The sequence below is a fragment of a genome, unplaced genomic scaffold, assembly GCF_019419815.1.
Source record: "Pyrus x bretschneideri cultivar Hongxiangsu unplaced genomic scaffold, Pyrus_bretschneideri_v1 Contig7, whole genome shotgun sequence".
Taxonomy (NCBI): Eukaryota; Viridiplantae; Streptophyta; class Magnoliopsida; order Rosales; family Rosaceae; genus Pyrus; species Pyrus x bretschneideri.
The window spans coordinates 3,637,021-3,707,468 of record NW_025999809.1 but is presented as its reverse complement, the minus strand read 5'-3'; the positions used below and the strand labels follow the sequence as shown (position 1 = coordinate 3,707,468).

Sequence of the window (70,448 nt, the reverse complement as noted above, 5' to 3'; positions counted from 1 at the left end):
GTGTGATCGTGAGGTTGTGTAGATCACGTTGGTGTATTCATTTGTCCATTTTGAGCAATGTATGAGAAGTTATTTTGAACGGACGGTTATGTGCTTTAAAGTTAACGTTTTTATAGTTAATTCGCATATAGGTGACACGTATCCCAAGGATGAGCGTGCACACTCGAGGCAGGGGGGCTACGACCCTTCCACATACCAGTGAGTGGGTTTTTGTTTCCGTATACACCTATATACATATAAATTCCTAGAAATTAGTATAACTGCTTCGTTTTATGCCATTCTTTTTATATGATTGATGGTTATGCATGATTAGTGGCATATACGTTTAATTACATATTCATTTATGCATATGTCATATATATATATATATATATATATTGGTGCTATGGAGGCATAGGTAAGTGCCAGGTAAGCGTTATTTAACGATTGCATTAAATAGCGGTTAGAGATGCTTAGAGAGCTCATAACCTGCACCCCCGGTGTTAGTGCTCCCGCCCAGAGTAGGGCACAGTCCTTCACGTGTTGTTCACCTCCCGCACCACACGCTCAGCTTGAATCCAAGTTAGGTGCACAGTCTTGTCGTACAGACCACTATAGGTGGTTCCGACTCGTAGGTGACCCGCGATTATTCGCACAGCCTTCACGTGATCGTAGCACTAGAGCGTTATATGTATTACACCCAGGCCTGTCGTACAGACCACTATAGGTGGTTCCGACTCGTGGGCAGGTTTAGTGATTAAGTTTGAGATTTGAGCTCTAGATTCAGCCGTACAGGTCACTTAGGGGACTCCGGCTGCCAGTGATATGTTATTGATGTGAATTATACCTGAGCACTTGCATACCATTATGAGGCTTTGACATGGTACATTCTTGAGCATGATTGATATACCCTTGAGCATGTTCGGCATATTTATACATACGTATATATGTTTATTTCTGGGAAAGTATACAGGTTTTACGGCGAGGGGTTATAATATGTTTTATGAAATGGTTTTCAAAGAGCTTTGTTTTTGCCCACTCACGCTTTTGTTTTGCGCCCCTCCAGGTTCTAGTAGCTTAGCGGGTTCGGTGGTTTTCCCAGAGGACGTCCCAGCATTCTGATAGACACTCACCTATGTAGGGTCACCTTCGGGTGCACTATTGTCGTATCGTTTCTTTTGGACTGCTGTAGGCCTTAGGCTCTGAATTCAGCGACTTATTTACGCTAGCACATACTTTATCACACTTTATTTGCTAGTTTTAAATTATTCGTACTTTTATATTACTGTTTTTAGCTTCCGCACTGTGCACATGGCTACGTCACTTCCACGTGACGGCCAGCATGCCCTGATCTCGGTTGGGGTGTGTCAATATTACTATTGAACTAATATGTCCAAGATACTTTTCACCCCCTTGCTACCCTATTGAAGAGTTGCAAGGATTTGATGAGAAGAATTGCGCATTGTGAGCTAAATCATATTTTCAGGGAATTGAACAATGTTGCAGATCAGCTAGCCAAATGGAGCTACAATTTAGACCTTGGTTTATATTCTTTTCAGCTTCCTCCCCAATAGATTAGGTAGCATTTGGTACGAAGATAGGACGAAACGGGATAGAACAATATGGAATGGAACGGAACAGAAGAGAGGTTTCATGCTATGTTTGGTACGCACTGGATGAAATGGGACAATTGTTTTGTTTCACATTGAGTATGTGCAGGGCGGAATGAAACAAAGGATTAAATGACAAACGTACCCATGGTTCTCCGTTGACTCAACCCCATAGATTTTATGCATAAATTAGATTTTCTGCAGCCGTCATGGCTGTGGGAAGGAAGGTTAGGCAACGTGGGGAACCATCGTGCAGGACCATTGTCGCCGGAGCTGTGTACCTTATCACTTAACGCGCCACCAAACCTTCCCCAGGACCTCCGGGTATGAGTTGAGCAATGTCACCGCCCACAACAGAGATAACGTTGAAGTGTCCTAAGTCGCGAAGAGGAAGTCGAGAAGGTAAAGGATCTGGAGATTAAAGAGAGGGAAGGGATGCGGTAAAGTATTTGGGAGTGATGAAGGTTACGAAAGAGAAAAAGGTATAAGAGAGAGGCTACGAAAGAAAGAGAGGGTAGAAGCTCTGATTTTTTACGACGCCTAAAAAACGTGGCATCGTCGAGCAACAGATTCGGCCATGTCCTGCCAAGTGGGTGGCCTTAAGGTTAGTGCAGCGGAAGGTGTTGTCGAACCAGCAGGAATGAGGGAGGCGGCGAGAGGAATGCGGGATTGGGTTCGGGTAAGTTTGTTAGGATTAGGTTAGCGTTGGGGCCGATTGGAAAAGGAGGATGAAATCGTTCTACAGGGAAGATGGTGGATAAGCCATGGTTAAGTTACTAGATTTGTGGTGGAGGAAGAGGAGTAAAGAGGGTAGACGTGGAATTCATGAAAAATTTAAGGGGTATTGTTGTCCAAAATTTTATAATTTTGTGTTCCATGGGCTGGAACAAGTTCGTTCCAGGTGGTGAGGGTGGAACCAAAATTTAGCTAAAATCTGTTCCACGGGACAACACGTCCCACTCTTTTTAGTGCACCAAACGTGGGACGAGCGCGTTCCATCTCGTCCTGTCCCACGTACCAAACGATACCTTATGCGACATCTAACGGATGATCTTGTAGGTGTTCCTATATGCCGCTCTATTGTTTTTATTGCTATGTCTTAGTTTGATCTAGGATGTCTTCATCCCCTCTTTTCACCAAAAACAAAAAATAAAACCCCCCTAAAAACACCATAATGCAGCTATAACGGGGTTACGATTGTCATGCAAATCATTTTTTGAAAGCATTCTCGTCATACCCTTATAAAACATATAAGGAATATATTTGTTGTCTAGAATTCACTTGTCTTGGATAAGTCAATAGATTCATTCTCCATTTGAAAAAAGAAAAAGAATGTTGGTCAGTGCTATGTTGTTTTTAATCAATCTAAAATCTCAATCTTGATTTTCATTTCATTTTTTACTTAAGTGGTGCTATTCATACATTCATTTTATTTCTCGTACAACTATTGTTAATTTTTAGGGCAAAAGATTGTTTACTATCCTCATGTTTCGTGGTTTTCAACATTTATCAAGTTTTTTTTGTCCCAAAGTCATACCTAAAGTGTAAATTTTGGGATAGTCTCATACATCCGTTAGTCAAATTGTTAAGTCTCTCGTTAACTGTGACATGGAGCCCCATGTGGACAATGACTGGGCACCACGTGTCATCCATGTGGAAATTAAAAATAAATTATTTTATAAAATAATAAAAAAATTATATAATAATAAAAAAATAAAAACCTTCATCTTCCCCAAATCCCACCTATGCCCACCCTTCCATCACCCACCTCTTCGTCTTCCCCAAATCCCACCCTCATTCGCACTTAGCCAGCCTCAATCAAACCCCCCAAAATGTCCAATTTGCAACTAAAGACTTCATGCCACAATCTTCAACAAACCCACATCACCATTTGTGACTACCTGCGCCCACCCTCCCATCACCTACCTATTCGTCTTCCCCAATTCAGGTTTCAAGCTCTCTCTCCCTCATAGATTACAAAACCCTAATTGTCACATCCCGACCTAAACCCCCACCACATCCTGGGCTCGACTCCACCGTAGCACGATATTATCCACTTTAGACCTCAACCACGCCCTCATGGTTTTGTTTTTGGGAACTCACATGAGAACTTCCCAGTGGGTCACCCATCATGGGATTGATCTCATGCGAACTCGCTTAACTTCGAAGTTCCTATGGAACGTGAAGCCAGTGAGCTCCCAAAGGGCCTCGTGCTAGGTAGGGATGAGAATATACATATAAGGATCACTCTCCTGGGCGATGTAGGATCTCACACTAATCCCATGTGAATCCGATTTTAAAGGTTGACTAATTAACCTTTAATCTCAATCCTTAATCCGCCATGAATTTACACTAACAACCTAGAAAATCACAGCCCCCATTTCTCATTTTTCCACTCTCTGCAAATCTCCCAATTTGTAGAGAGAGAGAGAAAAATGAGAGAGAGAGCTTGATGGCGAACGCTGGCATGGGAGTGTACAGAGGCTATTCGTCGGTCAGTTCGACTAGGCCAGGTGGAAAATTGCCGGTCATGTTGCAATTTCACTGTGGCGGTTGGGTCAGTGGGAGCAACGACTTGGTGGCCAATGATATATTCTGTAGGCGAATTGCGAAGCTGTGTGACGTTGTCATTTTGGCCGTGGGTTATCATTTCGGGAGTAAGCTTAGATCTGAGGGAAGAAGGAAGGAAGGGTGCGGATTGGGGGAAACTGGTTTTGGTGGTGAAGGAAGGTAGAAGACGGGTAAGTGATAGGAAGGTGGGCACAGGTAGGATTTGGGGAAGATATGAAGGTTTTTTTTTTTATATTTTTTATATTTATTATTTTTTATATATAAATTTTTTATTTTATTTTATAAAATAATTTATTTTTAATTTCCACGTGGATGACACGTGTCGCCCATTCATTGTTCACATGGGCGCCACATCATAGTTAACGAAAGACTTAACAATTTGACTAACAAATGCATAAGATTGTCCAAAAATTTACACTTTAGGTATGACTCTGGGACGAAAAAAACTTAATGTACTAAATGTTGAAAACCACAAAACTTTAGGGTAGTAAACAAAGTTTAACCCTAATTTTTATTTTTTAATCTTCTTTAATTTATTAAATTCAGTAACCAGAAAGACGATAGCACATCCATTTTCATCCCCTTGCAAAACTATTTTTTTTCAAGTTAAGTTGACAAAATTGTCCTTTATGGCAGCACAACAGGGGTAAGTACTGGTTTGGTACTGATGTGCTTTTGAAAAAAACAGGTATAAAAAAAAGTTGGGAGCTTTTTTGTGTTTGGTAAACTTTCAGCTTCAACTTTTTTTTCACAGTTTTGGGTAAAAAAAAGCCAAAAAACATAAGCAGCAAAAGCTAGCTTTGAAAAATTGACTTTTTTTGCTTCCACTGCTTTTGCGCAAACCTAATTTGTAAAAGGTGCTGAGTCCTTTAATGAAACTTTCAAATACCCAAAATGGCCTTAAACAATTAAATAAAGGACACATAATACCAACTGGAAGATGTCACTGACTTCAATTGGGAGATCATCCTCGTTGACTCCGCCACAACACCGTTCATTCCCAGCTTCAACAATCACTGTTATTGACCTTCGGTTCCATACCCTACAACATCGTTTCTGTCTCTGTCCTTTCACCCATCTCTCATTCGTCCTCTCTCACTCCTACGCCGACAATAATGTGCCGAGAAACACCACCATCTTTTCCGACGATAATCAGACTCAGATTCAGATTCTGTTTTGGCATCAGGGACTTGCCTAGATTTTCCATATTGCACGCTTACAAGAAACTGATCTTTGTATTTCTGCAAATTAGGAGAGCCTAGATTGCTCAGATGGAGAAACTGAGGAAGAAAAATGCAGTGAGACAAGTGAGAAAGATTGAGGAACAACCCATCAAAGACGGCATAGTCATGGCGTTGGCGCCTTCGGAATCCATGGAGATGAAAATAAAAAAGAAGAAGACGGAGAAAATAAAAACTGAGAAAATTGGGGTAGTGGGGAAGACTTCTAAAGAGATTTTTTTGGCTTTTGGAAAAGTCTAGTCGATGCAGATGGAGAAAATAAAGGAGGAAGACTTTAGAGAGAGTATTAATAAATAAAATTATTATTCTTTATTTTTTTGTCAAATATAAATAAAATTATTCTTATTTTACATTTAATATCATACTCATTTTTGTCATTTGACATAGTTACAACATCTTTAGATAAAAGTTTACCAAACACCCTTACACTTAAAAGCACTTTTATGAAAAAAAAAAAAAAGTTTACCAAATACTCAACTGCTTTATTTTACAGCTGTTTATTCTCACAGCACAGTAGAAACAGTTTTTTTGAAAAGCACAATAATATCAAACTAGCCCTAAAACTTCTATGATCCCATCACAAGTCAACAGTCACAGTCTGGTCAAAAGATTTATCATATTATTTTGAGGCGGTAGGTATTGTTCTTTACAACAATTTTTGGGTCGTATGAAAAAGCTCTTAACAATTAAAAAAAAAAAAGAAGTTAAATCATTGGGGTAAATAGTAAATACGAGGATTTGACTAGCATTCAATGGCTTTCGTCCATTGGGATTGGGCTACCTGATCTAAGTAATTGGGTTGCAACTAGGCCCGATATGAAAGCCCATAAGTGAGTGTCTATTCCTTTTGTCATCAATGGGGCTGTAAATCAGCTCCAAACAATTAGAGCATATTTGGTACTCTACTTGAATTCAACTTTTTAAACTCAAAAACAATTTTCAAGTTTTAGCCCTTAAAAACTTGTTTGGTAGGACTATTTTCAAAAACGGAATTCAAGATTAACTAAAAAATATAGTTTATTCCCTAAAAACACAAAATGTGAGTTTTTAAAGTTTTTAAATTTAATATCACTCATTTTTTCTCTCCTTCCTCCCCTTTCACTCCAAATCTATCTCTATCTCTTTTCTTATTTCTCTCTCCCCCCCCCCCTTTTTTTTATACCCTTTTTCACCTTTTCTTCAATCCACTATCTTCAATCTCTCGGTTCTTTTTCTCACTCCTCTTTCTCTCTATTTCCTCCGATCCTCTCATTTCTTTCTCTTTCATCCAATCAGGTCTTATTTTCTTTCCTCCTCTCTCATTTTTCTCTCTCGACCCCCTCTTTTTGGATCTATTTCTCCAATTTAAGCTGTAAGATTTAAAAATTTTAAATTGCATACCAAACAAGTTTTTGAGTCTTAAAGAAAATTGTTTTCAAGAAAAATTCTTAAGAAATGTTTTGAGAAATTATAAAAAATTTAAATAGGATACCAAACAAGCCCTTAGATATTGCATTAGATTTAGTCCATATTTGACTCGTCAGAGATTAAATTGTTTAAGAACTAACCCAAGCATAGGTTGGCTTGTTTAAGAAAGAAATCAAGCTTGAACATTAGTATGTTAAACTCGTGAGCAACTAAAATTTTTTTACAAAACAACTTGAGGTAGGCTTAAGCTCGGTTCAGTCGTCCAAGCTCAACACCCAATAATATTCATAGAAACAATATATTCACTCAACTCTGTCCAACACATACTTGGATGCCCAAGTTCAAATAATACATTAACAAAATAACAATATAAACTAAAAGGGATATTTTTTTGCCGTATAAAAGGATTCGATAGAAATACTAAAATAGGAGTTCATTTTGCTGTCGAAAAACAAAGTCTTATTTGCCAAATTGTTAGATTGTTTTTTGTGGCTAGTATCTACTTCAAAAAATTTCAAGTTTGGCTAGCTTGACAAATTTAGTATGATTGTTTTAAAGACATTACATCCTTTGTATCCTTTTGGTTTACAAAACTCTACAAACGTGATGGTCTAGCCTCTTACTGGGTTCCAACCATAAAAAAAAAAAATTTAAAACTGAGCTAACTTACTATAAGAAATAGTTCAAAACAGTTTGAGCTCATGATTAGGCTCGAAATTATTAAGCTTACTCGAACTTGGCTTGTAAAAGAAGCAAGCCAAGCCTAGCTTGAGTTCGAAAAAAAATTAAACAAGCCAAACTTGAGCATAATGATATTTGGTTCAGTTCGTTTACAACCATAACCATCAACGCACTTTTATATCTTTTGCCGACTATTATTATATTGCTTTGAGGGTGGTAATGTGAGAAACCAAATAAAATACTAAGGCCTCGTTTGGCATGTCGTATAAGAGATCGGATAGGACTAATAGTACGGACTTGGTCGTTTGGTGTCCTCTCATATTATATAGTCGCCGGATTAATTTAATCAGCTGGATAGGATAGTCGGGTATACACCTTCTTAATAAACCCTTCCAAAAGGAGGGGATTATTAGTCAGGTATAACCTTTCCTCTCTCTCACATTTCGTTCTCCATGACACCTCCTCTCGCTGTCGTCCCTCTCGCTGTCATCCCTCTCGTCGTCATCGTTCTCCCGGTCGCTACTCTCTTGGTACTGTCGCACTGCTGCTCTCCTGGTACTGTCGCTCTTCATGAAATTCGTAAGTACCAGAAGAGTACTGAGCTCTTGATCAGGAAGTTGCCATTCCAGAGGCTTGTTCGTGAAATTGCCCAGGATTTCAAGACTGATCTGCATTTCCAGAGCCACGCGGTGTTGGCACTGCAGGAGGCTACTGAGGCCTACCTTGTGGGTCTATTTGAGGACACCAACCTATGCGCCATCCATGCCAAGCGGGTTACCATCATTCCTGCTGAACAATATTTCATCTGGGCAATTTTTTGGTATTTTTATGTATTTTTGTTCAACATTTAATTTGTTTATTTTTGTTCATTTGGTTGTCTGCAGCCTGAATGTTGAACAATATTTCATCTAGGCAATTTTTTATTTTTTTTTTAAATTAGATTTTGCTTAATTTGGGGCTTTTTAATTTGCTTTTTATTTTGAAGTTTAGGATTTGAAAAGTATTTGGGTTTTTAGATAATTACATATTTATATTCGATACAGTATGAATAATACGGTTATAGTTCGATACTGCACCACACGCCCGATTAATTTAGTCAGTATTATCCGGTGACTATTTATCCTATCCGACAGAAATAGTCAGTACAGTTTGAGCTGCCAAACGAGGCCTTAGGATGTTAACCCTAACATCGAAATCCCAAAATAAATGATTATATATTGGATGCTATATATGTGGATTATATAGTAACATATTTTAAAAATGAAAAAGAATGTGTTGTTTTTTAATTAAATTGCAATATATCCTACTCTTAATCTTCAAACGTCACCCAACAGAATATAAAATTGTTAAAACTTAACAAACTGTTGAAATAACAAAGCCGTCTTAGCTCAGCCGGTAGAGCGCACGGCTTTTAACCGTGTGGTCGTGGGTTCGATTCCCACAGACGGCGACCTCGCTTAAATTTTATTATTTCTGGTTTTTTTTTTTGGTTAATATTACAGCATCCTTATCACCTTCTCCTGCAAAATACAAAAACCCAGCAAAAACCCCACAAGAAAAAAATTGTGGCAGAACACCAAAATGTTTCCGTGTTTTTCATACACAGCTGCACAGTCTGTAAACCCAGCAATTCTCTGTCTACCCTCTTTTTCCTCCCACCACAGCAAATTTCCCCAACCTCAGCTTCAGCCAAAGCAACCCAATAAGAAGATGCAGCGGCAGACGCTGCGACGGTGCGGCACCTATGAGGTGGGCGGCGGATACCCGGACGAAGGATTTGGCGCACAAGGGAAGAACAAAACTGCCCAAGAGCAAGGCAGCTCAAAATTGGAGCCTGCCCAATACGAAGCCCTTCTCAGAGGTGGTGAGCAGGTCACTTCTGTTCTTGAAGAGATGATCGTACTTGTAAGTCTCTCTCTCCCTCTATCTGTTTCTCTCTGTCGTCATTCTCTGTAGATTTTTTCTGAGGAAGTGGTAGAGAAGGAAATGGTAGATAATTTGGTATAAGGCTTGGTTGAGCAAGATTTTGAAGTGTGAATGTGAAATTCATACGATTTGCATCCATCATGATAAAGTATATTACTACGTAACAACTACCCAGTTGGCGAATTTTGCAAAAATTGGATTATTCAGCTGTTTCTCTCTTTGAAAATACGAGCCAACTGATGCTTCATTGTACTGATCATTAGCTTTGTAGATTGGTTGCTGAGAAATTGGTATAGAAGGAAATGATAGATTATTTGGTATAAGGCTTAGTTGAACCAGACTTTGCATTGAAATGTGAATTTCATATGATTTGCATCAATGGGATGATATGTATTAACTGCCCTCTTGGTTATTTTCCGGAAGTTGGATTCGTATGCTTATCTCTTTGTGCTCTTTGTTTTGAAATCACGACCGTACTGATTGTTAAAATTGCTGATTATTAGTTTTGTGTATGTACAGTTGGAGGATATGAACATGGATGAGGCATCTGAAGAGGTGGCAGTGGAAATTGCTGCACAGGGGGTCCTAGGGAAGAGAGTTGATGAAATGGAGGCCAGTTTCATGATGGCTCTAGATTACATGATCCAACTCGCTGACAGTGACCAAGATGATAAGGTTCCTACTTCCATTGCAGCTTGATACATACCCTAGCTTTAATGTGGATTTGAACTAACCCCAAGAAACTTCGATTGATCTGATATGATAGAGCTATGAGCATGCATTGACCTTTTGATTTTATCAAGTTTTAGATAACACCACATTCTCTATCATTTTCTGTACTTTTTCACATCACCTTTGATGTGGTTTTTGATTTCCGCACAGTATTATTGTTCCGATATTTGTTCGTATGTGTGCCTTCATACGAGGATGCATGTTTTTTGGTTACATTTTTAGTGGCACTACTAACTAGGTTCTGTACTATCCGTGCTGTGAATGTTCAGTGATGCATTTTCTTTTTGTGGGAAGAGGGCAGGATAGAGGAGGGAAACATAAGTTTTTGTTTTGTATGATATTGTTCATGGGTGCAAGCTTCAATTTCAATACACGAACTTTTATGCAAATTAAATGCACTTTCAGCACTGCTGCAGTTTTGAATATGTGCTAAAATTTGCACTGCTTTTGTTTTTAGGTAAATTCTAGCCAACATATAGCTGACTGCCCCTTGGTGGTCAAACACTCAAACACACTTGGTCCTCTTTTTAGACATTGTCGTCGGATGATTTCATTTCTTGTCACTGAATGTAGCTATGGATTGTTTACTCAATGACTGTTTTGATCGTTTATGTTCAGCGCAAGTCTCTATTGGAGGTGATCAAGGAGACAGTATTATCCTATCTTACAAAAAAATGCCCCCCACATGTAAGGATTTTTCGTTAAGCCCAATTTTAGAAACTTTAATTCAGAGTAATAGCTAGTATAGACATTTACGGTTATTGAATGCTAATTTCTTTCCTCTTTATTTTTTTTCATCCCGTAATTATTTCTAGGTTCAAGTGGTTGGCCTACTCTGTAGAACTCCCTTAAAAGAAAGCAGGCAGGAATTACTACGCAGAGTGGCTGCTGGTGGTGGTGTGTTTAAAAGTAAAAATGACATCAAAGTTCATGTTCCAGCTGCAAATCTTAATGATATTGCTAACCAGGCTGATGATATACTGGAGGTAATCACTGTGAAGCCCTGCATGCTTATTTGGCTTTTGACGATGTATGCATAGCATTATTTGCAAATCATCCTGGCCACCATGTATTGCTAATGCCATTTAAAGGAGTTAAAATATACCTCGGTGGTTTTCCAAGTTTGGCTTTGCACCATAGAGTTTATAATCATTCTGTGTTTAAAACCATCACTGAGATTTGACCCTCATAACTTGAGGCCAGGTGTTTTAATAGTTTTGCTCTGTTGAACTTTAGATTTCCCCCTCGTTTGGGCTTGGGATTTTTGGGAACACTCTTAAATGTTAAAACAAGAAAATAGAATTTTTAACTTACAAATACTATATTCAAACACTATAGTCCTTGTAATATGTAAAGGTATTCAATGGCACTGGCCATTGAATTTTCATGCTTTTATGCATTATTATTTTTATGAAGTTTGAATTTGTACTTCCTGTCATTTAGTAATAATTGAAGCTAATATGAAAGCGTATTCTCATCTATGGAAGACAATGGAAACTCGGCCTATAGTTCCAGATCGAAAACTGCTTGCAAGACTTGTTTTGATCAGAGAGGAAGCTCGGAATATGATGGGAGGTGGAATACTAGATGAGAGAAATGATCGTGGATTTAACACTCTTCCAGAATCCGAGGTCTGTATTTCTGCATTTATAAAAAAGATTGCAGGATACCCATTTTGGTTTTTTGGTCTGAGGACAGTTGATTGGCACGTATCTGTTCTTTTCAATGAATATATCAACAATTCTTTGGAAAAATTGTATTTTTAGGTAAATTATTACCATCATCATCTGTCATTGTTTGCCATGATTAAAATTCCTGTCAGTGCAGGTGAATTTCTTAACCAAACTGGTAGCTTTAAAGCCAGGGAAGACTGTCCAGGAGATGATAAAAAATGTAATGGAAGGTAAAAATGAAGGTGCTGACCACTCTAGCAGTGATGAGGAAGATGGCACTGGTGCGACAAGTGGAATTGGAGGAAGGGTGGGTAACAGTCCATAACTACAATGTGTGTGTGTGCATATCTGTTTCAACAGCGTGCACACTCGCGCGACGCACACACTGACACACACATATAACTATTCGTTGGTATCAAACTATATTGACTCATGCATCATAATTTCCAGGAAAGTGTTTCAGGACGAAAACCACTTCCTGTGCGCCCTGGCATGTTTCTTGAGACTGTCTCCAAGGTAAGAGTTGATTCACCAATTTAAATTGTTAGTTGTAACACATTCATTTTGAGCCCTGTGGAACTCAGGATCTCTAAGGATCCGTAAGGTCAAGTTGGATAGTGTTTGAGGACAATATATATATTTGGTGTTTCTGATCTCAAAGATATTTCATACCCTTGAAACATCTATTAGGTTAAATGGGTTGAGCTACTCTATTAAAGCTGTCAGATATGCAGTAAACCTGTTTAGGTTAAATTCTAATTGATCCTTGAACTTGCCAGGTCTTAGGTGGTATATATGGTGGAAATGTCTCTGGCATCACAGCACAACATCTAGAATGGGTAATGTTTTTTCTCTCTCCCGCCATCTTCTCTCAAATAAATAAAAGAACGTGCTTTTAATTTTCCTGCAAATGAATTACTGTCTTCAATTTTATTTAAGCTTTCTATCTAGTTTTTATTTTGAAAAGTCTTAGAAGTTATTCTTACGATATGCTTTAGAAGTTTATAACATACACTTCTAAGCAATTTACAGCATGTTTCTGAAAGTCATGGTGCACAAATAGCTAACCTTATCATTTCCCATTATAATTTCCTTCACTTTACAGCTATGTTATTCCACGTTCTTCCTGCGATTCAATTCATTTTGTTCCCTTGTCTCACATACAGGTTCATCAGAAGACACTCGAAGTTCTTCAGGAAATAGCATTTTGAACATTTTACCGTAGGTGCCATCCCTATTTTTTCGCTAATTATGTACTGTTGGAACAGATAATTTTAGGTTGGGTCTGGCAATAACCTTGCCGAGTGCTTTGTAATCTGCATCTGTGACAAAGATTGCAAGATGGTCAAAGCAAAATTCATCTAACTATTTACGTCTTTTTAATCTGTTGTCCAATGATAGCGGGAATCAGACACAAGCGTGGCTCGAATCATACTTTGTTTAAAGGAAAACACCGAGAATCAGCAAAACTGATGATGAAGATTTAACAGTGTCCAATGAACACCAGTGCAACACCATGTGTGGAAATGTCCCACAAATATGGATTTTGATATGCTTGCATCAGTGCAAACTTCGGTGGACCTCGGTAATGATTCATATGCCTTGAGTAGTAGAAGCAAACACAGCAAGGATCGGTACACACATTCCCCTAATTATTTATAAATCTTTTTGCCCACGCCTTTTTTTTTCTCTCTTTCTATTTGCCTTTTCTGTAAAGCAAATATGAACCGTGTATAAAGCTTCCTTAATCCACATTGGTATGGCCTACCATTGTTATCTCTCCCATGCTCTCTCATGTGTGCAAAATCTCTTTGTTTATGTTCATGTGATTAGCTTGTTTTGTTTATAAGATAATGCTATGGATGAAGGTAGAGTTGCCCGCCTGCACCGGTCTTTTTTGCAGATTGGAGCCTCACAACTATGTGAAAATATTGAAGTTCTTATGACCCACGAATCGGATGATACTTTAGTATATGCTCTCTGTAAGAGATTGAGAGTTTAAATGGACTGATTTGTTATATGATGATAACTGAACTGCTTAATGATGATTAATGAAAAGCCAAATATGAATATGGTCTGTGGGGATGATATGATACTATGTATCCAGTCTCTACTCTGATTTGTGCATGATTTTTCTAGGTATACTTTCACATGCTTAATTAAATGGGGCACGCTTGCTCAGGTGTCACACATCGTTGCCCCCCACATCTTCCTCGAGAATGTAGAGGGCAAATGACCTCCCACGCGAGCACGCCGCACAATTGCCATAAAGCCAAGTCCTCAACGACAAACTCATTGGAAGACGAATGGCACATCATTAATATTATTGATGTCAGTATGTTTTGTTGGTTATAACAACATCAACACATTATTAACAACTTATCAATACATTATGAACAACATTGCTTCAACACATTATTACCGATGTATCAATATATCATCAACAACATTTCGACAGTACATCAAAACAAGTTGAGTGGTGAACCATTTTGGTAGTTTAACTAGTTACATCCATAGAAGTCTAGGAATTAGGAAACGTCAAAACATCCGTTGCCAATCAAATTCTGCTTTTCAGAAAAGGCAAACGATCTTTTTAACTAGTGGTTCTTATTACCCCACACACTTGCAGCCTTGCAGGTCGGCAAATGCCTTATTTTTGTCAAATGACCGACCACTTTTTATTAATATACTCAATTCAATGCCCGAGCTTTACCAGTTTTTAGGCATGTACCACTCCCAATCTGTCAATCAAGAAAATTACACTCCCAATCTGTCAATCAGGAAAATTATTAATTTAGGGGTTGCGTTATCCACGCTTCTTTTTAGTTCTCATACTATACTAGACACCCTATATTGATTTATATTCTTTGATTTTTTTCTTCAATTTATTCGATTTGGGTAGAAAATTAAGAGGAGTGTGTGTGAGGTAAAAATAAGATGTGTGAAGAGTAATGCTAGAGAGACAAAATTTTGTAAATTAAATGATATGAAAGTTGATGATTGGATGATTACTTAAACTTTGATAAACATGCTCATATCTTATTAGTAACACATCATTTAATTTGCATATTTTGTCTACAAATTTAGTCTCACTTAGTTCAATGCCTAAGAGCATCTCCAATGGAGATGTCAAAAGATAAATGTCAAATGTTGATTTGATAGCAGACGTGACAATGTCAAATTTTCTATTTCTCGAACCGATATTTTTTTTGTTATAAATGATATTTGTAGGATTCATTTTAAAAAGAAATCAATTAAAGTAAAATTTTAAGATATCTAATTGGTGCATTAAGGGGATCCCACAATAAAATTATTTAAAATTATTTGATATCATCTTTTCTCACACGTCAAATTGGATATATGTAAACTCATATGTCAATCCTATGCATTTTAAAAAGAAATCAATTAAAATAAATTTTTAAGATATCTAATTGGTACATTAAGGGGACCCCACAATAAAATAATTTAATTAAATTATTTGACATTATCTTTTCTCATATGTCAAATTTGACATATGAAAACTTATATGTTAATCCAAATAAGATTGACATATCGGTTGGAGTTTATTCCTACCTTCAAATTTGATTACATGATATTTCACTTAGGATTTAACATCTCCTTTAAAGATAACTGAGCAAATCCCATTGTTTAATCCTACTTGTTGCTCTAATTGTTTATTATTTAAAGTTCAAATCTTAAAATTGCAACGGCCTGGTTGAAACTTGAAAGCATAACCATATAGAATGACAACAATAGAAAGTGTGTAAAATGTCATGCTGTTATTTTATATTAATTCACGTATTATAATATAAATGAATAACATAATGTATATAACTAAATAGACAAAAATATTAAAAAAATGAACGGACAAAAAACACTACACAACAATGTCAGTCGTAATTTGAATTCTCCAACGACATTGTGTTTGTGGGGTCGGACTTCTATCCTCCCTAGTGTACTCGTTCTAGAGAGAGAAAGAGGTAACCAGCCGACTGATTGAGATTGGAGACAGAGACTACTTGAGTAGGACATGATGGTCATTATTTGAATTGTCTATCTTCATTCAAAGGAACAAACTTTCAAGAGTAACAGCTCTACCCGGACCCAACTGCGTTGAGTGTTGCCCACCCTCCTCCTCCTCCTCCTTGCCTCCCTACTTGTACTAATCCTCCTCCTCTAAAGTTTCAAACTTCAAATAATTAACTCAAAAATTAGATCAAATACAAAGTCGGGTTTTTTTTTTATGGGGGGATAATAACCAAGAAATACTGAAAGAGAACAGCTTTTAGCTAAATTTTCAGCTCAATCCTGCATCTTTTTCTTCTGGGAAGCTCCGAAATGTCTGGGTACGTCGGCATTCTAGTCTCAGATCCATGGCTGCAGAACCAGTTCACCCAAGTGGAGCTCCGGAGCTTGAAATCCCATGTATGTTCTTCAGCATTTCATGTTTTCTAAATTTTATTTTTTGAGCATTTTTTGGCTGAAAAATTTGTGATTTTGTGGTGATGAAGTTTGTGAGCATGAAGAGAGAGAGTGGAAAGCTCACAGTTGGAGACTTGCCTGCCAATATGTCGAGGCTCAAGGTTGTGGGATCGGATAATTTCACTGACGAAGACAGGGCTTCTTTCATTCAAGATTTGCATCCCAACCTCGATGAAGATGTCGATTTCGAATTCTTCCTCCGGGTCTGCTTTAACACTTTTGCTTCAAAGTTCAAACCCAATTGAACAATCGATCGAATAAGTATTGCTGAATGCCAAGTTTGATTTGTATGTTGCAGGTCTATTTGCAACTCCAAGCTCGTGCCACAGCTACAACAGGAAGTGGTGGAAAGAATAACTCCTCATCTGCCTTTCTCAAGGCCGCTACCACCACTTTGCTCCACACGATCAGCGAATCCGAGAAGGCTTCCTATGTTGCACATATCAACAATTACCTTGGACAGGACGATTTTTTAAAGAGATACCTGCCTATTGATCCTTCAACCAATGATTTATTCGAGATCGTCAAAGATGGAGTACTTTTATGGTGATTGATTGTTATTCATTACTGCCCCTTGTGGTATTTTTCGTTGAGTTACTAGTTTCTTTTGTGTTGGGATCGTGGATTGGATTTTTATGGTTGTGTTTCTCTGGATGCAGTAAGCTGATCAATGTGGCAGTGCCTGGAACAATCGATGAACGAGCTATCAACACTAAACGAATACTTAATCCGTGGGAGAGAAATGAAAATCACACCCTGTGCCTCAACTCTGCTAAGGCAGTTGGATGTACTGTAGTCAATATAGGGACTCAGGATTTCATTGAAGGAAGGGTATGCATACATGACTTTTCGTTTACTTCATATAGTGTGCCCTAAGGTTGCTACTGCTTCGTTGAGTGTTTATAAGTATATACGGGATATGGATACTTACACAATATTGTATTCTTTATTTGGATTTCAGCGTCATCTTGTCCTTGGAGTCATTTCTCAGATAATCAAGGTAAGTCTTTCATAGTTGTATAACTTTATCAGCATGAAGTTTAAATTTGGAATATATATGGACTATGTCCGAACAAATAAATTTGATTTATCTTTCTAAGAGTATTATACTAATCGTTATGCTGTTTAGATACAACTATTGGCAGACCTCAACTTGAAGAAAACACCTCAATTGGTGGAGTTGGTTGACGATAACAAGGTAAGAATGTTGTTCATGGAATTTTGATTCTTAAGACAATTAGTGGTGAGGTTTTCAACCAACAAGTTATCTAATCCGTTCTTTTGTCCGAAACCTACAGGATGTGGAAGAGTTGATGAGTCTACCTCCAGAAAAGATATTACTGAGGTGGATGAATTTCCAATTGAAGAAAGCAGGATATAAAAAGATAGTCACAAACTTCTCTTCTGATGTGAAGGTATGAGAATAAGTTAATAACTTGTCGAGGTTTGGGAATATGACATGCCCAAGTATAGAATGAAATAGGAAAGATGTAGCCAGCGATTCGATTCTGTGGGTTGCAATGGCAATAGCTGATAACTAGATTCGACGCTAGTGTTTGAGGCTATGAGATGTCTGTCTTGCAGGATGCTGAGGCTTATGCTCACCTCTTAAACGTTCTTGCCCCAGAGCACAGTAAACCATCTGCATTGGATGCAAAGAATCCTTTGGAAAGAGCAAAGTTAGTTCTTGAACATGCAGATAGGATGGGTTGTAAGAGATATTTGACCGCAAAAGATATTGTTGAAGGATCCCCGAATCTTAACCTTGCATTTGTCGCACATATTTTCCAGCACAGGTGAGAACTATATCTACTTGACCAATGAATTCCTTTTAGAATAGTTACTTTATTGCAGTAAGTATCTAAGTTTTACTTGTTCACATGTAGAAATGGACTCTCAACCCAAACAAAGCAAATATCATTCCTCGACAATTTGGAAGATGACACCCAAATTTCCAGAGAAGAGAGGGCATTTCGCTTCTGGATGAATAGTCTTGGAAATTCATCATATATCAATAATGTATTTGAAGACCTCAGAAACGGGTAAAGTTTGCGTTTGAACTCGTATGATGATTTAATATTGTAAAGTTGTCTATCCTCCTGAACATAAGGTACTTATGTTCTGATCAACTTACTCTAGTGTTGCACCTGGTGGCATGCTAAGTTCGCTTCAGGTTCATGGCTCAAACAAAACCAAACTTCCAAATTTCAATTTTGTTTTTAAAATATCGAAAACATTGTCCTAAGAGGGCTTAGATTTTTAAATTTTGATGTAATAATTCAAGGACTTCGAAAGTTAGAGATTGCTAATATCCTTACTTTCATCTGGAGCTGTAATTAATTTGGTCCTCTGCAGGTGGGCACTTCTAGAATCGCTGGACAAGATTTCGCCAGGCATTGTCAATTGGAAGATTGCAAACAAGCCACCAATTAAAATGCCATTCAGAAAAGTAGAAAACTGCAACCAAGTTGTAAAAATCGGGAAACAGTTGAAGTTTTCTTTGGTAAATATTGCTGGAAATGATATCGTGCAGGGGAATAAAAAGTTAATACTTGGTACGTCCACTGCCACATTTTTGTTAATTCTATATCTTACAGCAATCTTCCAAATACATCAGACTCTTGGTATAACTTTATGCTTTTATAACTCAAAGAAATTATCTGAATCAAAGTGTATCGGGTTTTGTTTTCAGCTTATTTGTGGCAATTGATGCGGTATAACATCCTCCAACTACTAAAGAACTTGAGATTTCATTCCCACGGGAAGGAAATCGCTGATGCTGATATTCTAGAATGGGCGAACACCAAAGTCAGCAGCACGGGAAGCCAGAGCTGCATGAAAAGTTTTAAGGTGCCATTTCTGTAGTTGCTTTCTTTCATGTTTTGATTTTTTATTTACAAACAATAGCGCTAGTGGGTTAAACTGATAGTTGTTAGGGGATCCTGTGGGAGGGGGGGGGGGGGTGGGATCGAACCCGCATCAGGATGCATACACATGATTGCTTTGCACCCACCACTGCAGTAAAGTGCGCTTCTTAGCTTTCTGAGGCATGTGAGTGAAACTCTGAGTTGATTAGCTGATCGAAGAATCAACTAAAATAGCAGCGGGTACTTTTGAAATGTCATTCCCATGGAACTATGTGTTTGGTGAAGTAGACGAATAATTTTATACCTGGTGATGAAAAAAGGAGGAAAAACAATGTACTTATTTGCCTGGTATTTCCAGACGGGCGCAAAGATTTTGTATTCATGAAAGAAGTTGTGCAACTATTCCTTCCAATTGCAGAACGCTCTAACCATAGGTCCATAGACTCCATACTCTATCATGTTATTTGCTTAGACGTTTCATGAATTAGGTGAAGGATTGGAGTTTTTGTATAGGCTGTGACATCCATGCATGATTTTGATGACTGAAAATTCGAAACATTAGCAAGAACTCTTTGACTCTGAATTAATTTGTGCCTACTGTTATCCCTGATCATATGTTACTATATCAATCTTACAGGATAAGAGTCTTTCAGATGGCCTTTTTTTCCTTGAGTTGCTTAGCTCTGTGCAGCCTAGAGTGGTGAACTGGAGTCTCGTAACAAAAGGAGTAACCGGTATGTTTTCTCTTATCTTTTCGGGGTCAAAGTTGAATTTATTAGTGAATCCTATTATCACATATCAACATTTTTGAGAACCATCTCTATAATTTATTCTTCTGAATCTTTGAAAACTGTAGATGAGGAGAAGAAGATGAATGCCACCTACATTATAAGTATTGCAAGAAAGCTTGGATGTTCGATATTTTTGCTTCCCGAAGACATAACTGAGGTACTTTCAATTGTTCAGATGTTTGATATTTTTGTTCATTATCTGATGAACAACTTTCATTTCGTTTTCTATTGTCAACCGATGCACCTAAACTAGTTTATGTTAATACATTTCATCAGGTGAATCAAAAGATGATTCTTACTTTGACTGCAAGCATTATGTACTGGTTTTTGAAACAACCCATCGAAGATCAACCGTCTGGGATTTCAGATAGTGAGGGTTCCAGCATTGTCTCCAGTTCAACTACTGATGACTCTGCTTCTGAGTCATCAATGGAGGAGAATGGAAATCTATAAACACAATTATTACTGGGAAAAATTTACCAAACTTTCTATTTAAAGCTCATGAGTTTTTATTTTTTGGTAAAGTTGATTGCAAAAATGATTGCAATAACCAGTATATGTAAGAGTAGGAATTGAAGTGTTTTTTCAAACCAAATTTTGTTCAGGCAGCATATGTGAATACAAGGATCTTTTAATCCAGTTTCATCAAAGATTCAAAGGGTGGTTCGTGTCTGTCATTGAATTAGATTGAATAACTCGCTAATATTCACAAGAAAATTTATCCCTTTATTCTCTTTAAGATGAAAAAGGTTTCATCACTAACTTCGCAATAATTATATGAGTTAAGTAATCAAATTTTATGCATCAAACAAGCCACAAATGCAAATAATTTGATCAACCAATTTGAGTAATCACCAAATTTTCTTTGGCCAATGATGATGACTAGGGTGGAAATCCTCTTGTACAGAAGACCCTTGGTGGTCAAATTAATGTCACTTCACATGTCTTCTTTGTATGTCTTAGTTCTATAGTGGGGCTTCCTTTGCTTTTTAGTACTCATCAATAAGAAGTATTTTTTTGTTGTAATTGTCAAGTTCCTTCACGTGGTATTATTAACTCATTTATTGACAAAAAAAAAAGTATGTAAAATTATGTATTTATTAATAATATTATATTGTAAGCTGAAAAAATTTATGTTTGATTTGGTAAGCTTTCAAAGTCCATGATATGGTATTTGTGAAACTTTTATATGGGTTTGTTATTTCATGCTTTTAATCAAGTGTACCTTTTCAGACAATTAATAACATAACACGTATATTAATCTAGCTAGGAATGCGAAATGGAGATGTGCTAGGCACATTCAAAAGTATGGTTGTTAATCGTTGATGGAGTGAGTGGTTGTCGATCGTTGATGATAGAATATGGATGACATCTGTAGACGACTCTCATACCAATTTGGTGGTCCTGGAATATTTCATGGCTTATAGCAAATTGAGGATGTACATAAATTAACAAGCCCATGTGGATCCTTCTTATCTCAAATTATCAATACACAAAACCTAATTATGAGTTTGTTAAAGTCTAATACAAAAGCTTTGGTGCTTGTTTGGGCATTTGTAGGCAAGCTAGGCCCACCTCCCCTATGAATTCCTCACCCTTTACAAAAGGCCACAACACCAACTCCAAGCTTTGCTCTACTGCGTTTTGTTTTGCCTTTCTGTCACTCACTCACTCACTTGATTCTATTTTCCAGCTAGGGTTTCTATTTTAATTAATTCTCTTTTTCAGTGCAATAACCCATAAACTATCGTTTATTTAAAAAATATATATATTCATCAAAGAAGTTGAGATTTTACTATAAAATCAATTTGACGATTTTGAGAATGATTGAACTTTTTATAAGTCAAGGTTTGGCTTTTCATTAATGTGGGACTTTATTCTCACATTAACATTCTGGAAGTAGTAGATTGTCGTAAATAAGATTTTCCTCTTCAACTCACTGCATCCTGAGTTCAAACCCTTAACTTTCTTCTTAATGTAGTTTAGAATAGGAGTATCATTTGCATTAAAAGAATTTTTTTTTCTATATATATTGACTGACATTCTCTTTGGAGGAAAACATATCCAATATATGAGAATACAATGCATAATTTCTTTTTAAACATGTAAAACCTAAGTTATTATTTTTATTTATTATCTTGCTTAAAAATTGCTATTATCTTTGGCTGATGGGATTTTCACATGACCCAAAGGCCAAAACACACACAACTTTTCAACATGTGTTGAGGCGTGAGACTTGAGAGGGAAAAAAAGCATACATCCTCACTAATTTGTGCCTTAATTTTTGCATTCTTTTAGAGATTAGCATGATGCATCTTTCCATGAGATTAGGAAGATTACCCATTATTCTACAGAAAAAAAGGAAGATCATCACCTTTTTCTTTCTTATCATATTAACTGATAATATTTGAGGTTGTTTAAAACAAGAGCAAGAGTCACCAATATGAAAAATAAACTACTAAGACGATGAAAAATTTCATTAGCAAGGTATGTACCTACAAAGTCTGATGCATTAGAAATTAAAATGTTGCATAAAAACCAATAGCAGCGTTTTTTAAGTGTAGTACGTGTAACAAAAACAGTGTTTTAATATTATTCTGGTAAATGTCGATGTACAACACTGCATTAGTGCTACAAAAAATCATTTGCAACGTTGCTTTGTGACACAAGAAAAAGGATTCAAAAGAGAAGGACCTTTTGCAACACGAGATGTACAACGCTTTGGAACTGCACAAAGTCATTTGCAACGTTTTCTGAGGGTTGCGACGAGTAAAAGTTTTCGCTAGTGACTAATCCTCGTATCCTGACCAATAAAAGACATTCAAATGTGAATGCAATGCTATAATTAATGATATTGGAAGGATTCATTCTCAAAACACCTATTGGAAAAACCCAGACTCAACTACCAACCAAACAAAAGTAACACAAATACCATCAACCGAAAGCAAAGTGCAAACTACAAATTTCACAGTGAGAGATTGTAAAATCGTGCAACAAAGATCATGTTCAACTTGTTACTACTCATCAGGAGTTGATCTACGAATTTAAGATTGTACAACCCTCTAATGAAAACAAAATCCAATTAGAGCAAATCTACTGATTGTCACAACAGTCGTAGCGAATTTTTTCAGATGGTTAACAATAAAACAAACTCTTACACTTGCCAATTGTCACTTTCCCTAATGCATATCATCACTTCACATCATCAACGGAAAACACTTACTTCATACCGATATGAGTTTGAGTATATACTCTTGTCATTCTGCGAGAGTGCTTCAGGTAGCTCAGCTAGTTAGAGCAAATGATTAAAAACCTTGTGTCAGTGGTTCAAATCCACTTTTAAAAGGGCAAAGGGTACAAATGAATCCATCAAACTTTTCATTATTTTTTTCTAATTAGAATGTTGTGGCATACTATTCATTTAGGGTTAATTAAAAGAACAATGTTTGGCTAGTCAAGGTTGAGTAGGAACTCCTAATCAAGGTTGAGTAGGAACTCCTACTTAAAATTCTTCGTGTTCGAATCACAAAACTTTGTGTTTATGATCAAAACCGGTCATATCATGAATCGCTTTATAAAGAGCACCTATGCAAAAGAATGAATTAAAACTAAAGTTGTTTAGTCAGTCTATTGTGACAAATACATAGACGGTTCGTAATGCTTTTATCAATTTTGTTAATTTTTTTTTTCACAGTTCAATGACTAAACGACCTTAATTGATTTTTTCCAAAGGCAATTTTGATAAAGTGATTCATAATATGAACGGTTATGATCGTAAAAATAGAGTTCTATGAATTGGCAAAGAACAATTTTAAGTAAAAATTAATACTTTTTCTTTAAGTAGTCAAATATTATTCTAATTAAAAGGCAATACCATTGCAGTTATAAGTTGGGCTTTAATTTAAATTAAAGTGACCGTGACATATGCATATACCATTTCATGTCGGCTGCCGGCCATTGGTATCATCTCGATCATGTACAACCACCACTAGCTAGTAATTAGTTAGTAACTACCATCACCATGCACTGTCATGTCATTGGCTTATAGACCCGCCAAGAGGAGACAAATTCAAATATAATACCATGAGTTGGATATAAACATCAAGTTAGTGAGAAAGATGCATAAGAAAACAAGATGAAGAGAGGAAAATTAAAGGCCCCATAATCCAAGTGGGTAAGAACCATGTGCGCTCATATGCTAGTTGGTCCCTTGTTGCCCCACGGACCCCACTTTTACCTCCAAAACTCATGTTGAAAACGAAAGAAGCTATAAACCTATTATTCAATTCCATTATCTCTCACCTAAATAAGAGCTTTTGATTTGTATCCGGAACACAGTTACGTAGTGCTATTTTTATAAAATATAATAATAATAAATAAATACACACGTATATATGTATAGACAAAAGATAAGATAATTTATACTAAATTCATATAAACTATAGCAAAAAGAAAAATATAAACTTAAACTTAGTAGATTTAAGAGAAAGACAGTATATATTCACCAAGACAATTCATCAATTTTCCATATTTGATTAATAATAGAGAATTGTTATTGGCACTCTAAAAATCTTATTCTACACTCCAAACGTTTTATATTTGAAAAGAAAAATACACTTGTGAGGAGTGTAAAATGAGATTTTTGGAGTGCCAATAACACTTCTCTAATAATGTTGTATTTATTATATTAAAGGTTGATTCTCCAGGTCTCCTTCTTCTTTACACCTCCCATTTCTAATATTCTCTCTTTCTCAATCTTCCTTCTTTTCTTTCTTCTTTTCTTCTTTCCCTCTCATCCTTTCTCTTCCTTAAATTGCCCAATCGCATAATCTCTCTCTAAATCTCCTGTTGTTTGTGGTTTTGTTTTGGAGGAGAGACAGTGTTGTCAGAGCACACATCTAAGTTCTCTCCTCTTTGTCCTGGTGGCTTGTGAGCAAACTGGACCCCTTTGTGTCAGAAGAAAATCTTTTATCTTGTTCATTTGACTCTCTTTCCTCCTAAAAGTTCACCTCTTTCTAATTTCAAGTACCCGCAACCCTACTGTCCAAACAAACCCTAATTTTTTTCCACAAACATATATAGACACATGAATTCTCCAAACCCTAATTCACTGAAATCTAGGTTCACCAAAGGGTTGGTGAAAGCCCTCATCAGAATAAACAAAAACCACCCCAGATCATCATCATCACCATCAATCTCGTCTTCTCCGAGAGAGATCCGGCGACGATATCATAAAATCAAGACTGCTGCTTATGCATCCATGGCTTGCGCTGTAGGGAAAAGAAGAGCTTGGAGTAGAGCTCTGCTCTGGAAGATCCAAAACCAAGCGTGCAATGGCGGCGTTGTGAGGAGATCAATTAGCAGTAGCTCTCACTACTCCATGAAGAAAATAGTTGTGCAGAACAAGGTAAATGAGCTGCGGAAGGTCGTACCGGGCGGTGAAGGCATGGATACTTGGAGCTTGTTGGAGGAGACTGCTCATTACATGAAGTGCCTTACCACACAGGTAAAGGTGATGAGGACAATTGTGGAAATTTACTCTCCTACTACTTGAGTGATCTTGATCGATAATATATATTCTGATAGCAAGAATAATATTGGAAACAATTGCAGAAAAAAAAAATACAAAAATTTGTATAATTATGCACTTTATGGATGGTATATATAGATCTTAAAATTAAATAAATAAACTGAAAAAAGGAGATTGATACTATATAGAACTTTGATCTGTAATTAATGTAGAAGTGATATTTGTAAATAGAGAATTTATATATGTATGTGCGCGTGACCGGCCGGTGTGATTTTACTTGTAATTAATTGTGTTAAGCTTCACAATCTTCACTTCTGAAATTTTGATCAGCTTCATAAATAAATTTGCATTTATGTCCTCACAATCAACAATCAACAATCAACAATCAAGATAGATCTTTTATTTAAAGAAAGGAGATATATAGGAAATTGGCTGTTTGGTTAATCATTGTCCGATGACCCGTGATTTGCTTTGTCCAGTTACTCATCCTTTAGATGTGTCGATAAGTAGTCGCAGAATTAATGTTTACTTTGTAGATATTTGCTTCACATGTCTTTCTTGTGGATAATATTCATGTAATTAACTAATCCGAAAAGAATATGTGTTTGTAACTCAGTTGAATAAGAGCAATCTCTTTCGCACCTGCGATCTCGAGTTCGAGTCCCCCCTCCCGAATATGGTTAATTTGTATCCAAAAGCAAAACTGAAAGAAACCAGGAAAAGAAAAACCATTAAAAAGCCTACATGCAAGGCTTATATGAGGAAGACCGAGCATAGTTATGGAAGGTAACGTTTAGACACATAGCTCTCATATGTTTTGTTTAGTACAGACATCATGAGGAGGCTCCCGTCATTAATTTGCATCTGCTGGATTTGGCTATATATTTGCGTCCATGCAGATAATAAGTATGCAGTAACGAATCTCCAGGTCTGCTTGCAATAGTTGGGATGTGTATGCATGTAGAATTGTTTCTTAGATATATATATATATATATTTTTTTTTTATGTATGCATTTAGTTTAGAATTTCTTTTTAAGGACATTTTGTTTGGGGTCGTAGCTAGCTAGCTAGTGTTCTCGCATATATGGTAAGTGTTCCATAAGGAGGCGACTTGGATAGCTTTATTATGTATTTAGGAACAGTATTTTCTGTTTGGGGGATACCATTACCAATTACCAAATTAAGCTTTTTATACCTAAAATTTTTAAGTTTGCTTGCGTTGATAATATAATTGGTTTAAGTACGCTTGCTGGCGCTAAGCCGCAAGTATATTGACCCTTTGTTACCGTAAGTGGTTGGGAGAATACTTTATTTTCTAGATGTTGTTAATGTACCTCCTCTTGGAATTTTATTGGCTCTTTGTGGTTAGAATATGAACTCTTGACAATAAAATTATGTACTAGTTCACATTCTAGGTATGACAACTTTACCTTACTAGATGGATTGCTAAATATAGCACTCTGCTTATCCCATCAAAATTCTCTTAGAGCTTTGGACTTAATTGAACTATGGAGACGAACATATTTTTTTTTTTCTCAACCCAACTTTTATACATGCTAGCGACATGACTTCCGCCCATGGATGTATTTATCCTTCTTTGATTTGAATTATCAAAACGGCAAAGATATACATTAACTAGCCAACTACACGAACATTGAGAAGGTATGTTGATATGTACTTATTATATCAACTATGGCAATCTCGTGTGATCACTTAATTAATGTGGTCTAAAACTAGAGTCCCCTACATTCATACTCTTAAATTAATGAAGTGCAGAACAAAATAATCAGCTAGGAAAGAAAATAAAAAAAGCAACCCCTTCTGTTTACTCCAAACAGTAAGGACCTCATCGTTTGATAGTGGTATGCCATTTTTTTTAATTAATGACAAATCTGCTTCGGGATCTTTAGTTGTGTTGGTACATTGTGGTAGCCGTATAGCGGTTTAAAATTATTTATGAGTGTGCAAATTATCTGCAGACCAAAAATTGGTCACTGAAGCAAATCTGGCACCTATTGTATTGGCCCTAGTAATGAAACACTCTAAATCGCTTTTGTTATAAGAAAAAGAATCTTTGATCAACATAGATTTTATGCTGGTTTACTATGAGGATAGCTATACTATTAGTCCACCTTCATAATTGAAGGATGAGAGAGTTGGAGATCCTAGTGAGTTTTGATACAATCTATATACAATAGTAGGGATGAGATTTACAAGGTAAAAACCATCCGCATTGATTGTATAAGGTATACATTATGGTTGCAATGAAATCTATACAACAGTAGGGTTGCCTGCAACACGCCTGTAGCTCCGACCTTCTGTTTGTATATTATATACGTGAAGGCATTATAACAAAAAAAGTTGTTTAGTGAGAAGAAAGATCGTCTCTGCAAATTCTCACTTCATCGATCGTCTTTGCGGGTCTTTTTAACTATTCAGCTATTTGGAAAGATCGAAACAATTTATTTTTAGGGCCGTTCAATCTCTATCCATTGTCTTTGCATGTCTATCATTTCTGGGCTTGTTCACGGCAAAAGGTTTGTTCCTGGATACTATTAAGGTTTAGATACTCATATCATTTCTTCTATAGGGTTGGGTTTATTCCTCAGACTACTAGTATTTCCGTGTTATGGCCTACACCTTGGTATCTTGGATTAAACTTAGTACAGATGGTTTGGCTAAAGCAAATCCTGGTCCTACTACTTGCGAGGGCATTTTTAGGGAATGTTGTAGTCAGTTTCTTGGTGGTTTCTATCAAGGTATTGGCCATCACAATTCTTCTTTGTTACACAATTATTATTGGTGTTGAATTCTCTTATTAGGCGTTGGCATTGTTTTTGGTTGGAAGTGACTTTTTAGTGTTATTTCCGTTCTCTGTTTGAATGATTTTAATTCTCCTTTGCTTCTTCGTATGCAAAGGTTTAATTACTTGTTTGGCCCGCATTAGCGAGATGTCTTCTTGTTGTTCTCACGTCTTTCAAGAGAAGAATGTTGTTGCAGATAGCTTTGCTAATATAGGTTTGTCTTCTCCTAATTTGGTTTGCATGATTCTCCTTTGTTGGTGTTCGTGCTGCTTTGTTTTTAGACTTTGCTGGCTTGCCTGACTTCTGCTTCTCAAATTAATGCATATTGCAGCTTTCAGGTGATGGATTTCTTAGCTAATTATGGAGTTGATCATCAAGGTGGTTTAGTAGCACTTTTGCTTGGCTTGATTTGGGACCGTGGTTCCAGGAATTTTTTCTTTCTTCATCCATTTTTCTTTTTTCCAGTGATGTATTATTCTTTCCTTTGCAGGTTTTGGCTTCCTCCCCCTGCTTGGATTTTATTTTTTTATTGCTATTTCTTTATTTAATAAAATTTGGAGATAGATGATAGGGGGTCATTCTATTGGGGAATTAGCCTTTCTAATTGCTCTGAGTAGGAAGGAAGTAGGCTACTTTGTAGTTAATGACCAATTCCCGGGGTCCTAGTTCTTTATGACCACCTTATGCTGGTTTAGAGAGTGAGACTACTTTGGTAGACTAATGACCAAGCCTTATGTGTAGTTTGACTCGCCTAATCTATTATCATCCTTTTCTTAAAAAGATATATAAAAGATTTATAAAAAAAATATATGAAAGAGAGAGGAGTTGGAGAGGGTGTAATAACCATGAATTTTCTTTTCTAATATTTTCTCTCAATTATTATGCATTAAAGGGTGTAATAGTATTTTTTTGGCCTTTTAATTGATAAAGAGCATTCTATTAATAGGAGGCAACATAACAATAAACTAAAAAGAAATCCTAGGTATGCTTAATGAGGATGCACACTCCAAACAATGAGTCAGCATGCATATTAGTTGTCCAAACAATGCTAATTAATTAATTAATTTGGAGGCAGGCACATGCTGGTCCAACTTAATTTGAATATTAAGCCTAATTATGAGTTAGTTAAATAGTCTAATTCTAGAATTTTGGTAAAGGTTATGTCATCTTATATAGGAAAAATTAGGCCCACCCATGTTCTTATTTTGCAACTGATCATATCAAGGGCAGTAGTGGATATTCTTTTGGTTGAAAAGCTCCAATCAAGTGTGCGTTTTGGCATGCATGCATATCTGTCAGTTTGTTCTTTACAAGTTGTTTAAGGTCCTATTTAATAGGACATATGATTAAAGTAAAGTAACTAAAATTTATCCGTTGAAAAAAAATTGTTCCTGACCTTTGAAAAGGTGGACTATAGTGGTGAAGCCACTAGCTGCATCTGTTAAAAAAAATTTATCTGTTACTCTTACATAACGATCTTAAAATATTCATGTTGTAATCTTCCTGCAGTCATGCAAGACCTTAGTAAACTCTTTTCTTAAATATTGATCCTTATTGGAGCCATAAACATGCGTATTTGTAGGTTAGTAATTTAGTGTTTAATCTAACATCTAATCTAACAAAATTTATCTTTTGACAAAAAAAAAAAAAACTAGTACTTTGGGATAAAATCTTGGAGCCATGTGATCCTTCAACACCACCGTGCCTTTATACCGATGAAAAATGATTATTTGATGTTTTTCTTCTTCTTCTTTTTACAATATATACTAGCATATATATTAAGACGTGAAAATATTGCATATTAGTCGTTAAGTGTTTAGGGTGAATACTTTTAGACACTTAGCTACAAGCCCTTAGTATGATACGTTTTGTATTTTTGGAGTAGTTAAATGTTTTAGATTTAGGTTTTATAAATATCAATAGAGAATTTGAACTCCATAACAATGCATCGTATATAATTTCAACTGCTTAGGGTGAATTTATTAAACATTTGGGCTACAAACTCTTACTATAATATATTTTGTGCGTTCAAAATAACTAGTTAAGTGTTTTAGATGTAGGATTTAAACTGATCAATGAAACCTTAAAACATAAAAACTTGCATATTTGAACTCCATAACAATTATCCTGATGGTAGAACTTAGTTTGATCTTGGTCACTAGAACGTGTGGCTTGATCATCACCGTTTGCCTTTATCATTTGGTCACTGATTACCAAAAATGAATGACCAAAAATTACAAATTTCAAATGTTGCAAAGTTAGCGTAAGCATGTATCCATTTACTAGGAAAGATCCATATAATTAAAAAGAACAAAGAGAGGAAATGAGAAATTAAGGTCCCACAATTAATCCAAGTGGGTATTGCAACCATGTGCTCTCATATGGTGGTTGGCCCTTAGCAACCCCACAAAACCCACTTTTCACCTCCTAAAACCCCAAGCTAGCTAATAGAAACTCCAAGAATAATTAATGCATTATTTGTAGTATCTTAATAGAATTTGATTCTTTATGAAGTATTTGTAGCTTAATTGATTAGGAATTTTATTTTGATGATTGAAGTCTTGAGTTCGAATTTCCTTTTGCAATATTAGTTGTATTATAAAATAATTAAAAAAAAATGATTCCTGGTTCTCCTTAATCTTTAGATCCTCCCAGTTTCAACCCCCCTCTCTAAATACAAACACAACATGCATAGACATTTGTGTCAGAACTTGATTCTCCTTTTGTCCTTGTGAGCTTTAAGAACTAGAGGATCCCTTGTGTCAGAATAAAATCTACATCTCCCATCTCTTGTTAGTCTTTTGGTCCATCCCTATAAGAGTAAAACCCTATTCCACACCATGAATCCAAAGCGCTTGTCTTTGAGGCCTAATTATACCACGTTTAAATCTAGGTTCGCAAAAGGGTTTCTTCAAGCCTTGAAGAGAATAAATACGCAAAGATCTATATCATCAACGAATGTACTACCACCTTCTCCTAGGGAGGTGTGTAGAAGGTATTTGAGTGTTAAGAATGCTGCTGATGCATCTATGGCTTCGGCTGTTGGGACTAGAAGAGCTTGGAGCCGTGCTTTGCTTACGAAGATTAATCGAAGCCACAAGGGTTCACGGATTTATAATTGTTCATCAAGAAGAACTGACAACAGTAAGAAGATGATGATGATGACAATGATGAAGAAGTGTGATGACGGTGATAAGGAGGAGGAGGAGGAGGAGGAGAAAGAGACTGGTATTGTTTGCGAGGTGAACCAGCTTCGAAAGTTCGTACCAGGTGGGGAAGCCATGGATATTTGCAGCTTGTTAGACGAGGCTGCACATTACATCAAGTGCCTCAACACTCAGGTAAAAGTGATGAGAAAGATTGCAGATATCTGCTCTGCTGCTTGATCAGCTATATATATATGTGTGTGTGTGTTTCATTAATCATGGATTGATTCTATAATATAATAAAGCGGGGTTGTTCCGTACTAGTTTTTCTGTCCTGAGATTATTATTTTTACTGTTGATATCTTTGATGTGTCTGTAGACGTTTTGATGTACGGTCTGAAGTATGTCTAATGAATATTGTTATTTTTCATGAAGGAAACTTTTCTTTATACCTGCCGGGAATATAGTCACGGAACTTACCATTCTACATAACTCATTTTTCTTTTCTAGTTTTGTCTATTTTATTAAGAAGTTGCTTGATTGCCCGGTGGCCGGTCGCTGGTGGCCATGCCGCCTAGCGAGCTAAAGGGAGGGAGCGAGGGAGGCGTGGCTTATTCCATGCACAAAACCTCCAGGTACCAGCTGCATTGTGATTGTGCAATAGTAGAAAATCTGATTAAAAATATAATATGAGGATATCTTTATGTTCGTTATATGCTGGCTCTAGCTTCTTTTGCGAAGCCAAGAACCAGCAACCAAAAGCTTGCAGATCCAGTAGTTTAAAGCGTGTGCAGGTTATCAAATTTAATTTGAGGCCACAAGAATATAGTCTATACACGCCACTGAAGACTTCACTCATTGCTATATGCTACTTGTATTCCTATGATACGCTTATTTCCAAATTTACAAAGATCATGTGCACATCATTTTGCATATCTCTAAATTGTTTCATCGATCTTCGTAACAGAGAATTGCATCCATGGTCGAGTGCCTAGCATGAACCCAGATCGATTGTCTGATACCTGTGTCTCTTGCCTCATTCTATGCTCAATTACTTTTTCCCAAAGCTTCATTATATGACTCATAACCTAGTACTCCTAGGCCCTGTTTGGTGGGCTAGATGAGATATGTTATGATCAATTAAAATAGACTTTAGTTTAGTCAGTTGTTTGTTGTGTCATATGTGAGACAAATATGATCGAACATGATGGGTTATGAGTTCACAATAGAGTGAGTTATCTAACTTATCTTTATACATGAGTTACAAGACTTGTCTTATAAGTCTCTAGTAATACAATCTTATTCTTAAGGCCCAATCTCATCCAGCCCACTAAACGGGATCGTATAGTTCATACAATTTTGTATGTCGCATTTATTCTTATAGATAGGCACCAAAGTGTTTATTCGCAATTCATTAGACATCTTCATTTTCAAAATCATATTGAAAAGGTTAGTAAGTCATGCTATACCTGTCTTTCCCATGACCTTCCACACTTCAATCGGCAAATTGTCAAGACCCACTGCTTTTCTATGCTTCATCTTTTTCAGCTTTTCTATGCTTATTCTTATACATAAGCACCATGGATATCAAATTCATGATTCATAATTAAGTAGGCAAATCGCTCAATTAATAATAGAAACATAAGCATATAAACTTTATCAAAATAAGTATATAATTAACTTACAAAATTCTACTCAATTATTAATCTCTAAATCCCTTACCTCGAGTCCATGGAAGCTAAAATCTCTTCCTTAGCTTTCCCTAGTTCTTAAGCACCGTCCAGTCTAAAGCCGAACGTCAGGGGTAAAAGAAACATGACAAACAAACCAAAATTAAGAATATTGTAACATAAAATCACTTCATTAACCCTACCAAATAGAAATTGCAGAAAATTGAACTTTGTTATAGTTTTGTGGACATAAAACGAGCAGCCTTTTGCCTAATCAAATCTCAATGAAAACTTATGAATTTAGACTTGTTTGAAGCTTGAAGAACCATCTTTCCAACGATATAAATTAAGGAAAATTAATGAAAATGATTTGGAAACTTTGAGTTTTAATGATAATGACAAAATAAAGGGTAAAGTGAATAGTACCAGGATTGACTTTTTAGTGTAAAAATGTGGTTTTCGTTAAAATGAACAGTACTGTAGGCTTTTCGTTAAAACTCCTTATAAATTATGTTAAAAACTGAGCTTTGGAATGAGAGAAATCACGAGTGAAAACAGCAAGTATGTGCAGAAAAGCTACACAGAGTTTTACATGGATTTAAAGGCACCTTTTTGAACATTCCTCGAGCACTGAAGTACTAATTAGTTAGTAATTCTTACCCTTAAGCCTTCCTCTGCAAATTTAAACCTCTTTCTTTCTTCTTCATAGTTCTCACTCAAATTTTCTCTCTGTAAAATAAACTGAAAGAACTTTGCTATGGAGGTTTCTACTCAAATTGCATCTATTTATAGGGAAATATGTCATGATTGGAACCTAGCCCTAGACCTTCCACCACCTGCTTCATAGATTGGGTTACTCAGCTATATAGATTGCTTGTTTACAGAATCTGAAATCACCATGGACTGCCACCTTCTGCTTAAGGTTTCCTTCGTTTTCTATAAATCCGCCACCTTCTCCTTAGATAGCCTTCACTAGTCAGCAATGATAGAAGATATTTACGTAAGAGATAAGAAGGAAAGGTAGATGATACGAGAAAAACAAATTTCTCATTGTTGGTTTGTAAGTTTAGAGAGAGAGAGAGAGAGAGAGAGAGAGAGAGAGTATGTGTGTGTGTGTGGCTTCTCTCTCTTTTGTTTGGGCTGATTATATTGTAATCTAATGGCCCTACACAAAGTGTTGGGCTAAGGCTAAAAATAAAATTGGGCTGAAACTATTTTTTATTTGAGATAAAATAAAAATTATAAATTAAATTCCAGATGTTTACAGTAGGATTGGTACTCTCAGTAGTCATCCAAGTTTTAGTCCAAGAAGTCAATGGGCTTGAACTTAACTAAATTCGCTAGAACTTTTTTATTTTTTTCGCACTCAAATTCAAATTCACAATCACATCACTTGAATTAATTTAATTTAAACTATTTTATGTATAAAAACAAATATGTTGGATATGAATTTTCCGGAAGGTGGTAATAAATACTAAATAGGATATTTTTGTCCGGTCCATTTAACTGGTATATTATATTATATTGTACTCGCTTTTGAGAGAGTCTAGATAGCACTCCTCTTGTTATAATTTATGTGCAAGTATAACAGAGTATCATGTGGCTTCGTATCAAGTAATGGTCAATTCAACTATAAAAACTAAATTATAGTCAACCTAAACCAGTTGATTCTGTTATAAAAAAAATAAAAAAAATAAACTTCAGTACTTGATGCTTGCAAATGTTTGTAAGTAGTTGAAGATTGTAAATAATCTTGATTGAAGAACAATATGCATATATGATATACTTAGACAAGACATTTTAACTTTCGTGCCAACTCAAACAATGTCAAACGCAATTTAAATCTTAATAATTTGTTCAAGCGTGACGTTTGGTCCTCCAATGGAAGCTGTGGTTTGAAATGATAATGTTTGAGAAACCATGTGCATTGTTGGCCTTTATTGCGGTTGCGAATGCCTGCATGCGATTGCGCTAAACTTGCAATGGTTGTCAGATCTTCAACTTCAGGTGTAGGAGGAGGAAACCGTTAGTACAATACATCCTTCAGCAATTTGTTTTCACACAATGATGGAGACGAAAGGGACGAGATTAAATCGCCTAGTCGCTTTCCCATGATCACTTCTAGTGCCAGCATTTCAGAGCTATAAACGTCACATTGCTTAGTTACCTTCATTATGTAGGCCAACTTTGCATAAAATTAAGGGAGAGCAAACCATTAGTATATGTTTAACTTTATGTTATCAAATTTAACATTATATTTTTAACTGTTTTACTTTACATGGTGCTACATATCCGTATGTGCCTGCAAGGGAGCTCCAAGTCAATGAGTCTGGATTCAAAAGCATAGCAGTGCCGAAGTCTGAAACACAAGGCTTGTAGTTGTAGTCTAGCAAAATGTTGATGCTTGATATGTCTCAGTGTATAATTGGCGGCACACAATCATGCCGCATGTAAGATAGTGTCGAAGCAACGCCTTTTACAATTCTCACCCTTAGACTCCAATCCAATTCTTTAGCTTCGTCTTCTTTAATCAAGATTGAAGCCAGACTACCCTTTTCTAGATACTCATAGACCAGAAAGGAGCTGCAAATTTGAACAAAAACCACAATGTTTCACAATGTTTCAATGTCGTATATTGATTAGTGCACTTATTTCATTGTGGAACTCCTCCTGTGATATCTCCTCGCCATCAAGTTTTTGATGGAGTTTCTTCACTACAACTATTCTGCCTGATGGTAGCTTTGCCTTGTAGACATTTCCAGATCCTCCCTTCCCAATGCAAAATATGTTGTGAAAACCATTGGTTGCCCAATACAAATTTTTTTTTCTTTTTTTTTTTTTCCATAAAAAGGAAAGATTGAAAAGACTTCATCATGGATATCATTCTTTTCTGTTTCGGACTTTTTCTTTCTTCTTGTTTTGATGAAGACAATGCAAGTAAAACTGCTCCCAATTATCTGACTAGAAACAAAAATTTCTTATTCTTACTAATCATCATATGGAATTTGAAGAAAAACCATGCACTGCATTTGCCTTCTTTGAATACTATAAATTGCCCAACGAAATGAACGTTTTGTGGAAACCGTTTTTATGTGGTCATAATGAAAAAAAAATGATAAAAGAAGAAGATAGTCACTTCAAAGAAAAATGTAATCATAACTACTATTTTTATTGAAGTGTGAATGTGGTCACAATAGTAGCAGTCTTTAGAAAATTTGGAACAAAATCATAACTTATTTTCCCAAACTATTAGTATGAAATTTGTGACCAAAACCCAACTTCAACCTACCACCAATCATTACTCCTACGTGTTACAGCAAAGGTTGTAAAAAGTTGAAAGTCAAAGTATGACTTCAATCCATCCACGCGAGATTGATAAAGATATTGCGATTTTTCAGTTTTTCAAAGTATTTTTTATTTATTATTATTATTTTTTTATTATAGTAAATTTTTGTCTTTTTATATCAAATTCAAGTTATTTTTATTAAATGAAGTTATTAGTGATATTTTGTTTTTTTTTTAAAAGTTAGAAATGTTGTAGGCCTATTTAATTGAACGAATCTAGGGTAGGGTTTAGAGAGAGAGAGGGGCCGGCTACACTTAGAGAGGAGAGATTGATTTAATTGTGATGTGTATTTGATTCATCCCATTGTGCCTTTATTTATAGTAGTAGTATAGGTAAAAACTTTTCCCCTTAGGATTACAACATTTAATATGTAATCAACTCCTAATATGAATATAAGATACATTCCCATATCTATTAGAATTTACACAATCACATTCCTATTCTAAATATGACTGCAACACTCCCCATTGAGTGTGTAAATACTTAACAAACCATCGCATCAGATTTTTAGTAGATGAGGTAGAATAGTTGATGAAGTCATTGGCACAACGAGTGATCGTGAGTCTCAAATTTAATTGAAGTATGCATTTGTAGTAAAACTCACAAAACCTCGCTATGGTAAAACCCAAGGCATGGGGAAAATCCATAGACTAAGGAGAAAAGTGAGAAGTATGCATAATGTCTTTAAACAAACGTCAAATAGGACAAAGGTAGTGAACTCAACGGAGTAGGATCATCCCAGGATGGGTGCCTCATTAAAACCTCGTTAGGTAGCAAAAACCCAGTGGGAAAAATGCTCCTAATCGTAGGAAAAAAAGTACACTAAGATTATGTGAGTATGCTTCTAGATACTCCCCCTGAGTTAGACATAACTTCTAAACAAGAGAACTACAAGTGATTCAACTTAGATAATTTACGCATACCGATTCCTTGGATAAGCTTCTGAAATGTAGACTTAGGCAATGACTTGGTGAAGAGATTAGCCAAGTTGTCCTGGGAACAGATTTGCTTGATTTTAATGTTCTGATGTTGGTGTGATTAACTATTTGCTTGATTTTAATGTTCTGATGTTGGTGTGATTAACTGCTCGATACATGCTGTATTGTCTTCAAAGATCGTCGTAGAAAGGTTAACGACTGATGTAAGACCACTAGTGATTCGGATATATTCCATAACTTCTCTCAACCAAAAGCACTCATGCGATGCTTCATGTAGGGCGAGAATCTCAGCATGGTTCGATGAAGTCGCAACTAGCGTTTGCTTGGTAGACCTCCAAGATATAGCGGTGTCTCCAACGGTAAAGACATAGCATGTTTAAGAACGTGCCCTATGTGGGTCAGACAGATATCCAGCATCTGCGTAACCAACAAAGCGAGAATCAATCCAATGACCATAGGGGGCAGCAACACTCGGAGATTTGTGGGTATAGAACAAGCCTAAATCCGTTGTACCCTTGAGGTAGCGAAAAATGTCTTTAACACCATTCTAGTGCTTGCATGTGGGCGTATTACTGTATCTTGCCAAAAGATTAACAGCGAATGAGATGTTGGGTCTAGTGCACTGAGCTAAGTACAATAAACCCCCAATTGCACTTAGTTAAGGAATTTCGTGTTCGAAAATCTTTTCCTCATCCTCCTTTGGGACGAAAGGGATCTCGTTTAGCATTTAGAGTCCGGAAGACCATGGGTGTACTCGAAGGCTTCGCTTTATCCTCATTAAAACGTCTCAACACCTTTTGGGTGTAGTTCGATTAATGTACTAGGATTCTATCTGAACAATGCTCGATCTCCAGACCAAGACAGTATCGAGTTTTCCCAAGATCCTTCATCTCAAATTCCAATTTCAAGTGTGCAGCAATTTCCTCAAGCTCTGCATGAGTCATAATGAGGTTTATGTCATCGACATAAACTGCAAAGATTGCAAATTTGGAATGTGACTTCTTTATGAACACGCATGGGCATAATTTGTTCTTCACATAACCTTAACTTGTCAAATGTTCACTCAAACGGTTATACCACATCCGCTCGAATTGTTTCAATCCGTAGAGTAACCTCCTCAACCTAATTGAAAGAGTGTTCTGTGGTCTAGAACTATTTGAACTAGTCAGTGGAAGTCCTTCTGGAACTTTCATGTGTATTTCCGTATCTAGATCCCCATAAAGATACGCAGTTACTACGTCCATAAGTTGCATATTCAGTTTTTCGGAAACTACCAAACTGATTAGGTAGCGGAACATTATAACGTCCATTACGGGGGAACATGTCTCCTCGTAATCAATCCCAGGGCGCTGAGAGAAGCCTTATGCTACGAGGTGTGCCTTGTATTGCACTATTTCATTATTCTCATTACGCTTCCTCACGAAAACCCACTTGTAGCCAACGGGCTTCACGTGTGGTGGTGTAAGAACGATAGGTCCAAATACCTTACGTTTCACGAGCGAATTGAGTTCGACCTGGAATGCTTATTTCCAGTTTGACCAATCGGTTCTACGTCGACATTCATCGATGAAACATGGTTCAATGTCATTGCTAAGCATGATGTCAGTAGCTACTGAGTACACGAATGCATCGTCAACGATCATCTCATTCCTATTCCAAACCTCATCCAATATTACATAATGGACCGAAATCTCACGATCCTTGGGAGGCCGACATGTTTCGTCTGAAGCATCATCGTAATCTAAAATAGCCTCATGCGTTGGAATAGATGAGTGAACGATTGTCGGATTCAAACTAGGGTCACTATTTGGTGTCATTTTCCTCTTCCGGGGTTGTGAATCCTTTGAACCAAGGGGTTTGCCACGCTTCAGGGCTGGAGCAGATGATTGGCTAGCCGCCAATGTACCTTGCCATGTGGAAGGTGCAACCTCCCCATCTTTGGGGATGGTCCGGCCTTCCCAGACGAGTTGTTGACGTGCGCGGGGTACATCTATCCTTACAGGTGTGTTTGCAGCGGGTATATGTGATTTTGTCACCTTTGCTAGATCATTAAAAGCATCTGGCATGCTTTGAACAATGCTCTGAAGATTTATAATTCGTCGCACCTCAGTTTCAAACTGGGCAGTTCGAGGATCTAAATGAGACGTAGTGGGAGCATACCATGACAATTCACGGCGTTCTATGGGAACGTTAGCATGCTTATCTTCCCCTAACGACGAAAAAAATGTCTCATCAAATTGACAATCCGCAAAAAGTGCGGTAAAAAGATCTCCTGTCAAGGGTTCTAAGTAGCAAACAATTGATGGTGAATTATAATCGACATAGATTCCCATTTTTCTTTGAGGACCTATTTTGGTACGTAGCGGGGCAACGCTATTGGCACATAAATGGCGCACCCAAATACCTATAAATGCTAGACGTTAGGCTAGTATCCAGTGACCAACTGTAACAGTGAATGTGGTTGAGTAGCGGTGGGCCTCAGGCGGACCAACATAGCTATGTGCAATATTGCATAGCCCCAGGCAGATACTGGCAGTTTGATTCTCATAACCAAAGTCCGAGTTATCAATTGAATGCGTTTTATGAAAGCTTCTGCCAGGCCGTTTTGGGTGTGAACATGGGGTACAAGATGCTCCACATCAATCTCTTCTGACATGCAATAATTGTCAAAAGTCTGTGACGTAAACTCTCCAGCATTATCTAGTTAAATCGACTTAATTGGATAATCAGGGTGGTGAGCCCTTAGCTTAATGATTTAAGCTAGGAGTTTAGCAAATGTGGCGTTGCGTGTAGACAATAGGAAAACATGTAACCATTGTGTCAATGCATCAACCAACACCATAAAGTATCTAAATGGTCGGCAGGTTGGTTGGATAAGTCTACAAATGTCCCCTTGAATCCTTTGAAGAAACTTAGAGGGGTGGTGAATGATCTTTGTATGTGAGGGTTGAGCATTCAACTTCCATAAATAGCACGCTTTGCTTGGTGAAACTCCAACATAGGGATGTAACTTATGCCCGTGTGAAGATTTGAGGATACGGCACATCATGTCACGTCCAGGATGTCCCAAACGGTCATGCCAAAGCAACAAATTATCCTGGAACTCAGGCATAGGGCTGGCCACACTGTGGGCTTCTATGCCGCGAATGGTTGTGATGTACAACTCACTCGGCAAACGTTCGAACTTCTCATGAATATGCTTCTGGCCATATTTGTACGAAGTGATACAAAGAAATTCAAAAGCATTATCTTCATTGGTTTCAAGATGATATTGATTATCTCGAATATCTCTAAAACTCAACAACGTTCTTCTGGAAAGTGGAGAATAGAGTGCCTCCTTAATGGTCAAAATTGTACCATTAGACAACATGATATGTTCCTTTCCATATCCTTCAATCAGGTTGGATAGGCTTAAGAGAGTTGTCAAATGAGCTTTCTTGGGTATTAAGTTAGTAAAATAGTGTCTTCATGCAAAATGGTGTGTGTGGTTGCATTATCTAACAGACAACTAACTTCCTCACTAGACATACCTAGAAATAAATTGATTAAATTGGTCACATGCATAAATATAAGTCCATTCATTCAATTAAGCAATTCGAGAAAATAATATCCATTCAAATAACAATCCATAATTCAAAACAAACCAAAACCAAACAAATTATTCCAAATACTTAGAAAAATTGTTCAAAATTAAACCATAAACCTAGAAAATAGGGGGGGGGGTAGGGGCCAGCCACTCCCAGTGGGTTCGGCCACTGGGGTAAAAATTTATTCATCCATAGGTGCTGACGCCTCTTGAAAATCCTATATCTCCACTGATGTAGTTGCATCTTTCGAATGATCCACATGTGCAAAGTTAGACTCACAACAGGAATGATATGTGGCAATAGCCTCAGGGGAAGCTTGGCATACATGTGACCAATTATCCCTTGATCCACAATGATAACACATGTCCAGTTTATTATAAGAAGGCTAAACGGGAGGTTTGCCCTTGTTCTTGAAGTTTGGGGCCTTAGAGGTGAGTGGTGGATGCTGCTGGGTCGTATTTCCTCCCTTAGGTGCGACACTCTATTGACCCTGGGCCCATGATTGGGTTTGCCGCCTATTGCCATGGCCACGATGATGATTTCGTCGTTTATGGCTGCTAGAATGGGTCACATGAGCTTCAGGCGCGGTGTTCGAGCCAGTGGGTCGAGCTTGATAATTCTTCATCAAAAGTTGGTTTTTGTTTCTCAGTGAGAAGTAAAACAGAGAACAAATCCGAAAACTTGGTGAATTTTTGTGCCCTATATTGTTGCTGCAGGACAATATTGGTGGCATAAAAGGTCGAATAGGTCTTTTGCAGAAGATTTGATTCAATTAGTTCCACTTTGCAGAATTTCAGCAGTGAACGGATTCTACAAACTTCAGAGTTGTATTTATTCATGGACTTAAAAGACTTCTAGAGTGGAGAAATCGAGCTTGTTCAAGTTCGACATGTCCCTAAAATGGAGGGAAAAAAAAACGTAATTAGTCATATGGTAAGTCATAGACATATATCGTAGAACATACAGGTTCTATAGATATGTATTCATCCATATCGTTTAATCATATATCGTGTACATATATCGTTTAATCATATATCGTGTACATATATCGTTTAATCATATATGATTAAACGTAATTAGTCATATGGTAAGTCATAGACATATATCGTAGAACATACAGGTTCTATAGATATGTATTCGTCTCATATTTTAGCAGTGAACGGATTCTACAAACTTCAGAATTTCAGCAGTGAACGGATTCTAGTAAAAGCGTGCTGATAGCGTGTTGTAAGCCTATTTGATTAAACGATCTAGGGTTTAGAGAGAGAGGGGGGACCGGTTACACTTAGAGAGAAAAGAGATTGATTTAATTATGAGGTGTGTTTGATTCACCCCATTATGTCTTTATTTATAGTAGTAGGACAAGTAAAAACCTTTCCTTTTAGGATTACAACATTTAATAGGTAATCAACTCCTAATAGGAATATAAGATACATTCCCATATCTACTAGGATTTACACAATCACATTCCTATTCTAAATATGACTGCAACAAGAAAAACCTTTTTTATTAAAGTTTTTTTTTTTAATAGGAAAAACTTCATTACAGAGAAAAGCCCATTACATAACCCGAGCCATTAGAATCAAATAAAAAGGCTAAGCTGGCTTTAATAGGAAGACAAGCATCCCAAATACAAAGATTATCTATTTTCAATCCAATGGACGCCATAGCATCTGCAACAAAGTTTGCTTCCCTGAAGACATGCCCCCGTTTGATATCCTAGAAAAAAGAAAAAAAAAAAGGCACACCACCTGATATCTTCGATAATGGTCCTTAAATTCCAAGGCACTTCACAAACTCCACAAATGGCATCAATAATAAGTTTAGAGTCACCCTCCATACACATATGCATCAGGTTTCTCCTCTTAGCCCAGATTAAGGCTTCACACAATGCCCTGGCCTCAGCAACATTGATGGCGGAAGACCCCAAATTCATAGCACCAGCAATAATAGGCTTACTACTCTAGCTCCTGATAATGAAACCTCTCGCCGCCACAGAGTTTGACACCGAGCCATCAAATTTTATTTTAACATAAGGAGACGAGAGGCAGATCCACTTAATCATGTTATCATTGTTTGTTACCTACATATTTGTCCTACTTTTTGCATTATCCTTGAAATAGTTACACACCATAACCATGGCACAGAAGATAGTTTTGCTCTGGATAGGAATCGCACTTCTAAATAGGCTTCCATTTCTATCATTCCAAGACAGCAAATAGAGACAGCTTTGCTTAATTACAATGGAAGAACATATGATCTATCCCTTCCTCCTAGTTGTTGCACATGGGGCTTTGAGTATTAATGTTATGAATGAACTTACTAAGTCTCTTTCTAGTTTGCAACTTACCTTTTATGAGATTCCAGGCAAATAACTCTAATTGGAGGGGGCATGATCTGCTTCCACACTCTATTTATAAGGTTTTGATTAGGAGAATGGTCACGATCCTCCATTTGAACCCAAGTAGTAGATTTAACTGAGAACTTACCCTTGTTACTAGGCCCCTAGACAACAACATCCTTAGAGAAATGAATAGGGATATGAATGTTACATATTTTATTTGTCATATAAGAGTCAACTACTCGCATTAGAGTGTCCTTATCCTAATGCCCATCCACAATGAACTCAGCAACCTTGGTTCCTCAATGAATTTGATGTATTTGGTTTTTTAGGATGAGATGGAAAAGAGGGTGAGGAAAAACTGAGTTATGAGTCCAGGCCAATACATTCTTGCCGTCACCCACAACCCATCTCATCCCCTTGCTAATGATGTCCCTTGACCCTAAGATTCCTTTCCAGGCAAGTGAGTGGTATTGTTTAATTTTTGTCTAAAAAAAACCTTCATGTCTAAGATATTTGTTTCTGACAATTTTTTCCCACCAATTATCCTTATCATATGGCACTTTCCAACCAAGTTTAGCAAGACAAGCCTTATTGAAGTGGTCTAGGTTCTTGATACCTAAACCACCCTCACTCTTTGGTCTACAAACATCCTTCTAGCTCACAGAGTTACACTTATGACTGTTGCCCCAGAAAAATTGTCTACAGTCCCTATTTAATTGACTAGTTAGTTTATTAGGAAATTTAAAATAGGACATAATATGATTAGGCATACTTGAAAGGTTTGATTGGATAAGAGTAAGTCGTCCTGCTTTCGAAAGAGTGTGGGCCTTCCAACCAGCAAGCTTCTGCTTAAATCTCTTAACTAGCTCATTCCCATTTAGAGGGTCATTCCAAAAAATAATGTTGTGTATACCAAGATATTTCCCAATGGTGGTCTTGTGCTGAATCTGGAGAATGTTGACAATTTCACTTCGTATTTGATCAGTTGTATTCAAGGAAAAATATAAAGAGGATTTATTGAAATTTATTTGTTGACCCGAAATATTTGCAAACCAGTTAAGAACTTCAAGGACCTTCATGGCACCCCTTGAAGAAGCATTGGCAAAAATAAGGCAGTCATCTACAAAAACAAGGTTAGAAACTTTATATCCAAAAGGGGAGGTGAGCAGGCCAATATGGGATTTTGGGGTATAAGCTAATTCATTCAACTTTCTAAATAAGGGTTCCATGCAAAGAATGAAAATATAGGGGGATAAGGGATCCATTTGCCTTATACCTCTACTTGCATAGAAATAACCATAAGACACACCATTAATGTTGATGGAGAAAGAAGCTGAAGATATACATTCCATCACTAGACTTATCCACTTACTAAAAAAACCAAAAGCTTCCAAAACCCTTTTAATATAGTCCCAGTTTAAGAGATCATACGCTTTCTCCAAATCTAGCTTAATAGCTAGCGCCCCGGTTCTGCCTTTTTTCTTGTTGAAACTAGAAAACAATTCACGAGCAATAAGAATATTATCTTGTATTGACCTACCTGGAGCAAAAGCACCTTGGTTTGGCTAAATGCACTCCTGCAAAAGTGAATTTAACCTGGTGACCATAATTTTTGTTATAATCTTGTAGCTAACATTATAGAGACTAATTGGGTGATAATTATTGACTGTTTCCGAATTCTCCACTTTTGGGATAAGGGCTATATTAGTGTGATTGATTAACTTTAAACTTGTGTTATTTACAAAAAAAAAAAAAAAAAAAGAAAAAAATCTTTTACCATCTCGTAAACTAAAGGCCACACCACCTCTTAGCATTCCTGGAAGAAACTCGCATGGATGCCATCCAAACTTGGGGCTTTAAGAGCTCAAATGCTTGACAGCATTCTAGATTTCATTATTTGAAAGGACTTCAGATAACTTAGTATTATGACCAATTGAAATGCCAGGTTTTATTACTTGAGAGATCAAGTTTAATTGAGTGCTCAGTAGTTAGGGGATTAGATCGATTAGTGAACCTCAATTTGAATTCTTGAACAAAGACTTGCTCCAATCCCTCACCCTTATACCACCAGATACGATTGTCATCTCTGGTTTTATTGGAAGAAAACGGCAAGGAACGTGCACATACAGCACATCAAGGAACGTGCACAGACAGCACAGCAAGAACAGCACAGCAAGCACAGCAAGGAAAGTGCATAGACAGCACAGCAAGGAACGTGCAAGTGCATGTGTGCTGTCAGATTACAAGTGTGTAGGGTGTAAAGCTTTCAAGTTTTCTTTGTATTGTGTATAAGTATGCCTTCCATAAGGCTTTCTAAGATATGAAATACATTACAATTCAAATCAGAAAAATCAACATGGTATCAGAGCAGAAAAAAAAAAACCTGCTTCTGCATCATCTTATCCATGTCGTTCGCTCGGGTTGTATCCTTAGAGGCCTGGCTCCGTAGCTCGGGTTGTATCCTTCGTCAACCACTCTGTCTCTGAACCTCTCCGTCACTTGAAGCTCTATCTTCTTCTTCTTCAACCTTTCGAATACCTCCTTGAGCATTATATCTGCTATATCCTTTACCTCCAGCTTGGTGAGTTGACGGAAAACAATCATTTCGTCCAACCTGTTCAAGAACTCGGGTCTGAAGTATTGTTTTAGTTCCTCTGTCACCAAGCTCCGACACGATAGCCTCTGATTCCGAAGAATATCAGACAGAGCAGAATCCGCAAAAGGGTAACGAAAGCAAACGGCAGCAAGAGCAGGAACAGAGCAAAGGCGGGACCTTGGTGACCGTTGACGGCGCAAAGGAGCTAGAACTCGAGACGCTGCTCAAAGCCTCGGCGTACATGGGCATTCTGCAATTGCCAGATCCAAACTAACTCCGTGGTGGTGTCGCAGCCGAACCGGTGCACCGTTTGCAGGAAACGGGTCGGGTTGACCGGGTTCAAGTGCAGGTGCGGGACCACGTTCTGCGGGGTTCACAGGTACCCCGAGAAGCACGCGTGCTTGTTCGATTTCAAGACCCTCGGGAGGGAGGAGATCGCCAGGAGTAAAGCTGATATAAATATATTTTCTGTTCCCCTAGTTTTTTAATTTAATTTTATATTAGCTTTCACTAAAAAAAAAAAAAAAAAAAAGGAAGAAAAATTCTTTCTTTATTCTTATAGGTCTTTATATGGCGGAAGAGAATTCTTATTCGTTTGGAGATTCCCAGATACCTTCCTCCTCAACCGTGTTTGAGGTGGATGTCAATCCAAATCAAAGATTAAGCTCGGTCTTGTTAAATGAGTTTAATTACTTACCTTGGTCAAGAGCAGTGAGTCTTGCCCTAGGTGGAAGGTCCAAGCTAGGGTTCATAAATGGAAGCATCGAAGTTCCTGATGTTTCTTCACCAACTTATGAAATCTGGCTTTGCAAGGATCAGCTAGTTATGTCATGGCTCCTAAATTCCATGGAACGTAAACTAGCTGAAATATTCAGTTATTCTGAATCATCATTCAAACTATGGCAGACAGTCAAGGAAATGTATGGCAGCCAGAACAATGCTGCACGTGTGTTTCAATTGAAGAAGAACATTTCCAACATACAACAAGAAGGAAAGCCCTTTGTTCAACTTCTAGGCAGCATGAAGAGCATGTGGAATGAGCTGGAAATGTATCGGCCTCACACAACTGAGGCGTCTTTACTACTGAAAAGGGCAGAATAAGACAAGATATTCCAACTCTTGTCAAGTCTCGATCCAGGATACGAAGACCTACGAAGCCACATACTCATAAACCCCGAACTACCTTCCTTCACCAGCGTATGTGCAACAATCCAACGTGAAGAAGTACGAAGGAAAGTCATGAACACTGGCACAAAGACCAGTGTAACTGAAGCAAGGGCTTATCTAGCCAACGAAAGAAAATACAAAGTGAAGAATCCACACTTAAAGTGCCAACACTGCAACTATACTGGTCACATTAAGGAGACATGCTGGATTTTACATCCAGAATTAAAGCCAGAGTTCATGAAGGATAACAAGGGCTCACAGAGACTGAACCGTGCACTACATAGAGCCAACAATGCAACTACCTCAACCTCTCATAGGTCTGATGCACTCAAGAGCTTCACTGCAAATCCAGCTGCACTCATAAATGAGTTTGCAGTGTATCTTCAAAGCAAGAAAGAAAGGATTAAGAGTGACCAAACGGTCGGCTTTGAAGATGGAAGTTCAATAGCTTTGCTAGGCAAGTTTGCTGGATTTCTGACAGAAACACAACACATGGCCCAAGATGACATGCAAGGTATCATTACTGCTTTTAAAACTGCTCTTAATGTAAATATGATGCATGATTTGTGGATTGTTGATTCGGGTGCCACAGATCATATGACCAACCATGTTTCTAAGTTTCACAAGTTTGAAAAATTTTCAAAACCGTCTCAAGTCTCAACTGCCAATGGTGAGAGTTCTAAGGTTTTAGGGAAGGGAAATATCAACTTAATATCGGACAAAATTGAGTCAGTAGCCTTATTTGTTCCTTCTTTTCCATTTCAACTTCTATCTGTGGGAAAAATCACCAATACCTTAAATTGTTTGGCCATTTTCTCTCCTCACAATGTCATTTTTCAGGGTTGCCTCACCAAGAAGACGATTGGTGAAGGGTTTTACCTTGATGGCCTCTATTACATATCAAAAAACAGTCCCAGAGGATTTCAAGCCAAGTCCAGTCCATCCCAAGATAGTCAATTATGGCATCAACGTTTAGCTCATCCTTCCCAACCTGTTTTGTCTTCCTTGTTTCCAAACTTAGGTAATGATTTAATTTCGTGTGAAACATGTCATTTGTCTAAAGCCACCAGATTGTCTTTTACCTCATCCTTATCTAGGACTAATAAAGTTTTCGAACTAGTTCACTCAGATGTATGGGGACCAACGTTTGAATCTTTTGATGGTTATAAGTATTATGTAACTTTTGTTGATGATTTCTCTAGAGTCATATGGTTGTACCTTTTAAAGTCTAAGAGTGAAGTGATTGAAGTTTTTAAGGATTTTCACAATCTTGTTAAGAACCATTTTTCCTCTCAAATTCAAACCTTAAGATCTGACAATGGCACCGAATATATGTCCCATATCATGTCATTATATTTGAGCAAGCATGGTATCATGCATCAAACAAGTTGTGTCGGCACACCTCAACAAAATGGTGTAGCTGAAAGGAAAAATCATGACATTCTGGAAAAAACGAGAGCATTAATGTTACAAATGAACGTACCAAAGAGATTTTGGTCACAAGGAGTCATGGCGGCTGTGTACATCATCAATAGACTTCCTAGTCGAGTCTTGGGGTTTAAATCTCCACTTGAAGTCATGAAAGGAAGAAAAATCGACCTTTCACATCTTAGAGTCTTTGGCTGTGTCTGTTTTGTTCATATACAGTCACACCATCGAGATAAGTTGGACCCTAGAGCTCTCAAATGTATTTTTCTTGGTTATTCATCAACACAAAAAGGATATAAGTGCTATGATCCTCAACTAAGAAAAATAATTGTATCTAAAGATGTACGATTCCATGAAGCTAACCCTTTTTTCAGCAAATCACATGAAGCCACAAGTCAGGGGGAGTGCATCTTAGACCTAATTCCTCTACCAAGAATATGTACTTCTACACCTCCCATTGAAGTCAATAATAAAGGTACTCATCCTGATAATTATGTGCATGATGATGACTCGGTGCATGATGATGACAACGGCAACATAGAAAATCCTCAAGGAGTGGATGACAATTTGAATGAGGATGAGACAAACCTCCTAGTACCTCGACGCAATCCTCGGCGTGATAGACAACCTCCCACAAGGTTTCAAGATTTTGTCACATATAAACCGAGGCATCCAATTTCAAATTGCGTGTCGTATCAAAAGGTAACTCCATCTCATGCTGCCTTTCTTAACAACATTTCAAGTCACAGTGAGCCTCAAAACTTTTATGAGGCTAATAATCAAGTTGTGTGGAAAGAAGCAATGAGAGAAGAACTCAAAGCACTAGACCAACACAAAACCTGGAGCATCACCAAACTTCCACAAGGAAAAAAGGCAGTAGGCTGTAAGTGGATCTATAAGATCAAGTTTAATTCTGATGGTTCGATTGAGAGGCATAAAGCCAGGCTGGTGGCTCGAGGATTCACTCAAACATTTGAGGTGGATTACAAGGAAACATTTGCTCCTGTTGCAAAAATGAACTCAGTAAGGGTTCTATTGTCTGTTGCCGTCAATAAAGGTTGGTCTATGTATCAAATGGACGTGAAGAACGCCTTTCTACATGGTGATCTTGAAGAAGAAGTCTATATGAGATTGCCACCAGGACACCCTCAAAGCCAAGAGCCTAATTTGGTGTGTAAGTTACATAAGTCAATTTATGGACTGAAGCAATCACCACGTGCTTGGTATGCAAAACTAAGTACCGTTCTTCATAGCATTGGTTTCAAAAGGAGTAATGCAGATTCATCATTATTTGTTCGCACAAGAGCTGCAAGCAAATTAGTTGTGTTGATATATGTGGATGACTTAATAATTACAGGTGATAATGCTGCTGAAATCACCACACTCAAACAGTCACTTCAACAACAATTTGCGGTTAAAGATCTTGGGGTGTTGAAGTATTTTCTTGGAATCGAAATGGCATCTTCTTACAAGGGACTATTTCTTAATCAACGAAAGTAAGTCATGGACCTACTTAAAGATGCCAATATGAGTGATGCCAAGCCTGCACTTACCCCTCTTGATAGCAAGCTCAAGCTTGACTTGGGAGGCACGCCACTCTCGGATATCAGCTTATATCAGAGGCTTGTCGGCAAGCTGATCTACCTAACGATCACCAGACCAGACATCTCACATTCAGTAAGTATTGCCAGTCAGTTCATGCACTCTCCCACCATCGAGCATTTGAACCTTGTCAAAAGAATCTTACGTTACTTAAAAGGGTCTGTTGGTCGTGGCATCCTCATGGCAAAGAATGACAACACTCAAATCATGGGGTACTGTGATGCTGATTGGGCAGGAAACGCAATCGATCGCAAGTCATTGTACCTTTGTTGGTGGAAACCTGGTCACGTGGAAGAGCAAGAAACAAACTGTCATCGCAAGATCAAGTGCCAAAGCTGAATATCGTGCAATGACCTCAACCGCGTGTGAGCTGATATGGCTAAAAGGACTTTTATGTGACTTAGGTGTGTTCACAGCTCAACCAATGACCTTATTCTGTGACAACCAGGCTGCCATGCACATAGCATCAAACCCCGTCTTTCACGAGAGGACGAAGCATATTGAAGTCGACTGTCATTATGTCCGTGAACAAGTACAGTCGCAGGTGATTCAGACACATTATGTAAAAAGCCTCGATCAGCTGGCTGATATATTCACCAAACCTCTGGCTTCTCATCAGTTTCAAAGACTCCTCTCCAAGCTTGGATCCATCAACCTACTGGATCCAGCTTGAGGGGGAGTATTGGAAGAAAACGGCAAGGAACGTGCACATACAGCACAGCAAGGAACGTGCACAGACAGCACAGCAAGAACAACACATCAAGTACAGCAAGGAAAGTGCACAGACAGCACAGCAAGGAACGTGCAAGTGCATATGTGCTGTCAGATTACAAGTGTGTAGGGTGTAAAGCTTTCAAGTTTTCTTAGTATTGTGTATAAGTATGCCTTCCATAAGGCTTTCTAAGATATGAAATACATTACAATTCAAATCAGAAAAATCAACAGGTTTTATTAATTTCATTTCTCTTTCTCCTAATAGTCGCACAAAGTTGGGAAAACCTAGTATTCTTATTAGCATGCTTTAACCAATTAGACTTTACTTTTTGCGCCCACACCCACATCATTTCCTCCTCCTTAAGGACTTGGGAGAGTTTATCATTAATTTAAGCCTCAAGGTGAACTTTCTCATTAACATGATTTAAAGAGTTATCATTGTAGTTTGCAGACATCAATTCCTTCTAGATAACATCCAGTTCCCTTAAAAGTTTATCTTTTTTCTCCTTGACCGAACCAAACACCATTCAATTCCATCTTTTAACAAGAAAAACGAAGGTACTTAAGCAGCCCCTGAAATGATCTAGAGGGGACAACCCCTCACTAGAATGCCACACCCCTTTAACAAATTGTTTAAACTCAGGATAGAGATTCCACATGGCCTCAAACTTGAAACCCTTCTTCCTACTAATAACTAGGAAACCAATGGTGTTAAGCAACAAAGGACTATGGTCAGACCCTAGAATAGGATAGTTGTGAAGAACATAACCAGAGTGCAGTTCTAACCAAAAGGAGTTGGCAACGACCTTATCCAATCTCTCAAAAATAAAAGAGTTATCCTTGTGTTTATTAGTCCAGGTAAATAGAACACCTGAAGCTTGTAACGAAATAAGTCCCGCCTAATTAAGAAAATCCACAAAATGAATTGAACTTGCATGGACATTCTGAACCCCTCCCCATTTTTCCTGAATGCAAGTAATATTGTTAAAATCTTCTAACAACATTCGGGGCTTATTACCAGGGTTTAGGGCTAGGAACTTCTCCCACAACTTATCATGGAGCGACTTTTGAGGATTGATGTAGACAAAAGTAGCAAAATACTCAATATTATCAAGCACATCTTTCACTAGAACGTGAATAACCTAGAAGAAGCAGCAATCGCATTAATATTAATAGCACTAGCATTCCAACAAATAAAAATGCCTCCTGATCTCCCCTCAGGGTTAAAACCAAAACACTGATAAAAAAAAACCTTCTAAAACAACTAACGGGGGCCTTGTCCACAGTAGATTTAGTTTCTACAACACAAAAGAAATCAAGCTTAACCAAGCTATTAAGAAAACTAAAATTACTAGTAAATTTCGGTCTACCCTAACCCCTACAATTCCACATGATACCCTTTATCAGTCAAGTTCTTCAAGATAAGTCGACAGACCAGCTTCAACATCTTCTTCTTCACGGACGCGTTTTCTTGGACTGAGCAAACCAACAGTTGGCTTAGCACTCATAGATGCTACCTCGACCATAAGCATAGCCACAACAAAGCTACCCAAGGTCTTCCTAGCTTCCGACTCACCACTTCCAACATGTTTCATCATCACATCCTGATTTTGAGTCAAAACACACATTGCATCAAAGAAATTTAACTTTCCGAGTCTAAAGTCAGTGTTATGGCAAGGCTCAAATGGAAGCAAAGACTCAACCAAATCTTCAAACATTAGTAAATCAAACAAATTTCAATCAGTTAAGTAATTCATGGCAGCGTGGGACTTATTTTTTTCGATGCCTTGAAAAACCTCTGTGTTTCCACTTACCTGCTGCTCCCTCTCCTTTGATTTTTATTGCCCTTCGCCAATCCTGCACAATATCAGCCTTAGCCACCTATTTAGGTTTAGGAGAAGCAGCCACATCTCTGTACGACCTTTCATCAATAGAGCTTTCACCCATTTTCCTTTTATCTACTTTCTTCCTCCATCTTAGGACAACTGTAGTCTATCCCTCCTCATCAAGCCTACATCCTCAACACGTTGCCCGGCTTCCTTGACTTCCGTGTACTTCTCCTCACTACAGTTGGATATGGTCACATCATTTTCCAAGCACACCTTTACATCCTCATCAATAACCACATCATCCAGATAAACCGACGGTTCATCATTAAAAACCTTGTCAATCATGAAACAGCCATTATCCGGTTTAATTTTAGGGCACACATGCCCCTCAACCTTTCTTTTCCCGCAGTAAAAACAAACTTCAAAAACCATATTGTATCAGATCGATTTACAAGTTTGGCTCCTTTGTTCCGATATAACTACTTATAGATAGTGAGATGTCTAAGACGCGTTTTAGGTTTTTTGTATTTTTGTACAAGTAGTTATTATTGACTTACAGCAGAGTATTGCATGCTAAGTCAAGAGTTGCCCATTAATTAATTATCATTTTATGACAGTCTTTCATTGTTCAATGCGAAATTATATATATATATATATATGTGTGTGTGTGTGAGAGAGAGAGAGAGAGATCCCAGGCCATCTCAAATATATATGAGAAATTTCTGTTATATTTCTCCATCTCGATTTAATTATCCACCATTTGGTGGTGGTGATGTGCATGTACAGACTATATAACTAAATATAGTTTAACGTGTTCCTCAAATAACCCCTTTTAAGGAATCTCAAGCATAAATAAGAAAATATTCATAATTTAACCCAAAAAAAATTATTCACTAAAAAATCAATAAAAACTTTACTATTGTTGCAGTCTTAATAGTTTAGGAATGTGATTGTATAAATTCTATATTATCTTGTGATATCTTTGTGGGATTCTACCATATCTTATATTTAGATATTATCCTATTAAAGTTGCAATCCTATTTGGTAAGGAATTAACTTTCACTACTATTATAAATAAAGGCACAATGGAAGTGAGAAAACACACCTCCTAATTCACTCTCTATGCGTGATGTACCCCCTCTCTTAATCTCTCTATTATTTGTGGGACCATGATTTTCCAAGGCCGAAGTAAGTTTGATCTGTATACAGCAAAGCTGTGTCAGACAAAGTAGCGATACCACCATCACTCTACTCCGGGACACTAGGCTGAATCACTTTGGATGACCATACTTGTTTAGCAAGACACGCGATCTGATTTGGATATGGACATAATATGATCTTACTGAAAATATGTCTTTAGCCCCTGAAACTCAATTTTCTCCACAAAAAACCCGACATAAGATTTTTACTTAAACAAAACCCATTGACTAGATTCCACATAAGCACATTCATTAATTATGTTTGCCTTTATACATTTAAAAGTTTTTGGATGCCTAAACTATCCCTATTTTAATGTTTGATGCGGAATGTAAGGGAGAATTAATGATTTTGCAAAAATAAAAAAAATAATGTTATAAATTCATTGCCTAATATATAATAACAATAAAACATGTGTAATATATGCAATAATACATGCTTAATAAGGTCAATAAAAATATTATACTAATTAATTTACCTATATGTAAATTTATGATTAGCAAATAACTTATATTTTGTAGGTAAATTAATATTGAATCAAATAGAACTCCTTCATTTGTAGGCAATTTATTTCCATGTACTATTACATATATATATATATATTTGGTAAATTTTATTATTATAAGATATATGTATAAATACTAGGTAAATTAATTTTAATCAAATAACATTACTTTGTTTTGTAAGTAAATGAATTTTGAATCAAATAACATTCCTTTATTATATAGGTATTTTATTTTGCATGTATCAATATCATATATATTGGGCACATTTTATTATTATATGTACAAATAATAGTTAAATTAGTATTGTATAAAATAACATTGTTTTATTATGTAGGTAAATTATTTTGCATGTATTTTGCAGATATTGGGTTTGCTTTATCATGTACTAAATTATTTCACATGTATTTTACATATATTGGGTAAATTATGTTGCTTTTTTTAAGCAATCTAACATTTTAAAATTTTAATAGTAGGTGCACTATTTGAATCAAATAACATTAATTTTTTGATTAGTATAAATACTAGGTAATGAATTTATAACATTAATTTTTTTATTAGTATAATATTTTTATTGACCTTATTAAGCATGAATTATTGCATATATTACACATGTTTTATTGTGTCACATCCCGGCCCGGGGCACACCACTTCCCGGGCCCGCTCCACCACCGTAGCACGATATTGTCCGCTTTGGGCCCCAACCGCGCCCTCACGGTTTTGTTTCTGGGAACTCACACGAGAACTTCCAGGATGGGTTGACTTTGGTATCAGAGCCTAACCCTGGTTGCGTGTGTGCCGACGAGGACGTCGGGCCCCTAAGGGGGGTGGATTGTGACATCCCACATCGCCCAGGGGAGCAATCCTTAAATGTATATTCCCATCCTTACCTAACACGAGGCCTTTTGGGAGCTCACTGGCTTTGGGTTCCGTAGGAACTCCAAAGTTAAGCGAGTAGCGCGCGAGAGCACTCCCAGGATGGGTGACCCATCGGGAAGTTCTCGTGTGAGTTCCTAGAAACAAAACCGTGAGAGCGTGGTCGGGGCCCAAAGCGGACAATATCGTGCTACGGTGGTGGAGCGGGCCCGGGAAGTGGTGCCACCCGGGCCGGGATGTGACGCGGATCACTTCCCGGGCCCGCTCCACTACCGTAGCACGATATTGTCCGCTTTGGGCTTACCATTCCCTCACGGTTTTGTTTCTGGGAACTCACACGAGAACTTCCCGATGGGTCACCCATCCTGGGAGTGCTCTCGCCCTCTTCTCGCTTAACTTCAGAGTTCCTACGGAACCCGAAGCCAGTGAGCTCCCAAAAGGCCTCGTGCTAGGTAGGGATGGGAATATACATTTAAGGATCACTTCCCTGGGCGATGTGGGATGTCACAATCCACCCCCCCTTAGGGGCTCGACGTCCTCGTCGGCACACCACGACCAGGGTTAGGCTTTGATACCAAATTGTCACATTCCGGCCCGGGGGGGACCACTTCCCAGGCCCACTCCACCACCGTAGCACGATATTGTCCTCTTTGGGCTTACCATTCCCTCACGGTTTTGTTTCTGGGAACTCACACGAGAACTTCCCGATGGGTCACCCATCCTGGGAGTGCTCTCGCCCTCTTCTCGCTTAACTTCGGAGTTCCTACGGAACCCGAAGCCAGTGAGCTCCCAAAATGCCTCGTGCTAGGTAGGGATGGGAATATACATTTAAGGATCACTTCCCTGGGCGATGTGGGATGTCACATATTGTTATTATATATTAGGCAATGAATTTATAACATTATTTTTTTTATTTTTGCAAAATCATTAATTCTCCCTTACATTCCGCATCAAACATTAAAATAGGGGTAGTTTAGGCATCCAAAAACTTTTAAATGTATAAAGGCAAACATAATTAATGAATTTGCTTATGTGGAATCTAGTTAATGGGTTTTGTTTAAGTAAAAATCTTATGTCGGGTTTTTTGTGGAGAAAATTGAGTTTCAGGGGCTAAAGACATATTTTCAAAATAAAAAAAACAAAAAAACAAAAACAAAGAATCTGGCCAGTGTGGTTTTAATGTGGAATTGCCTCAATTGAAAACTACCACAAACACACAGGGTTAAGTAGTATAACAAAATCAAAGCATTAACATTTTACCTTCCAGCTGTTCTTTTTCTTTTTGGGGTCCAAAGGTAAATTTTTCATTATCAAAACAATAAACATTTACATATTAGAATCTAATTACAAATAAAGCCCAAAATTAAAATATGAATCCCAAAAACATAAGAAAAACAAAAAAACTCTTTAAGTACATGACACCATCGACCACGAAACACAGCCTCTTGCAGGCACCGGAATCCAGATAAACGAAGCCTCCAAATCGAAAATCAAGTAGGTTCCACCCACCTTCATCATGCCACAAAACTCAAATCTGCAGCCATCATGAGAATGAAACTCATGGGAAAATATATCCCACAAGTAATCGTGCCAACAAAAGAACACAGACGGAAGGTGGTGGTATGACCACCCGAGCAAAAACCCTATACACCTTCCGGGATAGCCGAGAAACGCGGTTAGAGGATACGGTTGCAGGTCTGAGAAATAGTGGGATCGGGAGGGGCCAAAACCATTGGGGATAACAGGGCACTACTTACGTCCCTGCTATTTAGGTCTATAACGTTCTGAAAACTGACCAAATAACATTTAAAACTTGCAAATTGTAACACCATTTGGTCCCTTTGTCCGTCAAAAGCCCCTTCTTCCCAACCTTAGTAACTGATTTTTTTCAATTTTACAAGGAATAATCTGTGTAAACAGTGAACTCTTACTATTCACAAGATCACAACTAACAAGCACTCCGTAGTCAGCCCATAAAATGTCTATCTATGTTGGGCCTGAGAGAGAGGACAACATTTATGTATACCTTTGGATCATTACTTACAAAGTAACATAAAGATACACACCTATAGTACAAGAGCTTTACAACTTTACAACTCTAGCCTAAACTATGTTTTCCCGCCGTCCGTCTGTTTTTGGTTCCCGATCCGCTCTGTAAGCAGTAGTTGCTTTCCAAACCAGTTGAGGTGGTTCAACATGACAGCGATCTTCCTTTTTGTTGTATCGTCCTTGTAATGTTCTGTGCTAGTAACCACGACCATCAGTGTGTACTAACTTAGCGTTATCCATGCCCCATGAGTTCTCTGATTGTTGTTTTCATTGCTAAGCCTTCACTGGAGAACCTGTTCGAGGTGTTAGTAGGGACGGAAGGTCTCTGATTTGAGAGCCGGTGCCCCAGAAAGATGCAAGAAAAAGGCCCAAGATGGCCATGGCAACAACCGAACATGCTGGAGGAACGGCCTGGCTGCTCCCAAGGAATTGGCTTGCAAGTAACCCTGCCAAAGTGGAACTCTGCATTCCCGTACATAAGGAAAGTGTCCTGCTAACTTCTTCTTCTTGCCTGAGGTGACAACAATAACATTATCTATAACGGAACATGGGGATATTAAAACACTTCTGACACCAGCTTTAAATTTCTGAAATGTAACATTTCTTAGAACCAAGTGAGCTTAATGACTCTCCTAGAAACTATTAGCAGACGAGTCTTAGATACTTGCTAGAGTGAATGAATAACATGATTCAGAATTTGAGACTGGGGATGCAACGATCAAACATGTAAGCCAGTTGCAAGATCGTCAAGGGATAAAAGATAAACACCTAACTATGGACCTCCACTGAAACATGGTGGCGGAGGAATTAAAGTGCAAAACAAGGGTAACCGGCAACAAAGGTTGTTATGCCAATGGCTCACAACTCTTCCTCACAGTGGACAAAACATGACTTCCAAGCACGAACTTTTAACATTCTACGACAGAGGAAGATTTACCTCAAACCTGGAGTTTTCGATACCCAGTATCCTAGTGTAAAGGCCACCGCATGAAATGCTATGACTGGAAATATCAACCGGAAACCCTCTACAGATAGAATTTGACTCCGGTTAATTGCAAGAGGACTGCCAATGCACAATGAAGTGCATATCATAGCAACAACTGGCATCACTGGTCGAAGGAAATTGACAACTGGTTTTGCATAAGTATTGAGCACAAGACCAATTGTGACCGGAACAAGAACCACCTACATGTAAAATAACAATGTCAATATGTCTATTTAAGCGTAATAGCCCCAGAAGGTAAAACATTGTATTACTAAACTCCAACTACCTGCAATATCGACTTTGACATGGCAACAGCATCAACCGGAACAACAGAACCGATTAAAAGGCCGGTTAGTAAAGGGGTTACGATCACGGAAGCAATGGTGGTGGTGCTGGTGAGGAGAATGCTCAAGGCCACGTCTCCTTTGCTCAAGAAACTAGCGTAGCTAGACAGCTGAGCCCCTGCAACACAAGCAGTGAGGACAAAGCCAGCGTAGAACATCCTTGGCACGCCAAATGCGTTAGCAATTAGTACCCCAAGTACCGGTTTCAGTACATACTGCGCGATAAACCCAACAGAGAGGGGTAAAGGTCTGCAACAGATGAGAAGTAAAGAATATTGGGAGCACACTCAAAACCTCGCTAACATATTAGAATAACTAAATGACAGTGAGAAGAATATAAACACAACGCTGAATAAAAATATTACCTTTTGAATGCAAGTGCAAAATCATCAATCGACAGTTTGACTCCAATTGACAGCATGATCCCACCAAGAGCAGGGGCATATAAATCCTTGGATACCCTATATTAATTTTGAGTTAATACATCGTTAAACTAAATTAACAAAAATCAAGTCTCTCATGTGCCTAACATCAAACACATGCAAGCAGTCCCAGCTCACGACCTTTAAATTTTCCTAAACCAAATTCTCAGAAACTGAGAGTTGACTGAAATGATCCAGGATTAATTTATAACTTTAATCCTTGATTATCCCAGCAAAAACGAAAGTAATATGTATCCCTATATAAAATAATCCAACTTGGACTTTCATAAACTACAAAAAACTGAATCCCACTTGCTAATTCCACAAGAGTTCGACATGCAATCATTCAAAACCAAATAAAAATTCAAGAAAACCAGAACCTACCAAGTGAACGTTGACGGCTGAGCCAGAGCAGCAATGGCGGTAGCAGCAACGACGAAAGGAAGCATTGCAGATAAGACCTGAGACGACGACGAGTTGTCGGAAGCCCCTTTCGATATTTCAGCTGGTGAGTTTTTCCCAAACGACAGCAGTGACGCGTTGCCTTCCCTCCTCTGCGACCCGACTCTGCCGATAAACGGCGACGTCGAGCAAGCTCTTATCGACAGAGCAGCCCCATTTCTGAATACCCTATTGAGGAAATGATAGGAGGATAAGAGAGAGCTTTTGGTGTGGGAATGCGGGCGTGCAAACAGTTTTGAGGCTGCGGTGGCGGGTGCGAGAGAAAAAAAGGGTCTTGAGGTTATTGGATAGGAGATGGGAGTGGTGGACATGGTAATGGGTCGGTGGCGAAAGGGGGTTTTCCGCCGGAGAACAGTTGTTTCCGGCGAGGTTTTGGGTGGTGTTGGGAAGAGATGAAGTGATAGACTGAACGGACTATATTTGTATAAAATTCGATTTAAAAAACAGAGAGAAGGAAGGTGGGGAAGTGTTTTGGACCTTTGGTGCGTGTTAAACAGGGTTTCTAGCTTTTTATGGGTCTCTGTAAGTCGGGTGCAATTTGGATCACAGAAATGGACGGTCCGTGATGGGGTAACGTGCAGGGTGAAAAAGATGGGAAATTTGATTTTATTTTTTGCAGAAATGCCCTTGGTTTTGTTGTAATTTTAAGACTGATGCTCTTGTCCTTGTCCGCGAGCTTTCTACATTTTCCGGTAGAGGGGACCCGTCTTTTGTTGTTTTATGAGTTCTTGCATGCGTCTCTTTCAATTTCAACTATAAATACGATGATTACAATCTTGGATACGCCTGCACTAAATGATTCGATGCTCAATAATAATGCTTCATGGGGGTGAGTGGTAATGACAACTTATTATGTTCGAATCATCAACTTTCTTGTCATTTAGTTTATAAAATATTGTCTACAAATTTAGAGAGAAGCGGAGGCGGAATCAAATTGGGCTAATTCAGTATGGGTCATTTGGATTTGCCAAGGCCGGAGAGCCAAGCAGCGGTGTAGAAAGGGATACCGTACTTGTGGTAGTGGTTGGAAGGGTCCATTGCCACTTGGGGATTTTCATATCAGATCACTATCTCTTCGGTGTAAGAGTCGATGGTGAAGATATCAAAGTTCGCGTTTTGCTCTTTTTTTCTTCTTTTTTATTTATTTATTTTTTTCTTTTCTCAAAACCGAAGTTGGTGTGAAAACATGTCAAAAGCTAAAATAGGACACACAGAAGCCGCATACAAATTTGAGCGCAGAAGGCTTAAAACTCTACAGTGAGTGATCCTGTGCACAACACTTCAAAAACTGAAGCTAAAGGAACAGTTCCAATCAAAATACTGACATATAGGAAATTCTGCCACAAGAAAGCTCCTACTATATTGTTAGTCTGCCTCAACTATAACACATGTAGCCGAAAGAAAAATTGTCACATAAAGGGCTCGTAGTTCAAGTAACTAAAAGCATTACGTTTACATTCTAAGTCCCCATATTTTTGCTTGCATAAAAGAACAAGGTAAATGCCAAGGAGACTGATTCAAAGTGGGACTCTCTAGATTCTCTGTTACCTCACAGTTTAACATTATTTCTCGTGCTAAAATTATAAAACATTGTGCTAAAAATATGAGGTGGCAAAGATCTCCCTAACATTTCTCAATGAACAAAATATTACACATATACCATCTGCATAGCTTCTGCTCTGACAAAGAAGAAAAGAAGGATGAAAGAAACCAAAATTTGATCGGACAGAAACTTCCCGGAACAAAAATCCAGTGCAAAAGGAATTTACTCTGATTAAAGTCACATCACTAATCAATCAAAGCATCTGCTCTAACTCTCTCAGACAACTGACACAGAGTCCTTCAAGGTTTTAGACCTGATCATTCATAATCATAATAAGTTAGATCCTCAATTGAAATTGGATTTGCAAATAGAATTAGACAACATAAGATGGGTTAGCACTCTTCCTCTCATTTACTCCTCTATTTACGTGTAGCCACATCGGCTAGAGCAGACTGAGCAGTTATGCTCCTTCCCACAATAATATGCTTCTTTTAGTTTAGATTAATTTAATGTAAAACATTGCGTGTGTATCGATAAAAGAAAAGACCGAGAATAAAACCTCCACATACAATTGCTACAAAACATAAGGATTTTTATTGATAGCTTTTATACCATTTTCATGATACCAGTTATGAGCTTAAAAATACAACATAAAACCTGTTTGCAGATGCATCACCTGATTTGGGCTTCACCTGACTACATTGTTTCTTCTGCCTCACTCAATCTTCTTGCAGCTGAGACACAACAAACTGACTGTGTTTTAACTCTGCCTCCTCCAATCTTCGGTTTCGAATCGAATTCACTGGCCACTGAAAACCGAAAAAAAAACTCAACCCAACACACACTAATCCAGACTCTGCAAAACTCACAATTCCAAACCACTTCTCCCTCCAAAGTTCTACACAAAATATCTCCCACCGAGTTCATAATTGAGCTTGGACCGCAATTTCCCCGATTTACTCTGCACATCAAGCAATCAATCACACAATTCCAGTCTCATTTTTCATCAAAAATCAATCCAATTATCAATTTCCAAAACAAATGAGAGACTAGATTGGAACTTACCTTGGAAACGGTTCCAATGGCTTCAAAGCTGCCGGAGGCGGCCGTGCAATCAGGCGGCGTTTCGAACAGCGACAGCGAGAACTGCTTATACACGACGCCGACATCGAAGTAAATGATGCCGGAGCTGGGCACGTCGATCCGGATACCCTTAACCGGAAACCAGAGGAACAGCTCCTGCGCCGAAATACCCGACAAGGATCCGATCCGCCCGAAACTCAGCATCCCCGAAACGTTTCTGTCGTAATGCAACTCGCTCTCGAACTTGGCATTGCAGGCCTGATCCAGGTGGGCCGTAAACCTGCCGGCGTCGTCGACCTCGAAATCGACGACCCCTTTCGGCAGCAGTCCCATCGGAAGCCCGTGGGCCCGCAGCACGTCGTACACCGTCGTCGGCTTCGAATTCGAGCACGTGATCAACGGGAGCAGTAAAAGGAGGAAACAGCAGGTGAATCGCGGCAGCCGCAGCATGTTGAAGTGTTTGTTAAAATGCCTGAGTCAACTAAAAAGCACGAGCTGAAGTGAGAATTTTGTTTTTGGTAGTGATATTTGCAGATGTTTGGGGAATTAGGGTTAGGGTTTTGGAGGAGGGATTGGGAATGGGATTAGAAGATTTTGGGAGTGGTGGTAGTGATCTAGTAGAAGTGGAGAAGTAGACGGCGGTGCCAGCTTGAGTACAGAGAGGATTAGGAGAGTGATCAATTAGTGGTGGTGGGAAGGTGGGGCCCGCGGGGCTGTGAATCTCTGTTTTTTGACTTGTAGTGTGTAAGTGGATGCCGAATGGGGGCCTGCCATGTGGGTACGTAAACGGTAGTTGTGGTTATTTGGCGGGAATTTTGTGGTATTTTTGTCGTGGAATCTGATAAGCACGAGGAGGAGGAAAAGGAGGCGGCGGAGGAGGTGGAGAGATTTGGGATAGAGTTTTGGAGAAGAGATTGGGCACGAGGAGCAAGATCTTGGTTAAACAGTTAAAATCTACAGTCCAAACCTTGTAATTTTAGACGTCATAACCAACCAAAAGCGCTGTCTGTCTTCTGGATTTTTCTTCAGTATCTTCGTACTTTGGTACATGTATGCATGTAGTGCCGACTACCGGCGAAACTAGAAATTGTTGTAGGGAGAGACAAAATTTAAATCAATAAAATGTTTTAAAAAAATTTAGACAATCAAAACTTTTTAGATAGCAGATAATATTAGTATCTTTCTTAATTTATTAATATAAACAAATTATAATTGTGTCGATAAATTGTATGTTATAAAAACATCACATAATAGACTCACTATTAATAAAAGTAATTGTTTTCCAAATATTTGAAGGAAGATTTGAATTAACCATATTATTTGAAGGAGGATTTAAACATAGTTCCTCACCTTTCATGGTGATTTTCGATGATAGGAGGGCGGCCGCCCCTCCTTGTGCTAATGTGGCTATGCCACTGGTGCTAAAAACTATTTGACGGTTAAATTTAAGGGTAGTGTTATACTTATCATCTATTTGTACCATCATGTGTATTATCTCTCTAATAAAACTAAAGTCCTCCAACACATATAGGGTGCATTTGTTTGGTCTCACTAATTCTCACTGGATGAGACCGGACCATTTATTAATGTAGTCCAGTGTTGGTTACGTTGTGGGACTAAGTTTAATCGCTTCACAGAAGTTCTTCGTGAGAGCTTGAAAAGGAGGGGGACTGCTAAGACCTTCTTCCTTCTCTGCACTCTTCCGCCTTGCAACTCTTTCTCTTCCGACAATATCCATAAACCTCCACCCCCTGACTGTTGTGGGCATAGATCAGCCATCATGGGCATAAATCGGCCCTCATTTTGGAACTACTCGGACCAGAGGCCGTTGACTCATCTACGAAACCCTCGCCTTCGACTCATGCGACCCTTGCTCGTCCTCTTTCTTTTGCACCTCAAAATCCACGCAATGCTTGAATCAATTTCACGTTTCAAGAATTAGCCCATTAATTTTTATTTTTTTTAATGGAGTAAGTTAGGGATGTGATGAAGGAGTTGGGGCTTTGATGGAGGAGTTAGGACTGCGATGGAGAAGTTGTTGCTGGTTGTGGCTGAGGAGTAAGGGCTACGATAATGGAGGAGTTGAGGTTACAATAGTGGAGGAGTTGTTAGTTCTCATTATAAACATGAAAATCCTATAACAAATAACACGAGAACACATGCATAAAATAATAATTGTATTAATGTAAATGTGGGGTTACAATCTCTTTGCAACTTGATCCTTTGATTCGATCTCCGAAATGTAAGGTGTGTAGTGTTGTTAATCAAAGAGCTGCGATGACTTGATCTTGGTTGAACGGGTGCCACAAGGTTTTGGCTCTTAGCAATAGACGAATGGGCATGTGTAGGGGTGATTGGTGGTTCTTCACGGGTTTGACAAAGAACATGGAAGGTTTGACAAGTCTTCTTGAGTGTTTGAGTGTTTGGAAGGTTTGAGTGTTTGAGAGCTTCGAAGTTTCAAAGCTTCAGCGTCTGGGTGTGAATGATTTTTTGGTCCTTTTTGTTTGTCATGGAGCCTCGTATTTAACTCTCCAAGCCTTGCCTACAGATGGATTTCGCCTTGATTGTGGGCTTGATTAATTGACAAAAGGACTCGATTTGCGAGCCGGTTCATGATTTTACTCCAGCAATTAACATTTGATGAGTTTCGGAGTCCTTCTTAATGACTTGCCCGATTTTGATGAGTCACATTTATGTGTACGATTTGTCAAACACATGTCGCATGCCACGTATGCCTTAACATGTTGAAACTTTAATGTGTTACTGAACGTTTATTTTACCGGAAGTTGGTCTACACTCATTTTATTAATCATAAAGTTGGGGATGCAATGGAAGATTTATTAATCATATATATTTTGGATTTTATAATTTTAAAAGATTTTTTTAACAAATTTAAAAAGATTAATTACTTTTTCATTATCCTTCTCCTTAGTCTGATAATGCACCAAACGTTTTACTAAATTAGTCCAACTTAATCTATTCTAAGCCAGTCCAACATAGTTTTTGAAGCTAATCTAATCCGAGACAGTCCAATCAAATAAACGCACCCATAAGTCTCATCTCTATTGGAAATATAATACAAATAGATAATAAAAATAACATTTTGTAAATTAAATTCATTGCTCAAATGTTTATTAACATTGAGTACCATTTGGTCACTCTCCCACTGCAAAGAAAATTGGACCTTGACCCTTGTACACAAAAAAGGGATCAACGACGCGTTAAAAAAAAAAAGGAAAGGTTGTTTGTTGATCTGTATGGAGTATGCGATTTTTTCGCATTCAGTCGTTTGTATACAATTACAAATTGGGTAATATTAAGGAGATTAAATTTTCAAATTAAATGATATGTCACTAATAAAAATAGGGAGAACTTTATCCACATGTAAGTAAACCAATCATCAACTTCCATGTCTTTTAATTTTTAAAACTTTGTCTACAAACTTAATATTCTTAGCATTACTCTTATAAATTTACCGTTCATGTGGTCATGCATAAAAGTTTAGCGTCGTGTCATTAAGTGTCGTTTTTCTTTCTTTTTCCTTTGCGTACTATAATTTGTATATAATTTTGTTTCTGTATTTTTTTTTACATACAATTATACGCATACACCTGTGTATTTATCCCTTAATTGTCGATGCGATAGTTTTTTTGTCGTGACATTATGCATGCATTGCTTTCATGTTCATAATTATAAGTTAGCGACGAAATATGTTGATTTGACACATTAATTATTGTTCATAGACCAATATGATATAAGATATAGCCGCGCCAAAAATGAGCTGGAGATATGTCTTTCTTCAGATGCATCATGTATGGTCCAAATTTCCTGTTATCCGGCTAACTCGTACATTGATTTGACATCTATTTTACTACATGTCTACACAAATTAATTTGTAGGCAATAACATATTTCCAGATGCTTCTATAGCGAGGCACTTAGTCAGAATTCAATCGGGAACAAATTCATTACAGTCAGTATTTTTTTAAAGAGTAGATTGTAGCTATGGTCCCTTAATTTTAACTTAATTGGAGTAATGGTTCATTAACTAAATATTCATTACCATTGGTCCCTCAACCTTAATTCAACTAGAGAAATAGTCCCTTAACTTTAGCCAAATTGTAGCAATGGTCTTTCCAACATAATTTGTTTTGACAAAATTTTTGACGTAGTTGACGAAAATGACCATAATTACACACTTTAATGAGTTGAGAGACCCTAATTGTATAAATGGTTATTCCAACATAATTTATTTTGACAAAATTTTGACGAAATTGATGAAAATAACTATAGCTACATATTTTGATAAGTTAAGGGACTAATAGTAATGAATTGTTAGTTAAGGGATCATTGCTCCAATTTGATTAAAGTTGAGGAACCATTGTTACAATTTACTCTTTTTTAAACAAATAATATTATCTGCATTATAATTTTTCGATACATTAAAAACTTTGAGAGGTTATGAAAAATCATAATGTTGTGACACATGGGAAGCCAAAGGTAGCTTGCGAAAGATAATAACAATATTACACTAAGACATTACTTGGTTATAAGTTATTATGATTTTGTCTTAGACGAATTTATGGACACTAACTTCTGTGATTGATTGAAGACAAGTCTGCTAAACAAATCTTTAGGGGATTTTTTTTATTTTTGGTCTGAAGAGTGAATTTTATTACTTTGAAACAAGGTTACAACCCCAATGCATTGGAGAGAAACATATACATCAAAGTCTGGTCTAATTATATAAGCAAAAGCTAAAGCCCACATCCTAGTATTTGACTATAGAATGTCATATTCACTGTTGTTACCACCACGAAAGTCTTGTCAGCAGCTACCCAAGCAGCAACACTAGAGAAAATGACCAAAACATCGCAGCACAAAAGTACCAAACCTGCAACCAAAAGAGAAAATGCAAGAGTGTTTGCAGTTTGGGAAACTGGAGAGAAAACGTGTTTTTGACTTTAAAGATAATCCAGTTTGGTTCTATCCCTCACATAATCTGATTATTTCTCTCATTTCTCTCTTTGCTCCTGTCCTCCTCACAGACCTCTCCTCCGAATCTTTGTCTCCTATTTCTCTCTTCTCTCTTTGCTCTTTCCTTAAGGGGATTATAACGTGTATACATTTCAATTATTGGTTCAACTCTCTACTTTCTTCATTATAATTATAAAGATCTCATTCGTACATTCATAATATAATGTTATAGAGAACATCATAGGGCTTGTTTGAAATTATTTTTAAAATAATTGAAAACATTTAAAAAAAAATGTATTAATTAATGTGTTATAAAAAAAATTGATTGATATTTCTCTCTTAAAAAAGTAACAACACTACTACAACAACGTGTGCCAAATACACAGAATAATTGCTCTAGTTGTTAAGTTTTGTATCGTGGATTCCATCATTTGAGAGGCCGTTGATCCCGTTGCCGTATTAAGCTCAGCGGCCTTCGTCCCAAGCCGAAACGTTGAGTCAGATAACTGGGTTGGATAGTGCTTCTAGCCTTCTAGGCCATGATGTTGGCCCAATATAATCATTATTATTATTATTATACAATAAGAGTGATGCTATAAATATTAAATTTGTAGATAAAATTTTAAAAACTAATAAATATAGAAGTTGATGACTGGTTTATTACTTAAGTTTTTGATAAATCTGTTCATTCATATTGATGACACATTATTTAGTTAGCAAATTTAGTTCCCCTAACATTACCTATTCAATAATATTATACTCTTAAGAAGATGTGATATTTTATAGAATATAGGAGTGAACTAGATTACATAATAAGTCAATCATAATTAGAAATCTAACTCAACACAAAGAATGTATCTTCATTTGGTTTATGATTTTATGTAAGTCGAATCTGAAACCTCTCATTTACTAGTGAAGAAAAACATGCTAGACTACAATCTTAATTGGTAATTATTCTATTTTTGAATCAAATCCAATTTAGTTATTAACTTACAACCCCTTGTGGAAACTACTCACAATCACTAACTAGCTATCTAGTGATACTTTTTCTTTTCAACGTTGAAAGAGGTATCAATTTCGAATGCCCTGTCGTATTCATCTTCATCTTTGCTCTCCAATCTCCATTAATCCTTGTAGAGTGCTCATATCGTAGATAGACTCAATTCATATTTTTGCTCACAGTCATAACTAACTTCCATTGTATCTGAGCCCAACTTATGTATGCTTGTAACAAACTTCAACATTGTCCATATTGAGTCCACTTTTAAAAATTTAGGACCAACTTAGGACGTAAAAAAATCATAAACAGTTGCAGGTGGAATTTTTCTGCTGGTGCTGCCCTCCAAACCCATAAGGATCTTTTTAATACGGTGAAGTCACTGTTACAGATGTATACGTCATCCTCAATAGACCCGCAGAAGTTATAAATGGGAAGTGGCGCACTACCCTCAATGGTATTTCGTACATACCACCTTCAACGCCCCTTAAGCTTGCCCAAAAGTTCAACATTTCAGGGGTTTAGAAGCTTGATTTCCCGAATATACTGATGAACAGACCTGCCAAAGTCGACACATCCCTGATTAATGGTACTTTCAAAGGTTTCATGGAAATCATCTTTCAGAACAATGACACCACTGTAAGAATCAAATAGCCAAGATCCAGATTAAAGCCACAGTAAACACAATCAAGAAAGCACAAAACTGTTTAGACATGAACAATCGTATTTACACAGGTTCAATATGGAGAATTGTAGTTGCAAAAGGCTTCACTCAACGAGAAGGTATTGATTACAACGATACTTTTTCCCCAGTATCTTCTAAAGATTTAATACGAGTTGTCATGGCATTAGTTGCATATTTTGACTTAGAGCTGCATCAAATGGATGTCAAAACAGCTTTTCTTAATGGCAACTTAGAGGAATGCATCTACATGAAACAACCACCTGGATTTGTTGAAAGGGGGAAGGAAAACATGGTTTGCCAGCTCAATAAGTCCATCTATGGGTTAAAACAGGCCTCTAGACAATGGTATTTAAAGTTTGATCAGATTGTCTCTTCTCAGGGATTTGAAGAAAACAAATTGGACGATTGCATTTACCTTAAAATTTCTGGTTCTCAGTTCATTTTTCTGGTACTTTACGTTGATGATATTCTTCTAGCAAGCTCCTGTCCACAGTTATTACAGAGAACTAAGAAGATGCTCAGTGAAAGTTTTGATATGAAGGATCTAGGAGAGGCACACTATGTGTTAGGGATTGAGATTGTACGGAATAGACAGAAAAGATTACTTGGCTTATCACAAAGAGGGTACATTGATAGAATATTACACAGGTTCAATATGGAGAATTGTAGTTGTGGACAGGTTCCAGTTCATAAAGGGGATAAGTTCTCAAAAAGTCAATGTCCGAGGACTGACTTGGAGACAGAGAAAATGCAGGGTAAACCTTATGCTTCTCTGGTGGGAAGTCTCATGTATGCAACTATATGTACACGACCTGACCTTGCTTTTATAACTGGAATGCTGGGAAGGTTTCAATCAAATCCAGGAGAAGCACATTGGATATCTGCCAAAAAGGTTCTAAGATATTTACAAAGAACCAAGAATTTCATGTTGGTTTATGGAAAAGGCGAATCCTTGGAACTTGAAGGATACACTGACTCAGATTTGGCTGGTGATGTAGATGATAGGAAATCAACCGGTGGTTACGTCTTCATGTTAAATGGTGGTGCAGTTTCTTGGAAGAGTGCGAAGCAAACTGTGATAGCCACATCCACTATGGAGGCAGAGTTCGTAGCTTGTTTTGAAGGAATGAAACAAGCTGTGTGGTTGAAGAATTTTCTGACTAATTTAAAAATTGTGAAATCAGTCCAGAAACCAGTAAGGATGTTTTGTGATAATAACTCTGCTGTGTTTTTTGCAAAGAATAATAGAAGAACTTCTGCCTCAAGGTTAATGGATGTAAAATTCCTTAAAGTAAGAGAGGAAGTGAGGAATGGGATGATTGAAGTTCAGCACATCAGCACTGTTATGATGATTGCAGACCCTTTGACTAAAGCGTTGGCCATTGGAGAATTTCAGAAACATGTATCTCGGATGGGAGTATTGGAAACTCTAGATCAGTGGGAGTAATTGATCTGTTTCAGAAACATTGCAGGTTGCTGCTATGTGAGTAATTCAATTTGGGATTTTGTTTACATTTTGGTCTGAGCAAGCAGACTGAGATATTTTGTTAGACTGTTTTATATTTTAATAAGAGTCTTTGTTTTGAAACTTAAGGCTTCCGTGATGGAGTGCTGAGGTTTTGATGACAGACTTGTTAGATTCATATGATGCTTTGCAAGAACAAT

The 70,448-nt window shown here is 37.6% G+C and overlaps 6 protein-coding genes, 2 long non-coding RNA genes and 1 other non-coding gene across 16 annotated transcripts in view; 6 read left to right on the top strand and 3 right to left on the bottom strand.

The window, feature by feature from the left end:
• The window catches only part of LOC125472329, a 2,043-nt gene extending 765 nt beyond the window's left edge, over nt 1-1,278 (top strand). Inside the window, exon 3 of the long non-coding RNA XR_007254238.1 lies at nt 1,046-1,278. This is a non-coding gene — a long non-coding RNA (uncharacterized LOC125472329). The remainder of the gene's footprint in view (nt 1-1,045) is intronic.
• Nucleotides 1,279-8,866: 7,588 nt separating this feature from the next.
• Nucleotides 8,867-8,939, top strand: TRNAK-UUU. Its single transcript has one exon. It is a non-coding gene; the product is annotated as a tRNA-Lys (tRNA).
• Nucleotides 8,940-9,007: 68 nt separating this feature from the next.
• On the top strand, nt 9,008-14,238 carry LOC103927080 (protein PEP-RELATED DEVELOPMENT ARRESTED 1, chloroplastic). 6 transcript variants are annotated; one of them, XR_007254531.1, is made up of 11 exons: nt 9,008-9,394; nt 9,935-10,090; nt 10,766-10,834; nt 10,963-11,133; nt 11,635-11,778; nt 11,975-12,127; nt 12,271-12,336; nt 12,600-12,659; nt 12,987-13,041; nt 13,222-13,454; nt 14,003-14,238. XR_007254531.1 is itself a non-coding variant. In XM_009335974.3 (10 exons), exons 1-9 carry the CDS (start codon nt 9,071-9,073, stop codon nt 13,029-13,031), a joined length of 1,188 nt encoding a protein of 395 aa, XP_009334249.1. In that variant the 5' UTR covers nt 9,008-9,070; the 3' UTR covers nt 13,032-13,041; nt 13,222-13,603. The 6 variants fall into 6 exon arrangements, 2 of the variants coding, with proteins under 2 accessions (XP_009334249.1, XP_048430234.1); XR_007254529.1 differs by having other exon boundaries at nt 13,960-14,238; XR_007254532.1 differs by lacking the exon at nt 14,003-14,238 and adding an exon at nt 13,724-13,892.
• Nucleotides 14,239-15,838: 1,600 nt separating this feature from the next.
• On the top strand, nt 15,839-20,610 carry LOC103927079 (fimbrin-2). The gene is made up of 14 exons (XM_009335973.3): nt 15,839-16,245; nt 16,332-16,505; nt 16,601-16,848; nt 16,962-17,133; nt 17,264-17,302; nt 17,432-17,500; nt 17,601-17,717; nt 17,887-18,098; nt 18,189-18,344; nt 18,658-18,857; nt 18,995-19,152; nt 19,807-19,903; nt 20,026-20,117; nt 20,237-20,610. The coding sequence occupies exons 1-14, from the start codon at nt 16,159-16,161 to the stop codon at nt 20,411-20,413; spliced, it is 1,998 nt and encodes a 665-aa protein (XP_009334248.1). The 5' UTR covers nt 15,839-16,158; the 3' UTR covers nt 20,414-20,610.
• A 10,108-nt stretch (nt 20,611-30,718) lies between these two features.
• LOC103927077 (transcription factor IBH1-like) lies at nt 30,719-33,091 on the top strand. Of its 2 annotated transcripts, XM_048574143.1 has the most exons (2): nt 30,719-31,635; nt 31,951-33,091. In XM_048574143.1, the coding sequence occupies exons 1-2, from the start codon at nt 31,135-31,137 to the stop codon at nt 31,966-31,968; spliced, it is 519 nt and encodes a 172-aa protein (XP_048430100.1). In that variant the 5' UTR covers nt 30,719-31,134; the 3' UTR covers nt 31,969-33,091. The 2 variants fall into 2 exon arrangements, with proteins under 2 accessions (XP_048430100.1, XP_009334245.1); XM_009335970.3 differs by lacking the exon at nt 31,951-33,091 and having other exon boundaries at nt 30,726-31,927.
• Nucleotides 33,092-50,019: 16,928 nt separating this feature from the next.
• LOC108865536 (uncharacterized mitochondrial protein AtMg00810-like) lies at nt 50,020-50,457 on the top strand. Its single transcript, XM_018642541.2, has one exon. The coding sequence runs from the start codon at nt 50,020-50,022 to the stop codon at nt 50,455-50,457; it is 438 nt and encodes a 145-aa protein (XP_018498057.2).
• Nucleotides 50,458-51,970: 1,513 nt separating this feature from the next.
• Nucleotides 51,971-53,102, bottom strand: LOC125472528. The gene is made up of 2 exons (XR_007254492.1): nt 52,647-53,102; nt 51,971-52,436 (listed from the first exon to the last, which is right to left on the bottom strand). It is a non-coding gene; the product is annotated as an uncharacterized LOC125472528 (long non-coding RNA).
• A 4,044-nt stretch (nt 53,103-57,146) lies between these two features.
• Nucleotides 57,147-60,285, bottom strand: LOC103927076 (probable sodium/metabolite cotransporter BASS3, chloroplastic). The gene is made up of 5 exons (XM_009335969.3): nt 59,422-60,285; nt 58,981-59,076; nt 58,558-58,864; nt 58,224-58,471; nt 57,147-57,797 (listed from the first exon to the last, which is right to left on the bottom strand). The coding sequence occupies exons 1-5, from the start codon at nt 59,808-59,810 to the stop codon at nt 57,560-57,562; spliced, it is 1,278 nt and encodes a 425-aa protein (XP_009334244.1). The 5' UTR covers nt 59,811-60,285; the 3' UTR covers nt 57,147-57,559.
• Nucleotides 60,286-60,834: 549 nt separating this feature from the next.
• Nucleotides 60,835-62,991, bottom strand: LOC103927075. Of its 2 annotated transcripts, XR_007254402.1 has the most exons (3): nt 62,108-62,991; nt 61,719-62,003; nt 60,835-61,355 (listed from the first exon to the last, which is right to left on the bottom strand). XR_007254402.1 is itself a non-coding variant. In XM_048573904.1 (2 exons), the coding sequence occupies exons 1-2, from the start codon at nt 62,573-62,575 to the stop codon at nt 61,941-61,943; spliced, it is 531 nt and encodes a 176-aa protein (XP_048429861.1). In that variant the 5' UTR covers nt 62,576-62,991; the 3' UTR covers nt 61,614-61,940. The 2 variants fall into 2 exon arrangements, 1 of the variants encoding a protein (XP_048429861.1); XM_048573904.1 differs by lacking the exon at nt 60,835-61,355 and having other exon boundaries at nt 61,614-62,003.
• Nucleotides 62,992-70,448: the final 7,457 nt, after the last annotated feature.

Excerpts from the sequence above, each read along its gene's own strand:
- LOC103927079 (XM_009335973.3), top strand. The coding sequence starts at position 16,159 with ATGTCTGGGTACGTCGGCATTCTAGTCTCAGATCCATGGCTGCAGAAC. Across the intron at positions 16,506-16,600 it reads ATTTCGAATTCTTCCTCCGG|GTCTATTTGCAACTCCAAGC; the intron begins GTCTGCTTTAAC and ends TGTATGTTGCAG. Across the intron at positions 18,345-18,657 it reads TTTGAAGACCTCAGAAACGG|GTGGGCACTTCTAGAATCGC; the intron begins GTAAAGTTTGCG and ends GGTCCTCTGCAG.
- LOC108865536 (XM_018642541.2), top strand. The coding sequence starts at position 50,020 with ATGGACCTACTTAAAGATGCCAATATGAGTGATGCCAAGCCTGCACTT.
- LOC103927076 (XM_009335969.3), bottom strand. The coding sequence starts at position 59,810 with ATGTCCACCACTCCCATCTCCTATCCAATAACCTCAAGACCCTTTTTT. Across the intron at positions 59,077-59,421 it reads CAGCCGTCAACGTTCACTTG|GGTATCCAAGGATTTATATG; the intron begins GTAGGTTCTGGT and ends AAATTAATATAG. Across the intron at positions 58,865-58,980 it reads TTTGCACTTGCATTCAAAAG|ACCTTTACCCCTCTCTGTTG; the intron begins GTAATATTTTTA and ends CATCTGTTGCAG.
- LOC103927077 (XM_009335970.3), top strand. The coding sequence starts at position 31,135 with ATGAATCCAAAGCGCTTGTCTTTGAGGCCTAATTATACCACGTTTAAA.
- LOC103927075 (XM_048573904.1), bottom strand. The coding sequence starts at position 62,575 with ATGCTGCGGCTGCCGCGATTCACCTGCTGTTTCCTCCTTTTACTGCTC. Across the intron at positions 62,004-62,107 it reads CCATTGGAACCGTTTCCAAG|AGTAAATCGGGGAAATTGCG; the intron begins GTAAGTTCCAAT and ends CTTGATGTGCAG.
- LOC103927080 (XM_009335974.3), top strand. The coding sequence starts at position 9,071 with ATGTTTCCGTGTTTTTCATACACAGCTGCACAGTCTGTAAACCCAGCA. Across the intron at positions 11,134-11,634 it reads AGGCTGATGATATACTGGAG|ACAATGGAAACTCGGCCTAT; the intron begins GTAATCACTGTG and ends CATCTATGGAAG. Across the intron at positions 12,337-12,599 it reads TTCTTGAGACTGTCTCCAAG|GTCTTAGGTGGTATATATGG; the intron begins GTAAGAGTTGAT and ends TGAACTTGCCAG.